A 72,089-nucleotide genomic window follows, 5' to 3' on the forward strand; every position below is an offset into this window, starting at 1 on the left:
CATTCTCATTGCCACAAGTAAGAAATTGCCTATCATTTCACATGGTTAGTACTTACTGTGTGAAAACTTTACAGAATAAACTGATAAGTATTTAAGTTATATCAAGGAGGGCTCTTCTTTTCCATAAATCAAATTTAAAACAAGTCAGTATTGATCTAGGAATTGAAGGGCGTGAAGGGTCAAGAGTCCACAGCAAGTGGGCCATGCATATTTGAATGGCATGTGCATCACCACAGCCTCTGGGTCTAAAGGGTTTGCATTTCCCAGTAATGGCTGAATGTCTAAGATAGAATAGCTGATTTTTGAGTGTCAGTTTTATCTATTTCAGTAACACTGGTTCTTCCCAAATATATGGAACATCTTTCCTACTCTCTTTTCATGCCAAATTTATACCCATATTTGTTGTCCTTTTAACTTGAATCTTATAGCTCATGGCTTTCAGAGCAAAGCAGTCATGCTAAATTTTTATTCTAGAAGGATAAGGATAGAGATATGTACAGTGCTTATTGAAAGAAAGTATTAAATATAGATAGAACGTTGAGAATTAAAAGAGCCTCCTGAAGCTGTTATGTTGCTTGAAATATGAAAAAGAGGAAAGGATAGTAAGAGGGTTGGTAAAGTAAAACATCAATAGAAAGTAGAAGGATTCATATATGCATTCCTATTTGTTGATTTCTCATTTGTGCAATATAGGGATGCTATTTCCAACCAATACTTCCTAAAATTATAGTCCTTACTACATTTTATATGAAGTCTCATAAAAACTCAAAATTCAAGTTACTTCTCATAAGCTTAATTTGAACAAACTACAGAGGAAAACGGAAATATTTTTTCTAACATATCTTTCTAGGCAAAATGTGGAAAGCATCAGAAGTGCAAGAGAAATCACAAATATTTCAGGATAAAAGTTGATTAGAAATGCAAGAACCTAGAGGTAGTTTTCAAAACTATTGTTAAATTTGATAGTGCTTGTGAAAGAATTCGAGTATAAAGAGGTAGTGATAAAAATGTAATTCAGAGTTGCCCCTGGATGTCTCGTTGACTGAAATAAGAAACTCTTATGTCAAAACTGCACTTTTTTAGTATGAAAATTCAAAAGCAGAAAGTGGAAACTTTCCTTTGCTCTTTGTAAACAGTTGAACAGTGTATTTTAATATTCCTTGTAAGTGATCACGCCTGGAAACACTACCCGTTTGTTAGCCAAAGGCAGAATGTAAAAGTTGTTAGGCAGAAGTCAACCTGCAGATAAACACTAAATAATTAGTTTCTGTGTATAATTCACAGAGAGGCTGCTGATCTGATAATAAACAAAACTAATATTTTATTAGAATATTAAATATTAAAATGTCATTTCTCATCTTCTTTGTTTCCACAGTGTGTAGAGTAGCTACACAAATATACAGTTATACAGTATTTTGAGATTATCTTAAAAGTCAGGATCTACCACAGTTAAGCAAATTAACCTTTATGCCATTTATCCTATTATTATATATCCATCTACATAGATATTTTCTAGAAAGTATGCAGTTCCTCCGCTTTGTTTCCATTAGACTTTGCATTTCAATAATTTGTTCAAATCATGCATTTTTAATGGTCACAAATATAAACTATCCCCAAATCTTCCCTGATTTCCTGAGCAGGAAGTGATTATTCTTTCATATCAAGCCCTTTAAAATGTTTATGGTTTGCACACTGCCTATTAGATTGTATTTGTTAGTAATAATTTGGATAGTGTTGTCTAGTCACTACCACATTTTAATTTCCTTTAAGACAATCAATCATTTCCTTCTTCTCAATCATACTTAAAGATGCCTTGTACCTAGTAATCTTTTTAGTAAATGTTGCCTGAATAAACATTCTGACTATATAGAGAGACAGAATATCATATGCTTTTTAAATTCAATTCTAAAAATACCCACCAAAAATGTCAAGATGCCTTGATTAAGTCTCTAATTGATTAATTATCATTAGGAAAATTTGTAAGTAACCTTATTACATAATTGTCACCTTCAGTCTCTTTTCATTTATGCTTAGAACTCATGTCAAATGATGACATTCCAGAATTCAGGACCAGTCATTAGTAAAGTCATTACAAATAGGGTATTGCTCATAAAATACACTTGACTATTGGCAGCACTATGTATGTAATCAAAGCAAATTATGATACTTAACATTTAATCAAAATCACTTCTCAAGAACAAGTTATTTTGTACAATTTTCTTTGCTTTTCTTAGTTAATAAAATGGTTAGCATTGTGATAAAATTCTGTGGTTATCACTTCAGTTATATACCAATCTTTTCTTTTGGATAATGTGATATTGACACAAATGTTATTTTTCTATTGATCACATTATTGTAGAAATTTATGCAGTGACATATAAAATGTAATTCCATCTTCTGGAGAGTAACAACAATTTTAATAATCTTCCATAAAGGCAAAACTGCCTTTTCCCAATTATGGAATAGTTTCTACATATGTTTATTGTCAATATGAACAGAGAAAAAAATCCTTGACCTGTATTTTATCTTTTTACATATATATCGTATATTTGAAATTATTTTATAATGTGATTGATTTCATGAATGTAGCTTATCAAATTTTTTGAAATATATGTTAATGGTGACTTCTAAATGAATAAATTTTCCGTCAAGTTTCACTACTTAAAGGTTTTGTTAGGGTCATTCACTTTTTTTTTTTATGTTTATTTATTTTTGAGAGAGACAGAGACAGAATGCGAGTGGGTTAGGGGCAGAGAAAGAGGGAGACACAGAATCGGAAGCAGGCTCCAGGCTCTGAGCTGTCAGCACAGAGCCTGACGCAGGGCTTGAACTCACAAGCCGTGAGATCATGACCTGAGCCGAAGTCGGACGCTCAACCGACTGAGCCACCCAGACGCCCCAGGGTCACTCACTTTTGAATGTCCCCTTTTTGGTAGAACTTTCATACTGTTCTTACTTTCTGACTTTATACTATAATACACTTTTGCTTGCTGCTCAAAACAAACAAAAAAAATAAACAAAACAACAACAAAACATGTTTTGTTAGTGGAACTTCATTTAAAATAACAATAATTTACGGGGCGCCTGGGTGGCTCAGTTGGTTGAGTGTCCAACTTCAGCTCAGGTCATGATCTCGTGGTCTGTGAGCTCGAGCCCCTCATCGGGCTCTGTGCTGACATCTGGAAGCCTGGAGCTTGCTTCGGATCCTGTGTCTCCCTCTCTCTCTGCCCCTCCCCCGCTCATGCTCTGTCTCTCTACCAAAAATAAACATTAAAAAAGATTTTTTAATGACAATAATTTACATTTTAACTTAATTTCTTAGCTCATATATGTGATGTCTCCTTGATGTGAGAAGATATTTACAAAATGAAAGAAAGACAAAATGCTAATTAAAATCATTTTAAATTAATAAACAAAATACAAAATAAAATGGAAAATTAAAAATTGATAAAATAATCTGTAAGCTTTTATACCAAAGCATAGTGGTTTACTCTAATATATATAGGTTTTTGCAATTCATATATTTTTAATAATTGTATTAACAAACCAATTAATGTAAAAGAGTATAAAAGTACACAAAAGATAGAATCACAAAAAGAAAGGTAAGATGTTGAAATGATACCAAAATTCATTACCAATGAAAATAATAATTGAGAACAGAATTTTTCCAACTTGCTTTAAAAATGGTAATATATTTGTCCAAAACCACTAAATCCACTATTCTTGTCTCTCTTACCTGTACATATATCTGGACAATATAGACAATTGTGCTTTTCTAATGTTGTATAGAAAGTTTTTATATTTTACTGTCAAATACAGTGCCTAAATATCAATTTCATAATAGTTTTATTTGTGTGTGTGTGTGTGTGTGTGTGTGTGTGTGTGTGTGTTTTGTACATGCCCTTTATCAGATTAAAGGGATGCACCCGTCGATTTCTAGTTTGGTAACCTTTGTTTTCACTCAGAAAAACTGCTAAATTTTTTGACATGCTTTCAATGTATATTTGAAAAGAATGATGTATTTTTTAAAAAATGTTTATTTATTTTGAGAGAGATAGAGAGTGTGTGTGTGCATACAAGCAGGAGAGGAGCAGAGAGAGACAGGGAGAGAGAGAGAGAGTCCCAAGCCAAATCCATGCTGAGTGTGGAGCCCAACACAAAGCTCGATCTCACAACTGTGAGATTATGACCTAAGCTGAAATCAGGAGTCTGACACTTAACTGACTGAGCCACCCAGGAGCTCTGAGAATGATGTAATTTTTAAAAATTCTCTTGATCTTGGAAGTTAATTAAATTGATTTATAGAAATGTTTTTTAAATTTGCATTCCTTTAGAACAATCAACTTATGCATCTAATATTTTGCTATTTTTCATTTTAATTTTTCCTAATACTTCATTTGAATAAGTTAAGCTTTCATTTCTCTAAGTGTGCTGTAGTTATACATTCCACAAATTTTGATACTTGTTTTTTTAATCATTCAGTTTAAATTGTTTACTAATTTCCATTTATTTTTTCTTTAGTTCATCTGTTGTTTAAAAGCATATTTCAGAGCCACCTGGGTGGGCTCAGTTGATTAAGCATCTGACTCTTGATTTCGGCTCAGCTCAGGTCATGATCTTAACGGTTCGTGAGCTCGAGCCCCACATTGGGCTCTGCACTGAGGGCACAGAATCTGCTTGGGATTCTCTGTCTCTCTCTCTCTCTACCTCTCCTCTGCTCTCTCTCTTTCTCTCTCTCTCTCTCTGTCTTTCTCTCTTTCTCAAAAATAAATAAAAAATAAACATTTAAAAAATATGTCAAAATTCCAAACATGTAAGTGTTTTAACATTATCTGCTTTTAAACTGTTTTTTAAATTGTCAGTCTTTAAAATTTGTTGTGGCATGCTTGTAGTAGAAAATATGAAGATTTTGTTTTTTGAAAATCATTAGATGTGCTTGAAAAGATTGAGTTTAGTATAGTTGGTGAGAATTCCCTATATTGTTATTAATTAAAATTGTTTCTCTCATTTATAAACTCTTACCTGTCTTACATATCTTTTTTTTTCCTATTTTCATTAACTTGCTGAGAAATATGTGGTAAAAGGTCCTAGCATAATTTTCTATTTATCATTTATTTTCTGGTAGACTATTTAATGTTTGCTTCTTATTTTTGAAAGCCATGTTAATAAAATAAGCATAAAAATTTAGAATTGTTTATTTCTTCTTGGTGAATTAAAATTTTTATTGTAATAAAATATGCTTCTTTATCTCTGAAGATGTTTTTTATGTTGATGTTCACTTTGATTTTAATATAAGTTTACCATGTTTCTTTTGTTAATATTTTCTGGTTATATCTTTATAAACTTTTTTTTTCATCCATTCGGTATTCTATTACTTTCAGTAGCCATCGTGTATGTAGAAGACAACTGAATTATGTTTGTTTGTTTTTTTAATTTATAATTCAGTATAGCTATATTGGTGTTTTAATTGGAATTTTTTTCCTGTTACTTTGGAATTTATATATAGTTTTATGATTTTTAAAATGTTATTCTCAACTCGATTATAACATGCATCATTGCCTGTGGATATCTAATATTAATGATGCATTTACATCTCCCAAGATAATAAAAGGACATAGGTACACTTCAATTCCATTACTGAACCTTTTTGACATGTATGTCCTTTTATTTTGTGTTTAAAATTTTTTTGTATATTTCCAACTCCCCAGCACAATGTTTTTACTTTTATATGGTCAATATATTTTAAAGATTAATCCATAGAGTTTACCTTTTCTATTGCTCTTCTAATTTTGAATCTTTCTTCATCACAAAATTATATTGAGGGCCAATGTATCATAATAAGGGCTGATATACCTCCTGTCTAAAACAACTAAAAAAGTAGACAAAATGTTTGAGAACAGTATTCAGGCCTCAAACAGAGTCAGGAGTAGACCCTGTTCCCATTATTTGGGCTGGAAAACCTCATACTTTACGTGACCCACTGGGCAGAGCACTCAGAAAGATTTTGTTCAATAGTTAAGATTAATAAACTCCAGACAAACTACTACTTCAGTTTCCATGTAATTGAGATGTATCCCAGATCAAAGCTCAAGAAAGTTAAGAGCGGTAAACAATAACCAGCACCCAACAAAATAAAATTCACCATGTCTGGCATCCAATCAAAGATTTCCCAGGATGCAAAAAAAAAAAAACCCCCAAAAACAAAACAAAAACAAAAACAAAAACAAGTCCCAGGAATCTACCAAAAAGAATGAGGAAAAAAATGAATTAACCAAATCAATAAACTAATAAACTTCGGAATAAACTATTCTGAAAGGAATATCAAACCAGTTAGTATACAGTGTTCTGTTAGTTCAAAAAGTTAGAAGAGGGGTGCCTGGGTGGCTCAGTCGGTTAAGTGTTTGACTTCAGCTCAGGTCATGATCTAAGGCTTCGTGAGTTCTGTCCCTACAACGGGCTCTGTGCTAACAGCTCTGAGCCTGGAGCCTACTTCAGATTCTGTGTGTCTCTCTCTCTGCCCCTCCCGCACTCACACTCTGTCTCTCTCTCTCTTCCTCAAAAATAAACACTTAAAAAAAGGTTAGAAGAAAGATTGAATATATTTTACAGATATGTAGAAGACACAAAAATACTCAAATCAAGTTTTTAGAGGTAAAAACTACATTGATGAGATGAAAATGTTATGGAGGGAATTCATGACAGATTAGGCATTGCAGAGGAAAAGATTAGCAAATTTGAAAACATAGCAATAGAAACTATGCAAAATGAAGAGTAAAATGACTCAAAAATAAAGAAAATATACAGAGAATCAGTGAGTTTTAGAGCAACATCAGGAGCTCTAATACATGTGTAATTAGAGTCAATGAACAATATAGGAAGAGGACCAGAAAGATATTTGAAGAAATTATGGCCCAAGGCATTCAATGAAAAGCTATTGTAAAATATTTAAATAATTTTAAATTTGATATTTCAGGAGACATTAATGAAGTCAACGTGGGAAAGGTTAAACATACTTAAATAATCTTATAATGGTTAATATTTTTATTTTGAGTTATGTATAAGAGAACCATAATCATTTTAGTGTTTTGTGTCTTCAAAAGTCTTCATAGGGCTCTGCTGTTGAATCCTCAGATCTTAACATACTTTCATCCAAAGTGGGCTGTTTCAGTCGTTTCAAACTCAAAATGTCATCTTTTCTCTCAGACCCACATACTCCTATCAAGAACCCCAAGGATGATTCACTTCTCCTAGAGTTGAGGAAGGGCATCAACAACAGGTTTCATTGGTCTTTTTTTCTTTCTTTCTTTTTTTTAATATAGACACTTGACTATATATACATATACGTATATATATATATATATATATATATATATATATATATACACACACACACACATATATATATACTCTATATACTGTATATATATACTGTATAGTAACCCATGGGTTACTATATAGAGACTTTTAAGTCTTTGATTCCCAAATTTGGATTGCTGTTAACTTGAATTCTTATCTTCACTCCTGCCTTGTTAAATTAGTCGCAAGTATGAGGCAGAGGCCAGAAATTATCAATTTAATAAGATTCCAGTTTAGCTCCTATGATCTCCCAGTTTGAATAGTAAGTCCTCATATATCAAGGTATAATTCATTATGAAAGAATCAACTCATCATATTTCAAAAGGGAGTGTGTTTGAATAAAATTTCTTGCGACTGCTCCTTGACCACTGAAAGAAGAAAGCAATTGATTGGACAATATTTCAGATGAAACATCTAGAAATAACATTTGAACACTGTGACATAACCATTAAAAACCCATAAGATTTATAAATTATTTTGGTATATATCACATCAAATAAAAGGTATTATTTAAACTGGAAATGAAATAATGTTATCCTATAAATTATATGGATAGGTATTTAATACTGATGGAGAAAAAGGAACCATCAATAAAGCTTGATATTATAGGTTTTAGAGATTATCAATAATTTTTAATTACATATAGCATTTTGTGCTATTCATTTGTCAAGTAAGAAAGTCTACCAAATGCAGCATGCTGTGTTATTTGTCCGAAATTTCATATTACTTTTCTCGCTTGATCAACCATTTAAAGAAACTAGGGAGAAATATGCATGAATGTTTGTACCAAAACCATAAAAAATAGTTTCATAAAAGCAATTTAACATGTTTTGATTTGTTTGAGGGTACCATGTGAAATATTACTATAATCTCCTCAAGATTTTTTTCAACTCTGATACGATCAATTCTGGTATCCTTAAATCCCTGTCTCAAAAATCCAGGATGCAGCATTCACGAATCTAGTCTAAAGAAAAAAAAAAAAAGGTGGATATTCACAAAAATTTAGCCAGAAGGATTTCACTGGGGCATTGTTGAGAGTAAATAATGAAGCATAACTTATTGAATAATAGGAACTATTATTAGATTGCCATATCACTAATGACCTAGGAACATGGACCTTTTTGCTAACTGAATCCAACCATGTTTTTCTTCATGTACTCACATTGTGGCAGCATGGGTACCTTTCTTCTTCTAAAAAGAAGGCCTGTAATTATGTCTCAGCTCACTTTGGCTCACTTTCAATGAGTATCTATTGGGTCTTTTGGGGTTTGCCTGTTCTCAGGTCTCCATTGGTCCTGTTAATTTCTACTTCTTCCTGTTTAGATACTGATACAAGGCTGGTCTTGTGGCTCTTAATGAGCTCTACTTTGTTCTTTGTGTTTCGAAGAGATACTTACAGTCAAGTTTGTTGTAAATATTGTCCACAGTGTGCTGTTTTTATGTGCAGATTTGGGAAGATTCAAAATTGGCTTCTGTCACTGCCACCATATTCCAAGTATTCCTATATTCATCATTTTAAACATGAGAAAATTTGATTTCTTCATATTCAAAATAAATGGAAATACCAGGAAAAACATTTCCTAAAATAAATCTATAACTAAAACAAATGGAGAATTAAAAAAGGCTTATCACATATGTCTGCAGTTTAGTAATACAGAAGGTAATTTTGTTAATTGTCTGGCACAATGTAGCTATTTACTGTAGATGTTCTTTCACATTTTTTCCCTGTTTGATCTGATTACTATGGCATAGACTGTTTTCTTTTGACTTTACTCCCTGGAATGTGTGTACCTTACAATCAATAAAAATTGAATGGCCTTTGTGGGAAAGGATGCAAAATTATCCATAAAAGCTGAGCAAATGCTGATAACAGACTTATAAAATACGTACCTATAATTAGTGTGTTAGTTTGAGTTAACAACACAAATTTGCATTTATGACATTGAGCCATCTACTTACTCACAGGTTTTTTTAAAAGACTATTAAATCAATAATTGTGATGCTAATAAATTGTAGGTTACTATTATGCTTTCTTTGTTTTACTCCTATCCTCAATCTCTCTGACTGATGATACGGCAGTTCCAACAAAAATATTGGCAATGATAAGACTGAATTAGTTTTTTAGTACACTAATATGTCAATTATTAGCTTCAGAAATCATGAGGAATAGTAGAATAATACATACATAATATTAAATTATTATTAAAATGAAGAAATTAGAGCTGCAAAACCAGTAATAATGGGATTAGGTAAAAAGCTATTATAGTCAAAATCCTGTAATTTTTAACAAAAGTTTTTGTTAATGCCAAGTAACAACCATGTGGTGCCTTTCCATTAGTTGGTTTTAATGATTAGGATTAATCTCTCTCCCCATGTAACAAAATTGAAAGCTTGGTAGTATTAAATTGTAAACTCCTTACTGTAGCATGGAACAAAGCACTACATTAGCTCTGCAGAACTTTCTATAGAGGGAGGACTTAATAAATGCTAACTGCTTATATTTATAACTTGAAGGAAGCTAATCCCAGCTTGCTGTATCCACAATTTTCACATACACCCCTTGCACTCTGTGGGCACATAGAAAATATTGCTCACTTGAGATCACTAGCATGCTTCTTCACTTCTTTGAAGACAAGATAGAAAAGGAAAGGAGGAGCTTCAAAAAGCTGGGACCTAAAAGTCAAGCCTTTAAAAACTATAGCCATTGGATTAATCTAGGCAAGAAGACTATGTCAGTTAATATTCTCCTTCAGAATAGCTCCCCAAGAGTTTTAGTTAGGCTTCACATATATTTCCTTTTTAATAGAGCCTACCTTCTAGGGTGCTTATTCACCTCTTCTACTTTTTTGCTCCTTTCTCTGACCTCCTCTCTTATGATTTTGTTCTATTTGTTAAAATAGAAATAACAACAATTCCTCCCAGTGCATAGCTCACAGTTTTAAACGTATTACACGATGTAAAACAGCTTGGCCAACCTTATCACATTGTACAAATGAGAGCAATATAATGGCATTACTCCACTGCCATAAAATATTGAATTTATTCGTATATAAGTTTTTCTTAGATATTTAATCCTATGAATTATTTACTAGATTGAAAATATTAGTATAGTTAGAAAATTCAACACTTTCAGGGAAAAGTGTGGAACAAACCTCATACATAATTAATGGTGCATGCCATTGTGAACATAATCATGTTGAGATGGAGGTCACAATTAATGAATGGCTTAAATGACAGAACAAATAATGGATATTGGCTCTTCAGAATATAATGGTGATTTTGCATGGGTAATTTATTAGCAGCATTGTTTACAAAGATTATCATTCATATAAGAATACCTCTGGTTTTAGTAACTTGATTCTTCCATACAGAATCTTTAAGAAGTATCTCTGAATATATGTAGATACATAAAGATTGGGGTGTATTAGTTCATATCTTCAATGCATTATCTTGGATATTAAAATGAATACTCAACATGCAAAACCATTCCAGGAATAAATTGTTCCTACTATTTTTAGCTGTTAGGGAAGTTCATTTGAAAGTTAATGTTGGTGACTGTCATAGGTGAAGCGCTAATGAATTAGCCTCGGGAAGGGACATGACTTTCTTGGCTGTTTTACCTGAAGACTTTATAAATGTGTGTTATGTTCCTTATGCTTATGAATATCATTAGAAAGTTCCCACATTAGAATTTCTTGCCTACATCATTGGTAGCCATATACAAAACAGTACTTTTAAAATCCTTAAGTTTGAATTGTTTTTCCTCTATATGCTATTGTATGATTGACTATTTTATTGGCTGTAAAACTCAGCAGATTAATTAATATTCACTTTCAAGTAGAGTAGTAATTTATATCAAATAATTTTTTGTAGTTTTAAGCTTATGTGAGGACCAAACTCAAATATGTTGACATCTAGTATAGCTTAATGTACATATCACTATGTACATTGAATTGCTTATGAGATACTAGTTTCAAAATATACTATACCTCAAAATTCAGAAAAAAATTATCATTCTAAATATAAATATTTATGTTTACTTCATTTATAAGGACAGTTTGAGAAGGAAGCATTTGAAAACCTCACTACAGTCCTCTAATAAATTCTGGTGAAATATTGAACTTTTTTCCTCTTAATGTATTCATAAAAGTAATTGGCTCCTGAAGAAACCACTCAGATGTTTTCTGACCTGCTATAACTTTCAGGAATTAGAGTGACACAAGGAGAAAAGAAATTTCAACCATCATTAATCAATGAATTGCTTTCTTTAAAAAGTCAGAGTAAAACGCATGTGTTTAAATTGAGCAATGCTGTTAGATACATAAAAGTCATAACGATCCACAGTTTTTTCCTTAATTACATTTTCTCATGTAAAAGTAAGTGAATAAATCTGATTGTATAAGGTTTCTAAATTTTGTGAGCACTTAAAAATACTTACAAATAATAATTCAAAGTTGTCAAAAATGGTTTCATCACATTATAACATTGAATAAATCAGATAACCCAGTCTATAAACCTAAGCAAATGGCAAAAATTTCAGTTCTATATAATATTGTGAGTACCAACTACTTGCTTTGTCTTTCACAGGAACATTTAAGACTAATAAATGTAGCAGTCCTATGATATTTTTTTTCCATGAATGGTGATAATCCTATAAAACAAGGTAATTTTGACATACCTTACTCTTTAAGTTATAATGTCCTAGTGTTATCATTTCCCTTATTACATAACCTCATAATCTGATTATTACTCGTTATGCCAAATGTTCATTGCAAACAAAAACTTCCTAAAATAAAGGATGTCTCTGTAAGCATAAGTTTATTAATTATAGTACACCAGTGAAAAGAGACCAGAATTTAGATTTCTAGATGATTTATTGTGGATCCTGGTGGAATACATACTGACCATATGATGTTGAGCTTGTCATTGAAGCTTTTTCTGAACTTGTTTCCTCATTTGGAAATTTGAGAAAAAAAATATATCCAGTAAGGAAAAATGTAGAAAAATTATATACAGTATTTAGCATATAGTACGTTTTAAAATAACCTTCATATTTTAGAATAGTTGTAGAATCATAGTGCAGTAAGTTACCATACATTCACACCTAGTTTCTCTTACTCATTAGTAAGTACATTTTTTTTAAATTAATGACTTTGATTTTGCCTAACATCTCTCTTCTGTTCCAGGATCCTGTCTAGAATACCATATTACACTTTGTCATCACATTTCCTTAGGCTTCTCTCTGGATTATTTCCTAGATTCCTTGGCTTTTCATGACCTCACTTGTGAGGACACTATTCAGATATTTTGTACACTCACCCTCACTGGGACATGATTTCATTACAATTAAACTGGGTTAAAGTTTTTTTGGGGAAAAGATTATAGAGGTAAACTGCCATTCTCATACCATCATATATCATGTATCATGTATCACTGATGAGACTGTGGTAGTGTTTGTCAAGTTTATCATAAAGTTGTTCTTTTATCATTTATTTTTATTTGAGTATAGGTGACACACAATGTTACATTACTTTCAGGTGTACAACTCAGTGATTTGACAAGTTGATACACTCTGCTGTGTTCACCACAAGTGTAGCTACCATCTGTCCTATTAAATTGATATTACAGTATCATTGACTGCATTCCTTATGCTCTGCTTTTTATTCCCATGACTTCCTCATTCCAAAGCCTGTGTCTCTTCTGTTTCTCCCATTTTGTCCAGTCCCCACTCCTCCTTTCCTCTGATAGCCATTAATTTGTTTTCCATATTTATAGTTCTGATTTTGCTTTTTGTTTGTTTATTCATTTTTTTAAATAATCAATTTATGAGTGGAATAATATGGTATTTGTCCTTCTAAGTCTGACTTATTTCACTTGCCATACCCTCTAGGTCCATCCATTTCGTCTCAAATGGCATGATCTCATCCTTTTTATGACTGTAATATTCTCTCTGCCTATCTATCTATCTATCTATCTATCTATCACATCTTTATCCATTCCTCTATTGATGGACACATTTAGATGGCTTCCATATCTAATAATGGTGCAGGAAACACAAAGGTGCATATATCTTTTCAAGATAGTGTTTTTGTTTTCCCTGGGTAAATACCCAATAGTTGCATAATGTGTTATTTCTAGTTTCAATATTTTGAGGAAATGCCATACTGATTTTCATAGTGGCTCTACCAATTTATATTCTTACCAACAGTGCATGAGGATTCCTTTTCCTTCCTGTTCTCACAAACACTTGTTTCTTGCCTTCTTGATATTAACCAGTCTAACAGGTGTGAAGTGATATCTCATTGTAGTTTTGATTTGCATTTCCCTGATGATCATTGATGTTGAGCATTTTTTCATGTATCATTTGGCCATCTACCTGTATATCTTTTTTGGAAAAATATCTATGCCCATTTTTAAATCAGATTATTTGTGTGTTTGTTTGGTATTGAGGTGTATAAATTCTTTATATGTGTTGCATATTAACCCATTATGGGGTATACCATTTGCAAAGATCTTCTATTTAGTAGATTTTTTTTGTTTTGTTGATGATTTCCTTTGATGTGAAAAAGATTTTTATTTTGCTGTAGCCCTTATAGTTTATTTTTGCTCTTGTTTCCCTTGCCTTAGGAGATACATCTAGAAAAATGTTGCTGTGGCCAATGTTAGAAAAATTAGTGGCTGTGTTCTCTTCTAGGATGTTTATGGTTTCAAGTTTCATGGCTAGGTAATCATTTTTGAGTTTATTTTTGTGTATGGCATCAAAAGTCCAGTTCCATTTTTTTACAGGTGGCTGTCCATTTTCCCAGTACCACTTATTGAAAAAAATGGTCTCTTCCTCATTGTATATTGCCTCCTTTGTCATAATTCAATTGACCACGTAAATGTGGGTTTATTTCTACAGTCTCTATTCTGTTCCACTAATCTATGTGTCTGTTTTTTTCTGCCAGTACCATACTGTTTTGAGTATTACAGTTGTGTAGTATATCTTAAAATCCAGGATCATGATACCTTGAGCTTTGTTCTTTCTCAGTATTGCTTTGGCTCTTCAAGGCCTTCTGTGTTCCATACAGATTTTAGTATTTTTTGTTCTACTTTGGGAAAAGTGTTGCCGGTATTTTGATAGGGATGGCATTGGCTCTGTAGATTGCTTTGGGTAATATGGGGATATTGGCAATATTAATTCTTCCAATCCATAAACATGGAATATCTTTCCATTTGTTTGTGTCATCTTCAGTTTCTTTCATCACTGTTTTATAGTTTCAGATTACAGGTCTGTGGAGAATAAGCTTAGGAATTCCCTGAGTTTGCACAATAGGTTAACAAGGCATAAAGAATTAGAAACCCATAGGATGTACACACCCAAGTTTGGGTAAACATATTAGGTAAATAAGATTAGGTAAACAGGGCAAAGTCCCCAGTATAGGACAAAGGTATAGGAATAGGAAATCTCAAGATGAAAACATCCAAGATTAGTTAAATAAAATTAGGTATTCAGAGTGGAAATGTCCCCCAACTTAGTAAAATAGCAGAAAGCTACTTTTACAGGAAGGAAGGACCAAAATAGGTGAACACATAAACAGGGCTATAGACCTCAGCAGGGCGAAGTTGCCCCAGAGCAGAGCTAATTAGCTAAAGAAAGGTGCTTTGTTGAGCCTGAGGTAGCATGCTCTTTCTTGTCCCCTTGTTCAGGTAAACAGAGGTGCGGCCTCATGTCTGGTGTAAACAACCATCCACCCAGCACCAGAATTTTGTTTTCTATTGACCCAAACCCCTAACACCACACATATGCAAAATCCACTTTCTCTCACACCCATGAGTTAATGTTCAAGATTTCATTATCTCTTTGTGCATGTCCATCATGCTTGTAAGCCTTCTGATCCTAATAAAAACAGAGCAAGGACTTTCACTCGGGCTCTTGTCTCCTCCCGGACATCAGCCTCTGTCTCATTTTAATTCTGCATCCCAGTCTCTTGCTGGACAAGGGAGAACTCCAGACCCAGAGTCTACGACACAGGTCTTCACCTTCTTGGGTAAGTTTATTCCTAGGTATTTTATTCTTTTTGGTGCAATTGTAAAATGATATATTTTTTTAAATTTTTTTTTCTGCAACTTTGTTGTTAGTTTGTAGAAATGCTAATAGTTTCTGGGTATTTTGTATCTGCTACTTTGCTGAATTTATTACTTCTAGTAGGTTTTTTTGGTAGAGTCTTTATGATTTTCTGTGGGTATTATGATGTCATATGCAAAGAGTGATGGTTTGATTTCTTCTTTGCCAATATAGGTATCTCTCATATCTTTTTCTTGTTTGATTACTGTGTTAACATTTCCAGTACTATGTTGAATAAAAGTGGCAAGAGTGGACATCCTTGTCTTGCTCCTGACCTTAAAAGGAAAACTCTCAATTTTTCCCAAGTATGATGTTGGCTGTGGTGTTTATTATGTTGAGGTGTGTTCTCTCCAACCCCAATTGTTGAGAGTTTTTATCATGAATGGATGTTGAATCTTATCAGTTACTTTTCTGCACTTGTTAAGATGATCATATGATTTTTATCCTTTGTTTTGTTGATGTGGTGTATGATGTTCATTGATTGTGAATATTGAACCATCCTTGCATCCTGGAAATATATCCCACCTGACCATGGTGAATGATCTTTTTAATATTTTTTAATATATTTTTAAATGTTTATTATTTTTGAGACAATGCTAGAGACAGAGTGCAAGCAGCGGATGGGCAGACAGAGGGAGACACAGAATCTGCAGCGGGCTCCAGGCTCTGAGCTATCAGCCCAAAGCCTGACATGGGGCTCGAACTCATGAACCATGAGATCATGACCTGAGCCGAAGTAGGATGCTTAAACAACTGAGCCACTCAGGCGCCCCTTTTTAATATATTATTGTATGTGGTTTGCTAATATTTTGTTGACAATTTTTGCATGTAAGTTTATCAGTGATTTGGCCTGTAGTTTGCTTTTTTTTGTGGTGTCTTTATCTGGTTTTGGTATCAGGGAAACACTGGCATTGTAGAATATATTTAGAAGCTTTCCTTTATTATTTTTTTGGAATAGTTTGAGGAGAATAGGTATTAACTCTTCTTTAAATATCTGGTAGAATTCACTTGTGAACCTATCTGGTCATGGACAGAGAGAGGGAGACACAGAATCTGAAGCAGGCTTCTGGCTCTGAGCTGTCAGCACAGAGCCCAACAGTAGGGCTTGAACCCACAAACCATGAGATCATGACCTGAGCTGAAGTGTGGGACACTTAATTGACTAAACCACCCAGGCACCCCTTTGGTAGTTTTTTGATTATCAGGTCAGTTTTGTTACTTTTAATCCATCTTTTCAGATTTCCTATTTCTTCCTGTTTGGTTTTGGAAGATTGTATGTTTCTAAGAATTCATCCATTTCTTCTTAGGTTGTCCAGTATGTTGACATATAATTTTTCATAGTATTCTCTTATATTCCTTTGTATTTTTGTGGTGTGAGTTATTACTTCTCTTTCTTTTCTGATTTTATTTATTTGGGCCCTTTATCTTTTTTCCTTTACGAGTCTGGCTACACGTTTGTCAGTTTTATTTATCTTTTCAAAGAATCAGTTCTCGGTTTCTATTTTTTTTTTTTTGTCTTTGTCATTTATTTCTTCTCTAATATTTATTATTTCCTTTCTTCTACTCACCTTGGGCTTTGTTTTTCTTTTTCTAATTCCTTTAGGGATAATATTAGATTGTTTGATTTTTTTCCTGGTCTTTGATATAGGCTCATATTGCCATATATTTCCCTCTCACTCTATCCCAGAGATTTTAGACCATTGTGTTTTCATTTTCATTTGTCTCCATGTATCTTTTTCATTTCCTCTTTGTTTTTTTCATTGACCCATTGGTTCTTTAGTACCATGTTGTTTAGTTTTCACATGTTTGTGTTTTTCCAGATTTTTTTATTGTGATTTATTTCTAATTTCATATCACTTGACTCAGAAAAGATGCATGGTATGATTTCAGCATTCTTCAATTGATTAAGGCTTGTTTTATACCCTAATATGTGATCTAGAGAATGTTCCATGTACATTTGAGAAGAATGTGTATTCTTTTTTTTTTTTTTTTCTTTTACCCATTCTACCATTCATTGTCTTTTGATTTATGTAATTAGCTAATTCACATTTAAAGTAATTTTTAAATTTTTTTAAATGTTTATTTATTTTGAGAGAGAGAGACAGAGAGCCAATAGGGAGGGGGCAGAGAAAGGGAGAGAGAGAGAGAGAGAATCCCGGGCAGGCCCTGCGTTGCCAACACAGAGCTCAGTGCAGAGCTAGAACTCACAAACGGCAAGATCATGACCTAAGCTGAAACTGAATCAGACGCTTAACCAACTGAGCCACCCAGGTGTCCCTAAAGTAATTATTAATAGGTTTGTACCTATTGCTATTTTTAAAATTTGGTTTCTGATTGTTTTCTTTGTTCCTTTATTCTCTTGCTCTCTTTGTAATTGATGAATATCTGTAGTGTTTTATTTGGATTTCTTACTCTTTGATTTTTGTGTATCTATCATAGGTTTTGGGTTTGTGGTTACCACAAGGTTCATGTATAACATTCTAAGTAAATAGCAGTCCATATTAATTTGAAGGTCTATAATATCAAACACATTCTAAAGAAGAAAAGAAAAAAAAGAAAAAAGTATTTCTTTTTCCTCTTCCCTTCCCTTTTACTCATTTTCCCACATATTATATATATGTTGTCATATTTTACATATTTTCATTCATATACTTCACATGTCTAATTATGGCCATTTCTCTTCCATTGAAAGAAGTCCCTTTAACATTTCTTGTAAGGCTGGTTTAGTGTCAATAAACCCCTTTATCTTTTGTTTGTCCAGGAAAGTCTTTATCTCCCCTAAATCTGTATGATAATCTTGCTAGATACTCTTGGTTGTAGATTTCCTTTCAGCACTCGAATATGTCTGGCTTGTATAGTTTCTGCTGAAAAATCAGTTCATAGCCTTTCAGATTTTCCCTTGTAGCTAACTCTGTGTTTATCTCTTGCTTAAGATTCTCTTTATCTTTAAACTTTTACATTTTAATTATTAAATATCTGGTGTGGACCTCCTTGAGTTAATTTTGTTTGGAAATCTCTGTGGTTCATGGACTTGGGTATCTATTTTCTTCTCTCAGTTAGGAAAGTTTTCAGTTATTATTTCCTCTAATACGTTTTCTGTACCTTTCTCTCTCTCCTTCTTCTGGAACTCCTACAAAGGGAATGTTTGTTCACTTGATGTTGTCTATGAGATCTTTTAATCTATCCTCATTTTTTAAAAATTCTTTTCTCTTTTTGTTCTTCAGCTTATGTGCTTTGCATTACTCTGTCTTCCAGATTTCTGAGAAATTCTTCTGCATCCTCTAATTTCCTATTGATTCCTTCTAGTGTGTTACTGTATTCTTCAACTCTGATTGGTTGTTTTTAATATTTTCTATTTCTTTATTGAAGGTCTCACTGTGTTATTCTCTTCTTTTCTCCATCCTGGTATCTTTATGATCTTTACTTTAAATTCTTTATCAGGAACATTGCTTATCCCTGTTTCACTTAGTTATTTTTAAACATTTGGAGCATATTTCTATGTTGCCCCATTTTGCTGGACTTTCTGTGTTTGTTATTATGGATTAAGCATAATGGTCACTACTTGTAAATTTGAAGGAATGGTCTTTTGTTTACTGTGTTCCTCATGCAGACTATATGCTTGATGACTTTTGTTGGTTTGTGGAGCTGTGACTGTACATGCTAGTTAATCTTTTATACTGTGGCTTTTTAGGGGTGCTTAGGTGGCTCAGTCAGTTAAGCATCTGACTTTAGCTTAGGTAATGATCTCATAGTCTGTGAGTTCGAGCCCCACGTCAGGCTCTATGCTGACAGCTCAGTGCCTGGGGCCTACTTCAGATTCTGTGTCTTTGTCTCTCTCTGCCCCTCCCCTGCTCACACTGTGTCTCTCTCAAAAATAAAATAAAAACATAAAAAATAAAATAAAATGTGGCTTTTTACACAAAGAATAAAGAAAAAATATTAAAACATGTAAATAATAAAAGAAGAAAACATTTAATAAGAAAAAAAGGAAAAATGAGAACAAGAACAAAACCAAAAAGAAGATACTAAAAACAAAACAAATCAAATTTTAAAAAGTAAAAGTAAATGAATGAATCAATGAATGAATAATAAAAAAACAAAAAAAAAATAGAAAACACAAAACTGTGGCTTGTTTTTGTGCCACACTACCACAGGGTGGCTGGTATGGGCTTGTGGACCTTGGACTCACTGAGGTCACAAGCTCATTGTGAGCTGGATCCTGCTCTGGTCTGGGCTTTTAAGGTGGATGGGGAGAGAACATTCTCACAGTTCCTCTGCCCTTTTAAATTGCAGTTTCTTTTCTGTGCCCCTGCCTGACCAGGGCTGGTGTGGGTTTGAAGGCCCTGAGCTTGCTGAGGTCACAAGATCCCTGTGAAGACAGGACCTATCAGTTATGGTGTCTGGATCTACCCATTATGGCATCAGAACTCTACCATTATGGGATCCTCCAGTTATGGTGTTCAAACCCACCTCTTAGTGTGTCCAGACTCTGCTCCAGTCTAGGCTTTTAAGGTGGAGGGGTGGAGCGTTCCCAGTTTCTTGGCCAGTTTCTTGGGCTCTTTTTTTGTGTCCCAGTGTGAATAGGGCTGGTGTGAACTTGTGGAGCCTGGACTTGCTGAAAATGCAAGCTCGCTGAGATACAGGACTCGCCTGTGATGGTGTGTGGACCATGGGGTGGGAAGATGGGGTGGGAAGTAAACAATGTCATTCTCCAGTCCCACTAACCTGGAGAACTTTCCAGCAGCTCTCCACCACTTGGTGTGTGTTCTAGTGTTGTCTCTTTTATATGCGAGTTGCTCTTTTAAGCCACAGCTTTGTCTGTGCCTAGAGACCAAGGGATCTGCTCCGAGTCCCTCAGTACTATCCCTTTCCAGTGCCTTTGGCAGTGTTGGTAGTGGGCGTTCCCTTTGTTACTGTGTCCTTGTCTGCCCTGCTGTTCTCTTGTCATTCTGTCTATCTTTGGTTGTTCAAGGGGCTGTTCATCAGCCCTCAGTTCTTCAGGAGGAATTGTTCTATTAGTAGATGTAATTTGATGTATTCCATGGAGGAGATAAGTTCAGAGTCTTCCTAAGCCACTATCTTGAACCTGAACTCTCACAAAGTTGTTTTTTCTTCCCTAGTTCCATACTGTGCCTATTGGAAGGAATCCATACCTAAGAGGTAGTTATATCCCATCTTTTTGAAAGTTTGGTATCTGCCTTTTTATTTGGAATTCCACACTGATCCATGGGGGTACTTGATTATACTCAGAGACAGTGCGACTTCATGTATAGCACAAGTTTTGACTATTTCCTCAGTGTATTTATTTGTTTTGATTATTTATCAGCATGGGCTCATGGATTTTTTAAATCATTTTGATTATAATCCAATACTACATTATTTATTTTGTTTCTTAAACTGTTGTCTCTTCGTTCTTGAAAGTTTTTGAGTTGACACCTTGTTCCTTTGACATGCCCATAATTTTATTTTCCTTTTATTTTTTGTTTTGTTTTGTTTTAGCACTTTCTTGCTTTCTGGTACTACAAGATAATCTAGGCTTATTTTGTGTGTATTTCCTGTCCCAGCCCCAGAATAAACCATTTCCACTTTCTCCAAAGAGATCTGGTTCCTTTTACTGTAGATTTGTATTAGAACTCAAGATCTGGGTGACGGGTGTAAGTGGTGCTACTGTAGTGTTTTTGCTTGTAGCGTTTCTCAACGGATAGAGCAATTAGATATGTGTGTTCATACTACCAGGTGCATATATGTACATCTATAAACATTTGCACAGGTATCCACCTGTATCTATATTAAGCCACAAATGAGTTCATACTGGTGTCTCCTACTTTAATGTAGTACTACATGGATCATGCTACGCCTCCCCCTTTGCTTCTCTGTAATCACCCCATCAACAATGAGAAACTTGCTTCCCAGGACTGTCATCTATTTACTTGTTAAATTCCAGTATATATGAATATCGGATTCCAGTTGTTCACCCATAAGAACTTTGCCAACTAGAGTACAGTGCTTATGTATAGTTCCTTTTGCCTTTAGTCTTACAGTCTCTACTATGTTCTAAATTAGTTAGGTCAGCAGGGCTGTTTTGTTTTGTTTTGTCTTGTTTTGTTTTGTTTTGTTTTGTTTTGTTTTTCTTTAACTCCATTCTGTCAGGTTAGGAGATTTGTAATGCCATTAGATTAGTTTGTCATAGTCTGCATTCCATTCTAGTATCTCTTGAAATCTTACGTGATTTTTCTTTTAATTGCATGCAGTAAGGTTATCCCTTTATGTATGATTCTGTGGGTTTTGACAAATGCAGAATGTCATCTATCCACAATTATATTATTGTTCAGAATAGTTCACTGCTCTTAAAAATCCTTTGTAGGTCATCTGTTCAACCTTTCTTTACCTCTAACCCCTTTGCAACCAACTTCTGTCCTTCTAGTTTTGTCTTTTAAAGAATGCTGTGTAAATAGAATCATATAATATGTAGCATTTTTAGACTAGTGTCTTTTACTTAGTAATATTGTGGCCTCTATTTATACCTTCATAGCTTTGCCCTGGGCTTAATTACTAAAAAACTCCTGTTTTGTTTTGTATTTTATTTTAGATTGCCTGGTTTGTTTTGTTTTGTTTTTGGCCCATGTATGTATTTTTTTGTTCTATAACTCACTCCCTGGATCATTAGTTAAGCCCTTTTCTGTTTCCTATTGCATAGAAAAATATCTAATTCTGTATGATAGCTATAACAATTTTATTTGCTTAGTATTTAGAATATATTCATTTTTCATGCTTATTTTACAATATTTCTTATTTCCCCTTTTATTTTTCCTCTGTCTTTATTCTGTTTCACTCTATTGATTTTCTTTTATAGTTAATATTTATCTTTTCTTTTTCTTTTTAAAAATTTTTTTAACATTTATTTATTTTTGAGTGAGTGAGAGAGACAAAGTACAAGCTGGGGAAGGGGCAGAGAGAGAGAGGGAGACACAGAATCTGAAGCAGGCTCCAGGCTCTGAACTGTCAGCACATAGCCCAGTGTGGGACTTGAACTCACAAACCTCGAGATCATGACCTGAGCCGAAATCGGCACTTAACTGACTGAGCCATCCAGGCACCCCAATCTTTTCTTTTTCTTTTCTCCCTGTTACATCCTTGGTTTTCTCATTCAGCTTTTAATTTTTCTAGTTACTTTTCTCCATCATAAAGTATACTTCCCACTTTCCCTCCCCCCCAACAACTACTCTCATAATCCTTGAATCATTTGGTATCCTGATAACGAATATATATATATATATTATAATATATATTATAATATATGTCATATATATATTATAATATATATATGACATATATTATAGATAATAATTATAGATAGATTATAGGTAATCTATTGTAGATTATAGATAATAATATATATATATATATAGAGAGAGAGAGAGAGAGCGAGAGAGAGAGGAAGAGAGAGAGAGGTTAATAGGAGAATAATTTAATGAAAGGACTGTTTCTAAATGTGAGAAAGAGGCAAGAGATGGAATGATTACCAAAACCTAAAGAGGATAACTGTATCAAAAAGGCTGCTTAATGGAAACCATGGTAGGTAGAATGGTCTGAGAATGGTTTGGAGGAAGTAGTAGGAATGTATAATATGACATCATTCTCTTACTACCTTTAGTGGTTGCCTGAGGATTTAGAATATGTACCTTTCATTAGACAGAGTCTATCTTCAAGTAATATTGTATAACTTTACATATAGTGCAAGCATCTAGTTTACATGTAGTGTAAACGTGTATCCAGAGTACAAAGCCTTCAAAAACTACAGATATTACTGTGATCATATCAGTTAGATTAGGATCTCACTTGGAAAAGCCCCCCCTTGGTCAGAAATAGAAATGATGAACATCAGTAAGAATAATAACTGTGATGGATTAAAATATATCAAATATGTTTACATTTTTAAGTTTGAAACACAATTTAAAACAGGAAAAAAATCACTGGTCCATTTTGGAGGATGCTAGTAAACCTATTTAATATTTTGAAAATCATTACATAAAGAGTAAAAGTCCAGAAATTCATGTGTATTTTTCTATACACACATACCGTAAGGTGACCACATTGTTGATGAGAGAAATTTATTCTTATGGTATTATAAGTGTCAAGGTCATATATTTTTTAAATGAATGATAACATTAAAATACCTCAATTTGGCAACCTGGAGTAAAATGCTAGTTTGGGGCAATGATCTAATATCATAAATGTCGAAATAACCTGACATTATATGCCTCCTGATGGAAGTACACAATAACAACTCTGAAGTACTCTTGCTTAAAAATTGAACCAGAATCTTATCAAGCATCTCCAGGTCCCATTTGTAGGAAATAGAAGGAGAAAAGAAATATATTCAATTATACCACAAGGAGGCCATCCGCAAAAATTCAGGCTGTGGAAAATGCTGTGAGATAAACCACTGATTTCTTTATCAGATAGATTGCAAGGGAAAAAAAAATGGGGAGGGTGAATAAGAACCTATATATTAAGTGAGGCATATTAACCTGTTGCAATCTACTGGCTAGATCAGATCTTAATTCCAATTAGTAGTTCTTAACCAGGGATGGTTTTCCCCCCACAGGGGACATTTGAAAATATGTGGAGAAAATTTTGATCGCCACAACTGAGGCAGGGGGTGGGGGCGGTTAGGAATACAATGGACATCTACTAGGTACAAGCCAGGAATGTGGCTATTCGTTGTACAATGCACAGAACAACCTCCCCATAAAGTAATAATTATAGGATCTAAAATGTCAGTAGAGCTAAGGTCAAAAAACTCAGATTCAAACACATAAGATCTGTAGAATCTTTATTTTATATACATTCTAATTCTGTGATAGAAAGGTATGGATATACTTGTACATAAGGCAGTTACACTGATGATTCAACATAATGAGGAGTAAATAGTTTTAATGAATGTATTGTTCATTTTACCAAATTGATACAGAATGTTAATATAAACTGGATATTTTTTTTAACTCAAGTGCTATGAGAGACAGATGATCTGGTATGCTCATTGGAATTAATCTTTCTATGTCTAAAGGGCATGTGATGGATGACTAGAACACATGGGTAATAAGATGTAGAGAATATATTGGTGCATGTGAAAAGATCTCTACCAAGATTTTGCTAAATAATATGATAACATGTTTCCTGAAATTATTTATTTTATTACTAGGAGAATTAGATGATTTATATATTTTTCCTTACTGAAAATTTATTCTAGAACAAAGGAGACAATTTGAATTAGGTGACAGTTTTCTTATTTTTATACTATTTTTCTGATTTGAAAACAAATATACACACCATGTTAATACACTCTAGATAAATGTTAATAATAATGATAATTACTCATTTAGCACTTACTTACTGTAGGCATTCTGGCTTGTACTTTGGACTCATTATTTCTCAAGCATGTATTTCTGTAAGTAAACACATGGAGGAAATGTTACCAACCACATTTTACATGTGAAATGAAGGTATTTAATAAGGTGAAATAACATTTAATATTTTCTTGTGAAGAGGTTATAAAGCCAAATTCAAATCCAATTCTACCTGATTAAAAGCCATTTTATTAAACATTTGCTGTGCTATTAGAGAAACAAATAAATTAAATATTAATTTAAAAGAATCTGCCTATTTCATCCTAAATGAATTTTTATAACCATAGTATGAGATTGATGAAAATCATCCATATGTTATTGCTTTGACCATACAGAGTACACTATATATATGGTTATGTTGGAAACATAAGTCCAGGAGGTGCCCACTACTGTTATGATATTGATATAAAATTATATCTTTAAATTTACTAATTTGAATGAAAATATAAATGTGGTTTGTGAATGTGGCAAATTATACCTCTGTAAAATATTTCTTTGCTGCGTTAGTTCTTATGACAAAGGAAGTTCTTGGGAAGTTGCATTAAAATATATCACTGATCTCAAAGAACTATTACGAATGAATCAATTGCAAAAAACTACTAAGTGATAGTCTCATTTCCATAGAAATGGTCTCATTATGACTAAATACTGAAAATGTATGAGGACAGTATTGTTTGGAGTAAGTCTTGCAGCACTTCCTTTCCCACTAACTCATATAAATATCTTCTCTCATGTTTAAAATGAAAAGATTTGAATTCATAACACACACTAGGAGACATTCTCAGATTTTCACTCTGAACTATGAGTTCTATTATTTGTGTAAGTTTATTTGGGACTAAAATAACAGTGAACAGAGTTGAATAATATACTTTTTGCATATTTTTAAATAAACTGTTTCTTTTTAAAGCTGTATGCAATGTTTATGTTTTCTTCCTTCTTATGATGTAACAAGTAAATATGCAAGGTGAGGTGTATGCAAATACTACTATGAAACTAAAAATCTACCCTTTTTACTATCCTTTGAACAATCCATCAAGCCTAATAATTTTTGTCAACTCAGACACAATTACAGGAACACATACACATACTAGATAAGGGCATCTGCAAGTATATACTTTATGTAGTAATCACCAATAATATCTCTTGCTATCCCTTCTTCATTCTTCTGTAAAGAAAAAATGTTTTTACAACTTTGATGGTATACACGAATCACCACTTTATGGTGCCTACATTTAAACAAAAAACCGAGTAATTAGGGTTTTTTTTTTTTTTCAAAATTTGCTTGTTACCACTAATGTCCTCAGTAGCAGATGTCAATATTTAGAAAGTTCTCATAATAAATAAAAAGGAAATACAGAACATCTGCACAAAGACTTTTTTCACTTTGAAAGTAAAAATCCAGAGTAAAAAAAATAACATAAAGGATATATTAGTGAAAATAATTGCATATATTTATAACTTCTGTTCACTTGAGACCTACTTTTTTCCATGTACTCTAGTATATGCTTTATATATAATAAATCAGTTCTCACAGTAACATCCTAAGAGAGTGGTCAATAAATTTGCCACGTGAAAAGCAAATGGTATGTTTGCTAGATAGATTTGAAATGATGAACTTGGCTGCAGTGAGTAGCTTCTAAGCTTCTTAATTGGAGGGTGGTCTATGGCAACTTCGTTTTCTATAATTGACGTGACAAACTGAAACTAAAACAAAATATCTGTCCCAAGGTGGCAAATTACTGACCACGTGTGACTTGTTGATGCAAGTTGTTAGGTAGTTTTACAATGCCAAAAAAGGTTTTAAAAGGCGGTGTAATTAGACATTGCTATTTGTTATAATTATAGCATAAATCTTTTTGTTTGACTGAAGATTGCTTTATTCATTTATGTTAAATGCCTGCACCTGCAAGAAATTGAGTTTCTCCATATAAGGAAATTAAGTAGACAAAAGCCTGTCTGATAAAAGCTTATAGAAAATAATCATGGAAGACATTCTCAGATTCCAATTCATATCCTTATTTACTCTTACTTTATAAACAATTCTAACAAATATGTTTATCAGATATTACAACATCAAATTAGAAGTAATAAGAGGGAGAAGATACAAGGAACATTTATGCCTACAATGATCATAATCTATAATTGTGACCAACAGCATATATGTATGCGATATGTATATATATGTATATATGTATACATATATATATGTATATATATGTATACATATGTATACATACATATGTATATATATGTATACATATATATATACATATATATATATATATACATATATATATATATATATATATATATATATATATATATGACGTGCTTATATGTATTGTCTTTAACTTAGAAAAATTTCAAGTGGGTTGTTATCCAGAAAGAGATGGCAATGGTCAAAGTACAAATATGACGGTGGAAATTTTAACTTTTTTTGAAGTGAAAATTTGTTTTAAGTTATTTTCAAGCAGCTGTGGTGTAAAGCAAGAATACTCTCACCTTTAATGCCTGAAAGAGAAGGGTTTACTTATTTCTCAGCTTTAAAAAAAATTCCTAATGTTTAAACTGTTTAGTCCATCTTATTCTAACCCTATTTTTTTTTTCTTTTTTTTTTAAGTAGCTCCACACCAAGCATAGATCCCAACTCAGGGCTTGAACTCCTGACCATGAGATCAAGACTTGAACTGAGATCAAGAGTTGGACACTTAACTGACTAACACACAGGCACCCCTTGTTGAGTTTTTTATGTAGAAACATTGGGCTACACTTATGTTCAAAGTGGAAACAAGGGGAATGCCTGCTTTCCATCACATCTATTCTAGCCCACTCTAAAACTATACAGGATCTATATTTTTAAATTGCTTAACATACTGCATGACACATATTAAAACCTCAACAGTTATGCATATATTGTTATTATTTTTTATTGTTGTTAATATTCTTAATGGTCGGCTGTGGAGGAGCTCCAAAAAAGAGATATGGGTAAAGCATTCTTATCTAGAATGTTACCTTTCAAATAATAAATTTGGTTTATTAAAGAATTTATTGATACATCTACTATTTAAGCTAAACATCCTTTCAGTAAAAACATCAGGCAAGTCATTCTTAGACCTATACCAATCCTTAAATTTATAACTTTGCAAACACTTAGCTTTGCCACTGGCATATTGAAAAAAGAAGAAAAGATCATGTACATATACCTACCAGGTAAAGCATGCCAAGAAAATGAATGTGTCAAGATAAATCACAGAAAACTTGCCAGAGACTCAATCAAAACACTCTGAAAAATATATTTCCTTCTTACGATACAAGCAGCTTGACAGAAGTCCCTCTGTGATTTCTGAAAACAAAATTGGTAACCATCTCTCTTTCTTCCAAAATGATAGGACTGAGGCCCTGTTTATGAGTAAATGTGGGTCCCTCACGCCACAGACCTCTGCCAGCTTTGCTGTGTGGTCTTACAAGCTCTGCTAACATTGCTTATGCTTGTAAAACTTCCGAGTTCTAAGATATGACAAAACGCTACTGTGTACTGAAGTCAAATAGTAATCTTAAGATAAAGTTTGCATTTAGTTCAACAAATATGTAAGGAAACAATCTATAAATTGTCAGCCTTTCAACTTGCAGTATGTTCAACAAGTATTAGTGTTAGAGGTTAGTGTGGTCTCAAAAGGTTCACACATCTCCTATTTAAAAGTATTATTCCTTAATATTCTAGGTACAATTATAAACCTTGGAAGTTGGAATGAAAAAAAGAAAGATGTTAGTTTCCCGAATTTATAGTAAGGTTGTTAAATGTATAGGCTCAGGAGCAAAACATCTTCACTTCAAAATCCAAGATTTGCCACTTGTTAGATACCATTTACCTTGTCTGGGGGTGTTGCCACATCTATGTGTGTTGAGCATAGACCCTACCTCAAAGGATTGTTATGAGGGTTGGATAAGCTCAATGCTATAAATCACTAAGAACAGTGTCTAGAACATAGTAAGCTGTAGAGAAGTATTCAGGTATTCATTTATTTCTCAGCTAATAAAAACAGTTGCAAAGGTCATAATGGGACATAAAGCTAGCAAGTATATTTTGGCTTTGTGTGTGTGTGTGTGTGTGTGTATACATATATATGTGTGTGTGTGTGTGTGTGTGTGTATACACACATATATGTATATTTCATTAATGGTAAACAAAAACCCAAATAATGTTTTTATTCATTAAATGCATTTCCTTAAGAAACAGAAATAACTGAGCAATTCATAATCAGACTTTACTTTTTAAATGTTATTTTATGAGGACCTAGACCAATACAAGTCCTTATAGAGAATAACTGTACAACAAATCCATTTCTTGTTCTTCCTTGGCACACATCTACGTGTCCCAGCTTCTCTAAAGTCATCTGGAGTCATATAATTGAGTTCTAGCCAATAAAATATGAATGGAAATAGAGTGTACCATTTCTAGTCTTGGTCTTAAAAACATTTCCCACTTAAAATCTTCCATTGTCTTCCTTCTTATATTTGTTTACTGTAGACAAAGCTGAGATTTTGACATTCAAAATGTTGAAGTTGATGAGGCTATGAGATGGCAGTAGCCTTAATCTCAGAATCACTACTTTTAAGAGAGTAGGAGAGCCACCCACCAGTAAGGAGCACTGAATAAACATTTTGGATAAGTGAGAATTCAACATCCATCCTTTGTCACTATTCTTTTGTTATTGTTATTGTTGTTACACCTAAGGAATTATTTTAATTAATATATCTCTGTCCTGGCTTCTCATATAGGTGAGAGAGGCCACTGGAAAATACAATTTTTCTTTGAATGGTGGCAGCTTTAAGTTTTACAATATTCATAGCCCCCAACCTCCCCAATCTCACACCATCACCACCAATAACACCTCAAACCTGCTGCATCTGAATCAGGTAAAGCCACAGTACCTAAATCTTCTCTTCTGATGAAAAGCGAATATGAGACGTATTTTTTAAGGGATCTAGTGTAATGGAAGGTATTAAGATTTAAGTTTTTCTAAAGTATCTTATCTTGCTCATTCTTTTATGCATCTCTTAGAAGGAAACAAAACACATACCAAGTCCTTAGGCTGAATTCAGTTTTTGTAGTTTAAAGATTCTTGCTCATTCACATTTAAATAAAACACTTGGTTCTCAATAATGAGTCAGTGAGTAACCAACTTTAATTAACTACTTGAGGGAAGTAATAAAGTTGTAATTTAGTCTACTCACTTTCATGGGGTAAATTGAATGAAAACCATTGAGTGATTTTCTCTCTTAGTCCAAAAAACAAAACTAACAAAACAAACAACACAATATGAGAAGTGATGAGTTTTCTTTTTTTTTTATTTGAAATTATTACGATATTAACTGTTTTTTTAAGTTCCATATCTGTGTATTTGTATATAAGTATTTTTTAATAAAATGCTTCAGATATTGCTTTGCAGATGAGTAGGGAGAATATTAAATTAAGTACAAACTGAGGGTGATGAAATTGTAGTGGTAAGATAATAGCTTTCACTTTAGGAAATAGGAAAACGGACATGTGACAGGGCTGTTTTATCATGGACATAATAAAGGCACTAGCCTTGAAGATGTACCTAAAATATGATTAATTTTTCTAAATTATAGTTAGCCACTGTAGCAGACGAGAAAGGGAAATAGGAGTGTTTTGTTTGTTTTCTTGTGTTCTCAGTCCCTTCATTTGATAAAACAGCAAAGATTAAAATAAGACAAAAGTTTGTGAAAGAGGACAGTGTCATTTTATGTAGTCATTCACGCTATCTTAAAATGTTTTAATTTTCTACTGATGTGAGGTGTATCATACCAAAATATATTTTTAAAAAGTCATCGAACTACAAATGGGTGTTGCTAATATGTAAGAAGCATATATACCCGTTCTCCTCAGCTCCAGATTCACTCTTTTAGACTGATCTGTGAAAGTTGACATAATTTTATTCCCTTATACTTGAATTCAAATATAGAAGCATAAAATATGTAAATAACTTGACTGCATGAAGAATTTTAAATCCACACTAAAGTCGTCTGGAGTTGGAAGTATCTTTGTTTGAGAATACAATATAGCAGTAATGAAATGGTAGCAAAGATAAAAGTACAAATAGGGTACCTTTTATACATATTTTTAGAAACGGCAGTTATCATCTATCTACCTATTTAATTATCTGCCTGTCTATATCTACCTATTCTTCTATGCACATCTATTTTGTAGTGATACAGCAGAGTAAGTTAACTTGAGGTTCTCAGTCACTTGTTCCCTTTCTAATAATGATGCTAATTTAATCTTAGATTTTGTAATATCCAATAGTTTAAATACCCTTCACATTACACTAAATTGCTGTTTATTACCACAGATTAATTATTATCTAATGGTAAATCTGTTTATAAGTAAGCAGACTAGAAAGAATACACCTAAATAAAGCAAGTCAGTGCTACCACATATTAAAAAAATAGAATATATTTTACAGTGTCAGATAAACAAAACTTTCTGCTACATGCCATAGCAATTGAGCCTGCTGCTTTAGCTTTTAAAATGTCATAAAGGAGACTCTAAGGATGAATGAATAAATAAAATATCAAGTAGTGATATTTTATATAAAGCTTTAATAGACAAAAAATATCCTGGCCATGGGGGAGTTAATTTTCAGTGTGTTAGTAGTATCTCAGTACCTCTGAGAGGTAGCCAATATTCTTCTTATTGGTTATTTAATCAAAGATGTCTGGGGATATTCAAACTATTCTTCTTTAACAGGAATAATATCAGTGGAGTTATCTGTGGAAAAAACTCATAGTGTTTTAACTTTCTGTTCCTTGGATTCAACATTTTGTTAAAAAATATGAACAGCTTTTGTATTATTTTCAAAACTGTCCAGCTCATCCTTTCTCATTCTAATAAGCAAGACTTTCTTTTCCCTTCTATCATCCTGTCACTGAAGGAAATTTAATTTTTTTTCCCACTCCAGCTTAACACCATTTCATCATAAAGAACACAGGATTTCTAAAGAAATATTCCTTTATCCAAATGTGTCATTCTGTTGGTGACTTTTTTTTTTCTTTTAAGTAGGCTTCATGCACAGCATGGAGCCCAGTGTGGGGCTTGAACTCACGACTCTGAGATCAAGACCTGAGCTGAGATCAAGAGTTGGGTGCTTAACCAGCCGAGCCACCCAGGTGCCCCTGTTGGTGATTTTTATGCCTGGAAATCTTTGGCTGTATATTCACACCCACAAACCCAATTTGTGACTTGTATCCCTGTTAAGAAAGAAAAATATTAATGATGAAAGACAGCAATTACTGACTTTGGAAAAGTTTATTCTTTGCTGAAGACTTTTCTGTATAGTAGTTCTACAGAATTGCCACATGTCAGCATGCCATTTTGACTCTTCATTAGAATATTTTCTAAAAGTTCATAGTTATTATTTGAAAAAAAATCATTACATACTTTATAATTTCTAGACCCATCCTTTTGGCTAGGCAAACAGCATTTGCTAATATATATATATTATATACTAATATATTATATATTATATATTATATATTATATATTATATATTATATATTATATATTATATATATGTTATATATATATTATATATATATATTACATAATTTTGTTCTATTAAACATGCTTTTAGTCTGGTATATGGAAAATATTATTTCTCCTTTTTACAAAATAGTAAAATATGCTTATAGATTAAATAATATTAAACTAACATTATATACTTTTTTTCACATTTATTTCCTGAGTATCCACCGCTTCAGGGACAACAAGTTAGGCACAAAGTAGATAACCTGAGAATAAGATTTGGTTCTTTCCCTCAAGGAGTATAGACATTCAGAATTTGATAGGATAACACATGCTGTGTCAAGTATTTTTATGAAGTAGTCTTTTGGGGAATACCAGATATCAGAGTCACTTAAAAGTAAAAGGCAGGGATATTCAGGGACATTAGAAAATGGATTTTTTCTTTTATTCTGTTTCTTGAATAATGATATGCTTTTGCTGATGCTTAGTAGTGCCTAATATCAAACATTTTTTATACCAATGTTTATTTGTTAGTATGTGTCTTTCTTGAATGGAAATGTAAGTGTGATAGCTAAAAGCAGTAACATAGGAAAAATATTTTTATCAACTTTGCTAATACTGTATCTGCCTGTGGATAGAGTGTCTTCAGCATAGCAGTACATTCCGTAGGAAATTGAGAGGCATGGGAAAATGCCTCATAAAGATATAGTAGCTCAGGACCTGCTATGTGAGGCCTCCGATGTGATCAAGGTTCATGTCTTTGTTAAATAAATTGGTGACTTATAATAGATGCGTGTGTGTTCTCTTTCTCCAAACCATACCCCAAAGGATTTAGGTTAAAAGCATACATTATTCGCTAATAGATGAAAACAGGTAAACAATACCAAATATACTAAATTTCATATCCACAAATAGATTGCTCTAAGACTTAAATGAAAAATGTCCATATGCAGTTTTATTAGCTAGCTTTTCCTTGGAAACAAATAAATCTAAAGTTTCAGTGGCTTACATCAACAGACATTTATTTCTTGACATGTATGTGAGTAGCTGTGCATCAGCTAATACAGCTTTGCTCCATGGAGTTTTCTTATTCCAAAATCCAGGATAAGGAGTATCTCCTATTTAAGACATGATTTTCACTAAACAGAGGGAAAGAGAGGAGAATATAAACCATGTAGTGCTCTTAAAGTATCTGATAGGACATTGCTTACATCAGGTCTGCTAATATTCCATTGTCCAAAACAAATAGCTAAGCCCAAGGAGAATGAGGTGTGGAAACATAGTCCCACACAATCATAACTCAAAATCACAGGGTCACAGGTATGTATAGTGTTCCTGCAAAGAAAAGGAGAGCAAAAATTTGAAGGAAATAGTACAATGTAACACAGGTGGGGTTAAGTAAATTTAAATACAGAGAGTCATCTTTGAGCTCAGTTTTGATTTGACCAGGAAAACTGGATGGGTTGTAGGGCAGGAATGAAATGTCAGATATTTTGTTCTGGCAGGAGGAAATCAAGAAGTAAGTTAGAGGTGGAAAAATAAAGATTATATTATAAAAACAACCTGATAGGGCAAATATGAAACTGTCCAGGTTTACAATATAATAATGAATAATTATATTATAAATTCAATAAAGCTGACTTCAAAGTCCAATTTATTTTGAAGTCTGAGCTCTTCTAAAACTATAATTTGATTAGAACTATCATTCCTCTATCCACTTCCAAATGTACTTTTAATTTACTCAATTTAAAAAAAATAATAATTTTAATACAGTATGAAATATACAGCTTTGCCAAAACCTGTATGTAGTGTATGGGGGCTGATGGGAGGTAGAGTGTCATGTGTTTGCTCTTAAGTTTCCATTTGGAGGCACTGAATTAGAAATATGTTCCTTATCTGTCTTCTCACCTCTGCACTGGAGGAAGACTAACATATCTGGTTTGTTGATCTAGTAGAAGGAAATAATCAGGAAAGGCAAAGGTCCTCTGGTCTCTTTTAGTTTTTAGTCCAGCCTGTAGAAAAAGAGCATTCATTTTAAGACTCTTCTCTACTATGAGTTAAAAGCCTATATACCTGAGGGGAATTTTGTGCTTACCCAATTGCCCCTGAAACTTAGTGTATGAGTCTTCCTAAATCATGGAATATTAGCAAAACCCTTTGTCTGCAAATCTGTAGCCACATCCTTCAATCAGCTAATCTTGACTTGCTGATATTTTTATCTCGAGCTGTCTTTTCTTCTATAGATAACCTATGACTAACAAAACTGCAACCTTCAGGGAAAGCAGATTTTCTGAGTCTCAGAGGGGTATTTTGTTACGATTTTTAGTAAGTAATATATCCTAGTATGTTCTGGTCTCTTCCAGGTACTTGAGATGCAGCAGTGAAAAGACTAGAAAAATCACTGATCTTTTTTTTAATTTTTTTTTAAAAAATTTTTTTCAACGTTTTTTATTTATTTTTGGGACAGAGAGAGACAGAGCATGAACGGGGGAGGGGCAGAGAGAGAGGGAGACACAGAATCGGAAACAGGCTCCAGGCTCCAAGCCATCAGCCCAGAGCCCGACGCGGGGCTCGAACTCACGGACCGCGAGATCGTGACCCGGCTGAAGTCGGACGCCTAACCAACTGCGCCACCCAGGCGCCCCTAGAAAAATCACTGATCTTGTGAAATTATTTGTTATTGAAATAAGACCAGTATAAATGAATAAAAGATGATTTCAATGAATGAAACTTTTATTTAAAATAAAAAAAAAAAACTAAATATAAGAGAAAGAGGGACTGAGGGAAGAGTTCTTTAGGTGGGAAGGTCATGAAATGTGTCCCTGAATGATGGATATATGGTGTAGAAACCAAGCAGATGGAGCCAGGCAGAAAATTAGGGGAAGGGATTTCAGTCACCGATTGGAAATGTCCTGAAGTCTGAGTCTTACATGGCATGTTCACTAAGAGGTACCTACAGGCCATCAGGCACATTTTTTATTGAGGGGATTTGTTACATAAGCACTGAGCTTTAATGACTTCTGACTTTGAATATCCAATAGGATATTGTAAGTCTCATTGCACCAGCCAGGTTCAGGCTACCTGGCAACCTTAATAGATAAATGGACAGACAACTTAAAAAAATGCAAAGTTCGTTTGAGTTCGTTTTCATTCTGTACTGAGTATGTAGTCACCAGCACTCCAGGTGCCTGGGGATTTCCTAATGGTTTCCTAATCTGAAAACAGGAAGTTGTGCAGTATGGCCCTGATGATACCTCCTAGGCTACAGCAGCTTTTTTTTTTCTCTCTAGGTGAAATCTTTCCTATTTTCTCTTTGTCCTGATAGCATCCATGTTAATTATTTTTTTTGTTTTCTTTCTCATATATATGCTTATGAAAACAATGTAATCATATAATATCACTCTCTTCCTCATTTTTTTCCTGGAACAATAAAACCAAACAAAGTCATTGTAATCGCAGATTGGTGAAACCTCCTGAGTTTGCATGCTGCTTCTCTCTGTCACTGACTAACTTAACTTGGTCAAGTTTCAAAATCTCTGTATCACAATTGTCTTATTGATAAAATGGATATTACAATTTTTTCAAAGGATTGTAGGAAATATTAAATCAGATAGAAGACCACAATCCACATCATATGGTAAGCACTCTGTAAATGATAACTATTATCTACTTCTGTGATTATCTGTAGACTTATAATGAAATTAAATATCCATCTATTGCAAAACCTCAGGCAACAAAGATAACTTTTGACTGGTTTCTACATTTATTTTTAATACCAATTTCTATTGCATAAAGAAAAAAGCCTTAATTATGATTAATAAGTAAAAATGTGCTGGTATTTCACAATTTAATTATATTTTATCTCACTTTTGTTTACCTCTTGTTCTTTCTCTTGCCCTAGCTTGTCTGACCATGAGAATATCCTGTAGTGCTTGTTAAACAAATAGATCACAAGACTTCAGAGTCAGAATATGCTGCAGAAAGTTCTTTAAATTTGTATTTTTAAACACATCCAAAGTGATTACTATGAGTTAGCAAATTTGAGGTAGATTGGACTATGATATAAACATATTCAAGTTGTATGGATATAGTTATAATAATAAAATGGTGATAAATATGATAATACTGAAAGTATATCTCACACTGTTTTTTTCCACATGGATTAGATGGCTCTCAAATATCTGGTGCTCTTTTCTCTGAGAAGAACATAACATCTTCACTTGGAAGAATTCATACGTAGCTTTGTCAATATGTGTTGAAGCAATACAGAAAGGTTTTGTTAAGTACATTTGTTTGAATCAAGATTCAATAAAGTTAATTCATGATACCCCATGCTCTCCTTTCCTGTATGAAAGGGCCAACATTGTTTCAGAAGGAAGCTGCTCGTTGTGCCTAGATTTTGGAGTAAAGACGTAGTGGTGGAGAGTCTCTACGATATCTGCAATGGATCAATAGCATGCTTGAAATAAATACTTTTGTTCATGAAAGCCAATGTATATCAGCAAGTATTCAGTAACATAACAGAAAATAGCCAATCCTAAGTAATATCACACATAAATTAGATAAAATATTATTAAGTAATATTTTTCTAATTATTAAATATAATATTCATAACTTAAAATTCTCTGTGTATGCAGTATTTTCCTTAAAAGAATATTTTTGTACTGTTTTCCTCCAGTTTTCTTCTCCCATTCTATCTTGAATTTTCTCCAGTCATTTATCAGCTCTATTCTTCTAGACTGTTCTTATACATAGTCTCAAAGACTTACATGGTGCTAAATCTAATGGCCAGTTCTTTGTTTTATCTGCTACTTTGAGTGCAGATAATAGTTGAGTATTTATTTCTTCTTGATCAATATCTTCTACTTTGATTCTAGAACATCAAACTCTTTTGATTTTTTTCTTAGCTCTCTGACTTCTCCTACTCTGTCTTCTTCAGTAGATTCTTTTCATCTTCCTATAGTTTAACCATGATAATGCCCAGAGCTCACATAGAATTTCTATATCTATAGATTCTTGGTGACCCCATTAGTCACATGGCTAAATAACTAGTGGATCATTTAAAATGAATGTGTTAGTTTGTGTAATTTCTTCATTTACATTGCATCAACAGCTTTCCATATGTTTTAATGCATTCAGGCTGCTATACAGAATGTCATATACTTGTAGGCTTATAAGCAACAGGAATTTATTTCCCACAGTTCTGAAATCTTTGAAGTCTAAGATCAAAGTGGCAGCACTTTGCCAGACATCAGATATCTGATGACAGCTTGCTTTCCGGTTGATTTTTAACCATCTTTCTTGCTCTGTACTCTCATGTTGGAAGGGGCAAGGGAACTCTCTAGAATCTCATTTGTAAGGGCACTGATCTCATTTGTGAGGGTTATACCCTCATGAATTAATCACCTCCCAAAGCCCTCACCTTTATATACTATTATATTGGTTGTCAGCATTTAACATATGAATTTTGGGAAAACATAAATATTTAGTCTATATCACCATCTCATCCAGAATAAAGCCAATGTTCTTATGAAAGTTTTGAAAGCTCTATTTTATTTGACTCGCAGTTTCTGATATCTCCTTCAGCTTCACTTTGCCTATAACCACATTGGCCCATTGTTATTCTTGTAAAACATTGGAACTACTCCTTCTACCTGCTTGGTCTCCTTGTGGCTCATTTCTACACAATCTCCAATTTCTAAATCTTATTTTCCAGTGATGCTGACCATGCAATAAAGGTAATTGGCCAGACAGCATCTAAAATCAACATGCTAAAACAGTTTTCATTTGAGAAAACTCATGAATAAGAATCTAATAGCAATAGTGTGGGTACTATGTTGATAATTCCTTCTGGGACAACAGTTTGAGATCAGGTACATCTAGACAACAGAGTCTTTGAGAGGTAATGATACTGGGACCTTAATTCCTAATTACCCTAATTCCTTAATTTACTTAATATTATAATAAAAATGTTTATTCTCCAGAACTCACTAAGCTTCTTCCTTGCCTCATTGTTCTAAAAGACTTACTTGCCCCCTGTAATAGGATATGTTTTAATTATTTTCTCAATGACAGTTTCCTCAGCTATAACATAAGCTCCAGTAGGTGAGCAACTTGAATCAGTTTTATTCACCACTATATGCCTGGCACTAGTAAACTTTCAACATGTTTTCGATATAAACAACTGAAAATTTAAGTAAAAGAATAAAAACAAGGGAATATTAAATGAATAGTCTCAGAAATCTACCTACAGCTGTGTTATCATTGTGATGTAAAGCATGCCACACTGGGTTGTTAGCAGTATGAAATATCTCACTGTTTGATCAGAGTAATGTAGAAAAGAAAGGGAAAGTAGTGATTATGAAGTTTATATAGCATTTATAAGTATGGAATCAGTAGTAATATAAGGATTTTGGAGTTTGTCTCTATGGGAGTGGAGAAATTAAGTACCTCTACAGAAGGAAATAACTTATTTAACCAAAGGACTACAGTACCTGGCTAATATGTATAGTGAAAACAAGGAAAACATTAAGAGAGTTGGTCCTGAGACTGATATGCTGGGGAAGAAGAGAATATAGATTAGATACTATTGATATGACAAAAGCACTTTCTCCCATAATTTGGCGGATATAGTGCCTTAAAGATGGGACATGATGGTGGCTTAAAGGAAATAAGAATGTGTCAGAACTGCATCGGCAGACTTTTGATGAAGGAGTCTGGTAACTGAGAGGTGGATATGCATGTATTTGATTATTTTTTGCTCTGACTGTTCTCCAGAAATGAACCAAGGATATGTCTTTAAGTAAAGCATTAAGGTATGTGCTACTGAGGGATTAATAGCAGTATTAAGAATCTCACTGGTGGGCAGCTATCTTTTTTTAAAATCAGGGTTGAAGTTAGGTTTTATTGCTCTGAAACTGGGCTCTTTAAATCTAATAATGGCGATAGGAATCTGGAAGAGCAAAGCCAGTTGACATGATTTAAACTAAAGATGGAAAGTGATATAATTACCATAATACCCAGAAAGGCCAGAGTGGCAACCAGGGGAGTTGACCTGCAGAAATATGTAGACCATGATGCTAATAGACCATGGTGTTCAAGAGACCAGATAAGGCAACAAATAAGGTTATTTCTTGATTTATATCACTAGAATCTATCAAAATCTGGTGAACAGAGGCTGATGTCAGCTACCAAAATGGAAAATTTCTTACCCAGATTTTAGATATGAGTCATTTTTCAGATCTAGAGTCATCAAATGAAAAGAATGTCCTTTACCCTTGAAGAAGAACTCAAATATTGCTGCATTTCTCACTAATTCCTCAAATGAACTCATGGCAGTTTGCTAGAGTAACTGTAGACAGCAGTGGGGAGAAGGATTCAGATATTTTCAGAGCTGTTGGATACAGAGTCTGAGACAATAAGATATCACAAATTTAGAATGGTCTTCATATATCTTTACTTGTGAAGTAGAGATATACGAAGACCACTCTGAAGTGGTTTCTGATTTAACAGAAATTCACTGATGGTCCAGTGGATTGAAGGACCACCCTATGATCATTTTCTTGGTCCTGAGAGCATAACTGGGATGAATATGTAGAATACTCACGAGTTCTCTGGTCTATAGAATAAGAAACAACTTGGTAGGAAGGTGAAATGCAAGCTTAGGAAAGTATTTCTATTTTCCCCTCCCCCATCAGCCAAGTTAAGTCATAAGTAATACTGCATCTTGATTGGAATTACAAGGATAATTGACACCCTACAAGGTGCTGTGATTTTCATCGTAGTCTGTTCAGTTCATCAGAAAACTAGGTGGTTAATGGAGAATGACAGTTGGCTCCTGAAAATGTAATCAAGTGATGAGTCTAGTCATCATTGCTGTACTCATACAGTGCCTGCACTGGAACAAATTGTCACAGCCTTTGGAATGTGGCATGTGACTCTCGATCTAATGAGTACATTTTGTCAGTCCCCATGAGGCAAGATGATCAAAGTAGTTTGCATTCACATAGGAAAGGGAATAGTTCATGTTCTCTAGGTTATCCCAGAGCTATGTTAATTCTGCTATTATAATCTTGTCCAAAGGGGCCTGGATTTTCTTGACATTCTGCAAATATCTGTAAACATAACTATATTGGTGACTCTGTGCTTATTGGGCCTAATGTGCAGAAAAGGGCATGTACTTTGGCTATCTTTATAAGGGAAATGAATTGAAACGTTTATGTGATAAACCCAAGAAAGAGTCAGGGTCTGCAAATTAATACACTTTTTAAAGAAGTTAAATGATTTTGGTTATGTCAAAATGTCTTCTCTAAGGTAAAGGCAAACACTGTTTGGTAAACTTCTTTGCATTTTGGAAATATCATATACCACACTTCAAAATATAGCATATATCACTAAAAGTGTATTTAACCATATATTTGATGGCTTAAAAGGCTTGCAATTTTGGGCACTATTGTAGGTTGGGTTTCAACAAGCTGCTTTGCACTCAGGCCATGTTGATTGTTTGATTCAAGATATGGATGTCTGTGTTCTTGATGACAAGTTTCATGAGCCACAGGGAACCACTTAGAATTAGAAAAGTCTCCTATTAAGAGAGACTAGGTCCAAATAGAGTAGCTAATCATGGAATATCAGGTGACCACATAATAGGAACTAACTATCATGAGCTGGATTTTTTAAAATCAGCCAAGTATGGGGTGCCTGGGTGGCTCAGTCAGTTGAGCGTCCGACTTCAGCTCGGGTCATGATCTCACAGTTTGTGAGTTCAAGCCCCGCATTGGGCTCTGTGCTGACAACTCAGAGCCTGGAGCCTGCTTCAGATTCTGTGTCTCCTTCTCTCTCTGCCTCTCCCTCACTCACTCTCTCTCTCAAAAATAAACTAACATTAAAAAATAAAAATAAAATAAAAGCAGCCAAGTAAAGAGTTCATTATATGGCGGAAATGACTTTTTGGCTTGAGCATATTAAGAGGGCTTAAGTAAATTGTACAAACAGCTCATTCTGATACAATGTCATGTATTTCTATTGCACTAACACCTTTTACTTAACCTAAACCTATGATCTCATGGAGAATTTTCTTATGACTGGTAGAAGAAGAGGAAGAAAATAAATCAGACTCGGTTCATAGATGATTCACCTTGATATGATGCTGTGGGTTGAAAATAGACTCTTGTCTCACTATAGTCCAGTTCAAGGGTGGACCAAAATTGCAGTGGTAAATGAGCAGATCTGTGAATAATACATGTAGTTATCTCCCTAGTGTGGAGGGAATTTTGGTCTGCCTGGAAATTGGCCAATGGTTTGGATGTTTGTCAAAGGTTTGAAGAAAATAAGATTAGGATGACTGGAAAGTGGGAGATCTGGGGGAAGGGCATGTTGTATTAGTTTTCTGTCACTGCTCTATCAAATTACACACACAGTGGGTAAAAATGACTCACACTGTATTTTCTTACATTTTGGAGGTCAGATGTCTAAAATTGTTATCACTGATTTAAAATCAGTATATTAGCAGGGCTATGTTCCCTCTCAAGACTTGAGGGGAGAACTGTTTTCTTGCCTCTTCCAAGTTCAGAGACTGCCTGCATTTCTTGACTTGTTGTTCCCTTTATTTTTTAAGACCAGCAATGGTCAGTTAAGTTTTTCTCATAGTTCATCATGCTGACACTCTCTCTTCTGCCTTCTTCTTTTACTCATATATGGACCCCGTGATTACACTGGGTCCACCCAGATAATACAGGATAATCTTTATCTCAAGGTCAGCTGGTTAGCAACCTTAATTGCACCTTCAACCTTCATTTTCCTTTACTGTAAAACTTGATGTATTCACTGGGTCCTGAGTTAGGACTTGGACCTCTTTGTGGAGACTGTTAATCTGCCTCTTTCTCCTGTGAAACTGTGTATAAAGTGTTTAGATACTGGACACTTAACATTAATGCCCAACAGAAAGCCTCCATTACAGAGAAGGTAGTTGCACATTATATGACTTAAACCTTGTAAGGTACTACCTTATATCGTGAGCCATTTATTGGTTACATAACGTGCCCAGGCAGCTCTCAGCAGGTTTAAACCCATTTGTCTAGAGTGATATTTTGTTGTCTTTTCTCTCTTCTCCTTCCAACTTTCCTCATCTATTTACAATAATTTTATTTTATTTTTATTTTATTTTTTTTTTATTTTTTAATATATGAAATTTACTGTCAAATTGGTTTCCATACAACACCCAGTGCTCATCCCAAAAGGTGCCCTCCTCAATACCCATCACCCACCCTGCCCTCCCTCCCACCCTGCCCTCCCTCTCACCCCCCATCAACCCTCAGTTTGTTCTCAGTTTTTAACAGTCTCTAATGCTTTGGCTCTCTCCCACTCTAACCTCTTTTTTTTTTTTTTTTTTTTTCCTTCCCCTCCCCCATGGGTTTCTGTTATGTTTCTCAGGATCCACATAAGAGTGAAACCATGTGGTATCTGTCTTTCTGTATGGCTTATTTCACTTAGCATCACACTCTCCAGTTCCATCCATGTTGCTACAAAAGGCCATATTTCATTTTTTCTCATTGCCACGTAGTATTCCATTGTGTATATAAACCACAATTTCTTTATCCATTCATCAGTTGATGGACATTTAGGCTCTTTCCATAATTTGGCTATTGTTGAGAGTGCCGCTATAAACATTGGGGTACAGGTGCCCCTATGCATCAGTACTCCTGTATCCCTTGGATAAATTCCTAGCAGTGCTATTGCTGGGTCATAGGGTAGGTCTATTTTTAATTTTCTGAGGAACCTCCACACTGCTTTCCAGAGCGGCTGCACCAATTTGCATTCCCACCAACAGTGCAAGAGGGTTCCTGTTTCTCCACATCCTCTCCAGCATCTATAGTCTCCTGATTTCTTCATTTTGGCCACTCTGACTGGCGTGAGGTGGTATCTGAGTGTGGTTTTGATTTGTATTTCCCTGATAAGGAGCGACGTTGAACATCTTTTCATGTGCCTGTTGGCCATCCGGATGTCTTCTTTAGAGAAGTGTCTATTCATGTTTTCTGCCCATTTCTTCACTGGGTTATTTGTTTTTCGGGTGTGGAGTTTGATGAGCTCTTTATAGATTTTGGATACTAGCCCTTTGTCCGATGTGTCATTTGCAAATATCTTTTCCCATTCCGTTGGTTGCCTTTTAGTTTTGTTGGTTGTTTCCTTTGCTGTGCAGAAGCTTTTTATCTTCATAAGGTCCCAGTAATTCACTTTTGCTTTTAATTCCCTTGCCTTTGGGGATGTGCCGAGTAAGAGATTGCTACGGCTGAGGTCAGAGAGGTCTTGTCCTGCTTTCTCCTCTAAGGTTTTGATGGTTTCCTGTCTCACATTCAGGTCCTTTATCCATTTTGAGTTTATTTTTGTGAATGGTGTGAGAAAGTGGTCTAGTTTCAACCTTCTGCATGTTGCTGTCCAGTTCTCCCAGCACCATTTGTTAAAGAGACTGTCTTTTTTCCATTGGATGTTCTTTCCTGCTTTGTCAAAGATGAGTTGGCCATACGTTTGTGGGTCTAGTTCTGGGGTTTCTATTCTATTCCATTGGTCTATGTGTCTGTTTTTATGCCAATACCATGCTGTCTTGATGATGACAGCTTTGTAGTAGAGGCTAAAGTCTGGGATTGTGATGCCTCCTGCTTTGGTCTTCTTCTTCAAAATTACTTTGGCTATTCGGGGCCTTTTGTGGTTCCATATGAATTTTAGGATTGCTTGTTCTAGTTTCGAGAAGAATGCTGGTGCAATTTTGATTGGGATTGCATTGAATGTGTAGATAGCTTTGGGTAGTATTGACATTTTGACAATATTTATTCTTCCAATCCATGAGCAGGGAATGTCTTTCCATTTCTTTATATCTTCTTCAATTACCTGCATAAGCTTTCTATAGTTTTCAGCATGCAGATCTTTTACATCTTTGGTTAGATTTATTCCTAGGTATTTTATGCTTCTTGGTGCAATTGTGAATGGGATCAGTTTCTTCATTTGTCTTTCTGTTGCTTCATTGTTAGTGTATAAGAATGCAACTGATTTCTGCACATTGATTTTGTATCCTGCAACTTTGCTGAATTCATGTATCAGTTCTAGCAGACTTTTGGTGGAGTCTATCGGATTTTCCATGTATAATATCATGTCATCTGCAAAAAGCGAAAGCTTGACTTCATCTTTGCCAATTTTGATGCCTTTGATTTCCTTTTGTTGTCTGATTGCTGAGGCTAGAACTTCCAGCACTATGTTAAACAGCAGCGGTGACAGTGGGCATCCCTGTCGTGTTCCTGATCTCAGGGAAAAAGCTCTCAGTTTTTCCCCGTTGAGGATGATGTTAGCTGTGGGCTTTTCATAAATGGCCTTTATGATCTTTAAGTATGTTCCTTCTATCCCGACTTTCTCAAGGGTTTTTATTAAGAAAGGGTGCTGGATTTTGTCAAAGGCCTTTTCTGCATCGATTGACAGGATCATATGGTTCTTCTCTTTTTTTTTGTTAATGTGATGTATCACGTTGATCGATTTGCGAATGTTGAACCAGCCCTGCATCCCAGGAATGAATCCCACTTGATCATGGTGAATAATTCTTTTTATATGCTGTTGAATTCGATTAGCTAGTATCTTATTAAGAATTTTTGCATCCATATTCATCAGGGATATTGGCCTGTAGTTCTCTTTTTTTACTGGGTCTCTGTCTGGTTTAGGAATCAAAGTAATACTGGCTTCATAGAATGAGTCTGGAAGTTTTCCTTCCCTTTCTATTTCTTGGAATAGCTTGAGAAGGATAGGTATTATCTCTGCTTTAAATGTCTGGTAGAACTCCCCTGGGAAGCCATCTGGTCCTGGACTCTTATTTGTTGGGAGATTTTTGATAACCGATTCAATTTCTTCGCTGGTTATGGGTCTGTTCAAGCTTTCTATTTCCTCCTGATTGAGTTTTGGAAGAGTGTGGGTGTTTACAAATTTGTCCATTTCTTCCAGGTTGTCCAATTTGCTGGCATATAATTTTTCATAGTATTCCCTGATAATTGTTTGTATCTCTGAGGGATTGGTTGTAATCATTCCATTTTCATTCATGATTTTATCTATTTGGGTCATCTCCCTTTTCTTTTTGAGAAGCCTGGCTAGAGGTTTGTCAATTTTGTTTATTTTTTCAAAAAACCAACTCTTGGTTTCGTTGATCTGCTCTACAGTTTTTTTAGATTCTATATTGTTTATTTCTGCTCTGATCTTTATTATTTCTCTTCTTCTGCTGGGTTTAGGCTGCCTTTGCTGTTCTGCTTCTATTTCCTTTAGGTGTGCTGTTAGATTTTGTATTTGGGATTTTTCTTGTTTCTTGAGATAGGCCTGGATTGCAATGTATTTTCCTCTCAGGACTGCCTTCGCTGCATCCCAAAGCGTTTGGATTGTTGTATTTTCATTTTCGTTTGTTTCCATATATGTTTTAATTTCTTCTCTAATTGCCTGGTTGACCCACTCATTCGTTAGTAGGGTGTTCTTTAACCTCCATGCTTTTGGAGGTTTTCCAGACTTTTTCCTGTGGTTGATTTCAAGCTTCATAGCATTGTGGTCTGAAAGTATGCATGGTATAATTTCAATTCTTGTAAACTTATGAAGGGCTGTTTTGTGACCCAGTATATGATCTATCTTGGAGAATGTTCCATGTGCACTCGAGAAGAAAGTATATTCTGTTGCTTTGGGATGCAGAGTTCTAAATATATCTGTCAAGTCCATCTGATCCAATGTATCATTCAGGGCCCCTGTTTCTTTATTGACTGTGTGTCTAGATGATCTATCCATTTCTGTAAGTGGGGTGTTAAAGTCCCCTGCAATGACCACATTCTTATCAATAAGGTTGCTTATGTTTATGAGTAATTGTTTTATATATCTGGGGGCTCGGGTATTTGGCGCATAGACATTTATAATAGTTAGCTCTTCCTGGTGGATAGACCCTGTGATTATTATATAATGCCCTTCTTCATCTCTTGTTACAGCCTTTAATTTAAAGTCTAGTTTGTCTGATATAAGTATGGCTACTCCAGCTTTCTTTTGGCTTCCAGGAGCATGATAAATAGTTCTCCATCCCCTCACTCTCAATCTAAAGGTGTCCTCAGATCTAAAATGTGTCTCTTGTAGACAGCAAATAGATGGGTCTTGTTTTTTTATCCATTCTGATACCCTATGTCTTTTAGTTGGCGCATTTAATCCATTTACATTCAGTGTTATTATAGAAAGATATGGGTTTAGAGTCATTGTGATGTCTGTATGTTTTATGCTTGTAGTGATGTCTCTGGTACTTTGTCTCACAGGATCCCCCTTAGGATCTCTTGTAGGGCTGGTTTCGTGGTGACAAATTCCTTCAGTTTTTGTTTGTTTGGGAAGACCTTTATCTCTCCTTCTATTCTAAATGACAGACTTGCTGGATAAAGGATTCTCGGCTGCATATTTTTTCTGTTTAGCACACTGTAGATATCGTGCCAAGCCTTTCTGGCCTGCCAAGTTTCAAAGGAGAGATCAGTCACGAGTCTTATAGGTCTCCCTTTATATGTGAGGGCACGTTTATCCCTTGCTGCTTTCAGAATTTTCTCTTTATCCTTGTATTTTGCCAGTTTCACTATGATATGTCGTGCAGAAGATCGATTCAAGTTACGTCTGAAGGGAGTTCTCTGTGCCTCTTGGATTTCAATGCCTTTTTCCTTCCCCAGTTCAGGGAAGTTCTCAGCTATAATTTGTTCAAGTACCCCTTCAGCACCCTTCCCTCTCTCTTCCTCCTCTGGGATACCAATTATGCGTATATTATTTTTTTTTAGTGTATCACTTAGTTCTCTAATTTTCCCCTCATACTCCTGGATTTTTTTATCTCTCTTTCTTTCAGCTTCCTCTTTCTCCATAACTTTATCTTCTAGTTCACCTATTCTCTCCTCTGCCTCTTCAAGCCGAGCCATCGTGGATTCCATTTTGTTTTGCAATTCGTTTAAAGCGTTTTTCAACTCCTCGTGACTGTTCCTTAGTCCCTCGATCTTTGTGGCAAGAGATTCTCTGCTGTCCTGTATACTGTTTTCAAGCCCAGCGATTAATTTTATGACTATTATTCTAAATTCACTTTCTGTTATATTATTTAAATCCTTTTTGATCAGTTCATTAGCTGTTGTTATTTCCTGGAGATTCTTCTGAAGGGAATTCTTCCGTTTGGTCATTTTGGAGAGTCCCTGGAGTGGTGAGGACCTGCAGTGCACTTCCCCTGTGCTGTGGTGTATAACTGGAGTTAGTGGGCGGGGCCGCAGTCCGACCCGATGTCTGCCCCCAGCCCACTGCTGGGGCCACAGTCAGACTGGTGATTGCCTTCTCTTCCCCTCTCCTAGGGGCGGGATTCACTGTGGGGTGGCGTGTCCCGTCTGGGCTACTTGCACACTGCCAGGCTTGTGTTGCTGGGGATCTGGCGTATTAGCTGGGGTGGGTAGGCAAGGTGCACGGGTGCAGGAGGGGCAGGCTTAGCGCGCTTCTCCTTAGGTGATCCACTTCAGGAGGAGCCCTGTGGCAGCGGGAGGGAGTCAGATCCGCTGCCGGAGGTTCGGCTCTGCTGAAGCACAGAGTTGGGTGTTTGCGCGGAGCGAGCAAGTTCCCTGGCAGGAACTGGTTCCCTTTGGGATTTTGGCTGGGGGATGGGCGGGGGAGATGGCGCTGGCGCCTTTGTTCCCCGCCAAGCTGAGCTCTGCCGTCCGGGGGCTCAGCAGCTCTCCCTCCCTTTGTCCTCCAGCCTTCCCGCTTTCCGAGCAGAGCTGTTAACTTATGACCTCCCAGACGCTAAGTCGCGCTTGCTGTCGGAACACAGTCCGTCCGGCCCCTCCGCTTTTGCCAGCCAGACTCGGGGGCTCCGCTTGGCCGGCGAGCCGCCCCTCCGCCCCGGCTCCCTCCCGCCAGTCCGTGGAGCGCGCACCGCCTCGCCGCCCTTCCTACCCTCTTCCGTGGGCCTCTCGTCTGCGCTTGACTCCGGAGACTCCCTTCTGCTAATCCTCTGGCGGTTTTCTGGGTTCTTTAGGCAGGTGTAGGTGGAATCTAAGTGATCGGCAGGACCTACGCCGCCATCTTCCGGAACCTATCCTTTACAATAATTTTAAAAGTAATGTATATCATAATCATTCCATTATTTTCCTAAAATACAGTTATTAAAACATTAGACTTGAGAATCAAAGAGATACTGGTTTGAGTCTTGGCTACTACACTTAGTCCTTCTGTGCCCTGTGATAATTTCCTCAGTATTTCTGATCACTAATTTATCTGTAAAATGATATAAACAATACCTAACTAAAGTATTATTTGGAAGTCTAAAGAAATATATGAAAACTTGAATAAACTACGAAACATAAACTTTTTCATGAAATGTTAGCTATTGTTATTAATAGAGCTAGTATTAGTTTTTTTTGTTTGTTTGATTTTTTGTTTTTTTTAATAATAAAGCGCCCTTCGGGACATAACCTAAAATAACCTGAGAGATCATACTTGCCTACTTTTTATACTTTTCTGTATTTAATATATTTAAAACATATATTACTATCATAATCAGAAAAGAAGTCATTAAAAAACAAACAATGGGGGCGCCTGGGTGGCTCAGTCGGTTAAGCGTCTGACTTCGGCTCAGGTCATGATCTCACGGTCCGTGAGTTCGAGCCCCGCATTGAGCTCTGTGCTGACAGCTCATAGCCTGGAGCCTATTTCAGATTCTGTGTCTCCCTCTCTCTCTGACCCTCCCCCGTTCATGCTCTGTCTCTCTCTGTCTCAAAAATAAATAAACATTAAAAAAAAACCCCAAACAATGAAATGTTTTTCTACCTTAGATTTGTTTAGTGATTCTCACAGTGTTTGTGATTATTGAGTTACAGGCTGCCATGAAAAAAATGTACTGACAATATATAATTGCTATATAAATAATTATGATGACCATGGGGATACTCACATAGAGTACTAGGGTCAGGATTATAGATGATCTAGACCAACACTTAGGTCATTAGGACAATAATAAATAGATCTGGGTGAAACTAACACAAAAAGTTTGATGTAGTATATAAAATGTGACCATGGGGGAATGTCGGAAGTGTGTAGTTTTTAACAGTACAAATGGAATGTGATTGTAGAGACAATGGACTGCCCTCGTCATTATACATTATGACATTTAACCCAGGCATAAGACCTTTATTGTACTTAATGATGCAATTATTGGTATAATACTGAGTGCTTTGAATATCAAGCATGAAATGCTCTATAAATGACTTGAGAGAACATAATTGTGTGAATGGGTTTTGCTAATAAGCTTTTCTCCTCAACTCTGCCCTTGTAGGGCAAATCTGCCAAATCTGATGTGGCCAGTTCTAGAATGAAGGTTTGGAGTGGAGGCCAAATTTAAGAATTATCAGAGTTAAACAAGAAGAATCAAGGGAGAAAAACAGCTGAGTGACTTAAGCACTGAATCCCATCACACAACATGTTGCTGGTTTAAGACAGCTTTTCTAAAAAAAAAAAAAAAAAAAAAAAAAAAAAAAAAAGTCCAGGAAGATGTCTTTTATTTTCCACTTCTCTTGCTCCTCCTTTTTCAAAAACTGCTTTCTTGAAGGTTTGTTTTGTTTTGTTTTGTTTTGTATTGAACAGAATGTCTACAGTATGAACATTATCTTAGGTTGATTGAACCCTTTTTACTAAAAGTGAATCACATGACAGTATATGTGTATGGGTGTGTGTGTGTGTGTGTCTGTGTGTATCTTGAGTACTTTTAATTCATAATGGGAATATATTTATATTTAGTCTTCCAAGTTCTGCCCATAACCCTAATGATCCTTGTAAAGTCTAGACAAACTTCTGGACAAAATTTTAATCTGTTCCATATATCTCATTCTTATGGAGAACTCTTTTTCTCTCATTCATTTCATTTTATTTTATTTTTTAATTTTTGTAATGTTTATTTTTGAGAGAGAGACAGACAGACAGACAGAACATGAGCAGGGGAGGGGCAGAGAGAGAGACACACAGAATCTGAAGCAGGCTTCAGGCTTTGAGCTGTCAGCACAGAACCCGATGTGGGGCTCAAACTAATGAACCACGAGATCATGACCTGAGCTGAAGTTGGACACCTAACCCACTGAGCCACCCAAGTGCCCCTTTCTTATTCATTTTAAAGAAAAAATAAACTGACTTTATTGTCATTATCTTTTATATACCAAAATTAAAAACAGAATTAAACCAACATTTTTAATTTAAAATATTTCTGCTTTATTTAGATGACATTCTAAAATTTACTGATAACCAATTGCAAATATCAGTGTTATTTGAACAGAATCTTTTCTCTCCTCATACTTGAGCAATTTAGAAAGGTAAAATTTAAATGTCAAAAATCATTTGCTTTAAAATCACAATAATTTACATGAGAGTTTTTAATAAGACATTTTGTTGAAACAAGAATTTTCTTTGCTGAAGGAAAAATGAACATTCCCCAAAAGATAATATGTCCTTTTCCAAAATCCGGTTTGCTTATGATGGAAATGAGGATTCTGAAAAATGTCCCTAATGAACTAAGAATAAGAAATACAGTCAGTACTGGGGCACCTGGGTGGCTCAGTCGGTTAAGTGTCCGACTTCGGCTCAGGTCATGATCTCACGGTCTGTGGGTTCGAGCCCCGCATCGGGCTCTGTGCTGACAGCTCAGAGCCTGGAGCCTGTTTCAGATTCTGTGTCTCCCTCTCTCTCTGACCCTCCCCCGTTCATGCTCTGTCTCTCTCTGTCTCAAAAATAAATAAACGTTAAAAAAAGAAAAAAAAAGAAATACAGTCAGTCCTTAGGTTAAAAATGAGCACAAATACTTTCTAGATCTTCCCATCCAAAGGTGCAGTCCGTTTCCCTGCCCCACCGGATGTGTGTTGTTTGCCTGATTGAATATAGTTGTGTCCTTTCCCAGCAAGACCTCAGAGGCCCTCCAGGTTTCTTCCCCTGCCCTGTTAAAGCCCTGCCATTGCCACACAGAAATGTGAATGTTCTGACGAGAAGACACACGGAACAGAGAAAGGATGCCGTCTGGCTGGCTGTAAAGGCTGATTTCCTGCCACGTGAGGGCTATGAGAGGGTGAGAGCGTGGTGAATTTTGCAGCTGCAGTGAACCACTGCCACACTGCAGCTGTGTGGGTGACCTCAGGGGACAGTCAACCAGAGCTCAGCTCAGCTGCAACTGCAGAACATATTCAGAGTAACTCTTTTCAGTTTCTAAAAACTGGGAGTGAAAATTTCGAAATACTTTACCATACTTCAAAAATATGAATAATGTACACTTAGGTTTTTACATTAAAATATCTTTTAAAATCTCTCTCTCTCTTTACCATCCTCTCTTCCTCCCTTCCTAGTTCTTATATAGGCTAAACCCTAGGTGTGGGTATTAATCAATTTCAGGAGCTATAACTATAAAGGTGAAATATCAGCATGTGTTCTTTTGCAAATTTTATTTTATCTTTTGTTTTCATCTTTTTATTTTTATTTTATTTTATCTTTTTATTTTATTTATTTTTATTGCAGAGAAAGAGAGAATGTGAGCAGGGGTGGAGCAGAGAAAGAGGGAGGGAGGGAGGGAGGGGGAGAGAGAGAGAGAGAAGAGAGAATCTTAAGCAAGCTCCGTGTTCAATGCAGAGCCCAACATGGGGCTCAATCCCACGACCCTGGGATCATGACCTGAACCAAAATCAAGAGCCACCAGGTGCCCCAGTATGTATTCTTATTCATATATTCTCAAATTACAAATAAAAAGACATCCATAAAATGTCCATGAAAAATCAAAATTCTCTGGATTAGTCCTTTATCTTTTTTAATGTAAGAGTCCCTGAAAGGTACAAGCTTCCCAATTTACTTTTGGATAAAGCCTTTACCCACAGAAAGCCCCATGTAAAAGGCAAATGATATCTGAATGACTAATGCTTTAACTGATATCATCTACAAACGTTAATATAGTGGCAAAATACTCTTAGAGTAATTTGCACAAATAAAAGTTATAAATTTTCAGTTAGGAAGGTCTTTATAAGAACAGACAGTTGGCAAGCTGACCAAAATGAACTATTGAGTCTGAAAATAAACTTCACTTTCACAATTTGACCGGGGGGATAACCTTGATGATAATGATTAATTTAGGCACCATTCATTTCTCCAGTCTAAAAGCAAAGTGCAACTTTTCCCCAAAGTGTGAAAAACTAAAAGATTGCAGAAATCTTAAATTGATTTAATTGAACTTTTATATTTTAAATATATGTAGTTAATTAAAATTTGTATTAGAAACCTGGAAGGTTAGAGTATTTTCAAATTTTCATTAGTTGATACATTTAGAGTTACAAAAATAAATTGTAAAATATTTGGAACTCTCTTAACTCTGCATTAGCCTATAACCTTATGAAATAGGAACTTGAATTAGAAATAAAAACAAAAACATTCAGTATTTCTCTAGGTTACATGTTAGATTGAATAAATCTAAGTGAAACTTTTCATATATTTTTCATTTTTACTGCTTTCCTCTGAAGTATAACTATAAAACAAAACAATAAAAAGCTAAATATCTATCTCTTGCATTATGTGCCAATTTATCGAACATAATTCTGGGGAACATTTTGAGTTCCATAATTCTTATTCAGTAAATATTTGCTGAGGTGGATTACAAAATTTCTCAAAACACTCATAATTTTTATCAGATCTGGTAAACTCAGTCAATGTTAGATTCATACAATGTTAAGCAAATCATTCATGACCCAACTGTTTTCTATGATTATATATGTAGATTTATAATTATTCACATTGGTATCAGTTTGTTATTTTATTCTAAACTTTTCCTAATTAATTTTGTGCATTTGTATTTGGAGAAAAAGATTTGAAGTGACAGCCACATACTTGAGGAAACAGAGTATTACCATTAATAAGAGACCTTAGCGTTTTAAACTAAATTTGATTCCTAAATATTTTATACATGTATTCTATGTGGATGCTCGTCTTTTGTACTTTCTGCATTAACCGTATTTCCCTAGTGAGGGATCATTTTTTTTAAATACCTTCATTAAATTTGAAATACGTTGTTACTAAAGAGAAATAATTTAAAAAAAAAAATCTACATAGGATTGAACATTCTTTCACCTGAGGCTCTATAGGAATTTAATGACCTCTGAACCATCCAGGGTGGTTTAAATGCTTCATTTTCAGAAAGCATGGTGAAATCAAAATGGCACATAAACAGGAAACAAGACATACCTCATATTTCCTCACATTTTTGGCAAATTCATTCACTGAACAAACATCTGCTATTGATGACGCTCTGGAGTAAAGAAATCAGGGGTCCCTAGGTGGCTCAGTCGGTTAAGCATCTGACTTCAGCTCAGGTCATGATCTCGCGGTTTGTGCTTTCGAGCCCCTCATCCGGCTCTGTGCTGACAGTGTGGTCCTGGAGCCTGCTTCTGATTCTATCTCCCTCTCTCTCTGCCCCTCCTCTGCTTGCTCTCTGTCTCTCTCTCTGTCTGTCTCTCTCTCTCTCTTGAAAATAAGCGTTAATTTTTTTTAAAAAAATAGAATAAAGAGATGAATATAATAAATACTGGGTGGTCAAAGGTGAATGAGATATTTTATGATCCTACAGTGCTCTCTTTTTGTTTTCTATCCAGATATAAGCTTCTGGAAAATAATTATGACAAAATGCACTTTGGACAATAGAATTATAGTCAATATGTTAAAAAGAAGGAGAGATTCAGCCTACTTTAGTGTTGAAGAATACGACTCAGGAATGGAATGAAGAATATCCTTTTCAGGAAGAAAAGGCAGGATAGAGGCTTGAAATTAGCAGCATATTCAAGAAATGGCCATTCCTTGAAGGTGATAATAGTTTAGAATATGTGAGTCTACATATGGAAGAATTGGGAAAGGGAAGATTGGGAGAAAATTAATGACATAGCAGATTGCTGCATCATGAAATAGGAAAGGTACAGAGAATGCAATAAGTGTTTCTGACTGCAACATGGGGACAAAAAAGAAGTCCATGAAGATCTGTCCCAAAATACTGACTTTTTGTGGGATTCTTGGAAGAATAATAATTTTATGGATATAAGAAATATAGTTTTGGGGTGCCTGAGTGGCTCAGTTGGTTGAGCATCCAGCTCTTGATTTTGGCTCAGGTCACGATCCCAGGTTTGTGGGATCAAGCCCTGCATCAGGCTTTGTGCTGAGCAGGGAGCCTGCTTAAGATTCTCTTTCTCTACCTCTGCCTCTCTCTCCCAATAGGCGTGCTCTCTCTCTAAAATTAAAAAAAAATAAATAAATAAAGTAAAAAAAATAAATGTATTAATTTGTGCATAAAAAATTGGAGTTACCCAGAGAATATTTGCATAAATTGAAGAAAATATAAATTCGTTCTGTCAAAACAATAAATTTGTTCTGCTACATTTTTAAAAAAAGCCTTCTATAAGGTAGAGTCCCCACTCTACTAAATACTGACCTAGACTTCTGCAGAGATCACTCTTCATTGTGGTTCCCATGGCAGACTCCTCTCAACCTTCATGCTTTGTTCTATTCTCACCTAGTTGGGCAGACTTTTCTGACCACCCTCTGTAAGCAGGGCCCACTGACTGTGCCCTGTCATTGTCCACTTATTCTTTATTACTGAGTATTTTTTCCATCATAATATTAGACCATTCATAATTATTATTTTATCTTCAGTCATAATTGCCTCTTTATCCAAGATTTGTAGCTCCAGTGAGCTGGTCCTAAATGAATAAATAAAATAATTAATTTGTCTCCCCTCATTCAAACTCCATGGTATGTTCTAGATCGGGAATATCTCAGATTTAAAATTTCTTAACTTAGGGGCTCCTAGGTGTCTCAGTCGGTTAGGAGTCCAACTCTTGATATTGGCTGAGGTCATGATCACATGGTTCATGAGATAGAGCCCAAGTCAGGCTCTGAGCTGAGTCTGGATCCTGCTGGGGATTTGCTCTCTCCTCTCTCTCTCTGACCCTCTTCCATTTGTGCATTTGTGTCTCTCTCAAAATAAATAAATAAACATTAAAAAAAAAGAACTGTCTTAAACTAATTGTGTTTTCTGATCCCCTTGACCCAGCACCTGACATACAGGAGTTTTTCTTTTTTTTTCCCTTTTCTTAAAATTTAAATTTTAGTTAACACACAGTGCAATACTGGCTTTAGGAGTAGAATTCAGTCATTCGTCACTTCCATACAACACCCAGTGCTCATCACAAGTGCCCTCCTTAGTACCCATCACCCATCTAGCCCATCTCCCACCCACCTCCCTCCATCAACCCACAATTTATTCTCTGTTGTTAATATATCTGTTCCATTTCTTAAATTCCACATAAGTGAAATCATATGGTATTTGTCTTTCTCTGACTGACTGACTTCGCTTAGCATAATACATTTAGGTCCATCCACATCATTGCAAATGGCAAGATTTCATTCTTTGTGATGGCTGAGTAATATTCCATTTTATATATATTCCATTATATATATATATATATATATATATGTATATATATATATATATATATATATATATATAATGCACATCTTTGTCCATTATACAGGAGCTTTTCAATAGTGTTAGTTGAATAAAATGTTTCAAATTGTTCTAAGGAGCTCTGTACTGAATTGAACAGCAGACTCACGCGTCTGGGTTTTCGATCATTCTGGATCATCTGTGGTCTAGTTCTTGTGAAGATTTGTTCTTTCCATAAGTTTAAGGTCAGTTACTTTTAGTGTTCTTTGATTTTAGTACTGCACATGAGGCAAGAGATTGTTTTGTGACTGTAGTGTCGTGGTGGGTTTTTGTTTGTTTTGCTTTTAATGAGGGACTCTTATTTCAGAAGTGTTGAAGAAAATGGCAGATAACGAAGTTTTATTTAGTTTTAATTTTATAATAAAATCTGGAATTAATAAGGAAGTTGAAGCTATATGCTTCATGGTTTTATAAATCTGTATATAGTAAGAATTTAGTGGGTAGCATGGGGATAAAGTGAAAGAATGATCAAGAAGTCGGCTATGTTTTAATATCATGAGGTTACTTTGAAACTAGAGCTATATAAAATGTGTATTTGGGTAGGTTCACTGAAAGTCGTTTGAGGGCACGTAAGGTCATGTGTAGCAAATAAACCTGGAGAATGTTTAGTTTACATTGGAAGGGATCTCCATGATTATTTATTCTAAATCCATTGTTTTTCCATTAAGGACACTGAGGCTCAGAAATAAGCTATGTGCCCAAGTCAAAAATCTTTTTAAAAGCAATATCTATGACATGAATTCAGGCATCTAATTCCCAAGTTTGAGAAATAGTGTGATATCCAATGCACAGGAAAAAATTATGAGGATTTTTCTGAAAAAAAAAATAGAGCTAATATTTTATGACATGCAACCCTGCCTCCCACACATATCCCCTTAACATTTTTTAGATATTTACTTTCTTAGACATAAAAAAATTTTTAAAAACTGTGGCAGGCTCTTTAACCTAATAACATATATAAACCTAATGTTCAGGTAACATATTAAGACCTGGAAGGACTGCTTTGAAGAAGAATAGAAAAGTAACCTTGAATCTCAGGAAAGAGGAAAAAAATTACTAAACATACCCAGTTACATGAACAGCTATTTTTCAAGGTGGATCAGCTCGATAAAAATTATGACCTTTTTCTGTACCTTATTTTATTTTCTCGACCTAAAAATATTGCCAGTGCCTGAGGCGTAAGTCAGAGTGAACTTCCATTATCGCTCCAGAGGCTTGGCACTTTCCTCATTAGGCTCCAGAGTATCTGACTGAGTGACCTTGTTTGGTGAGAAGACACAGATGGAGTCTGTCAGTAAATCTTGTTAATGTAACAAGTATTCCTACTGTTAGATGAGTGTTGCACCTGATACTGGCATTTCTTCCCTTAGTAAACAACCCCTATTCCCTTTCCAACATGGGTCTCTTCCCTCACGCCATCAGGTTTTTCAGCTTTAGCTTGTTCTAAGGATTATCTAAAAGAATGTCTCTTGCTGTGAAGGGGAGATGGCTCTCTCTTTCCTAGTAACAAACTGTGGCTGGCTTTTGAAGGATGTAAAGATGACATGAAATGTGGCAAACATAAACCTAAACCAAGTAGACAATCTTCATGCTAGAAAGCCTGCAGGTGAAAAGATTTATTATAAGGTAACCACTGCTCTAATTTGTCATTTCTCCCTGTTATCTTGTTTTGCAATGTAAATGATAGAACTGGAAGAAGTAGATATTCTTAATATTGGGGAAGAAAGATTGGAGTATGCATTGGTACGTAAGATTCTAAAGGAGTAATACAACGGCAGGTTGTATCACAAACTCTAGAAAAAGCATTTCGATATCACCCTTTTTTTAAATAAAATTCATTGAAACTACCAAAAATAACAACAGACTTAGTCCATTTGGGCTACTATAACAAAGCACCACAAACTGGGTAGTTTACAAACAACAGAAATTTGTATATCGCAGTTCTGGAAGCTGGAAGTCCAAGATCAGTGTGCCAGCATGATCAGGTGAGAGCTCTATTCCAGATCACAGACTTCTTGTTTCCTCATCAGGTGGAAGGGGCTGGGTATTTCTCTGGAGCCTGTTTTATAAGGCATTAATCCCTTTCAAGAGAGTTCTACTCTCATGGTTTCACCAACCCCCAAAGGCCTTACCTACTAGCACTATCTCCTTTGAGGGTTAGGATCTAAACTCAGGAGGTTTGGGGGGACACAAATATCCAGACCATAGCAATAATCTTTCAGGTCTAGGGATAGGACCCGATGAGATGATTTGATATGAATTTATTTATAAAGTATAAAACTCTGTCCTTATATATACTTTTATTTATACATGTAAAAATATGAAAAGAAAAAGAATTATAAATATAGTTAGGAGCATACTTTGAAACTGTGTGGATATTTAATAGAAATTATTTAATTAAAATGACAATTTTTGAAATGAAGTTAGATTTTTGAAAAATATGTCAGACTATAATAATTCTGCAAATAATAGTAATAACTCTTACGAGAAAAGTCTGAACTTAGGAAAACTTTGATTTATGTTTTCATTTAAGATAACCAAAGAAAGTAATTATGCTTCCATAAATTTTCAGTAAGTGTCTAGTGTCCTATACTAAATGAAAAGTACTGTACTAAAATATTTTTTAAGTTTATTTATTTAGAGAGAGAGAGAATGAGTGATTACATGAAGGAGGGGCAGAGAGAGAGAGGGAGACAGTGAATCCCAGGCAGAGAATCCACTGCTGACAGTGCAGAGACCAATATAGGCCTTGATCTCAGGAACTGAGAGATCATGACCTGAGCCGAAATCAGGAGTCAGATTCTTAACTGACTGAGCCAGTCAGGTACCCCAGTACTGCACTAAAATAAACATGGAAGGCCAGTAGGAGCTCTGAGTGTAGATGGGTTTAGTAGGAAGGAAGAATAAGCTTTTTCTTTTAATTTTTTTTTTAGCGCCTAGAATGATCCAGACACTAGGTCAAAGGAAGAGATATAAAGTTGGAAATTTAAAATGTTCTTGGCCATATTCTAGTAATGAGACAGAAAGTAAATCAAAGGTTTTTTTTAATTATTAAAATGAAGTTTTATTTGAGGTATTTTCTTTTTTTTAATTTAAAAAATTATTCACTTATTTATTATTTATTTATTTATTTATTTATTTATTTATTTATATAATTTATTGTCAATTGGTTTCCATATAACATCCAGTGCTTATCCCAACAGGTGCCCTCCTCAATGCCCATCACCCACTTTCCCCTCTCCCCCACCCCCCATCAACCCTCAGTTTGTTCTCAGTATTTAAGGGTCTGTTATGGTTTGCCTCCTTCCCTCTCTGTAACTTTTTTCCCCCTTCCTCTACCCCCTGGGGTATCTATAGTCTCCTAATTTGTTCATTTTAGCCACTCTCGTCTGAGGTGATATCTCAGTGTGGTTTTGATTTGTATTTCCCTGATGAGGAGTGACGTTGAGCATCTTTTCATGTGCCTGGTGGCCATCTGGATGTCTTCTTTAGAGAAGTGTCTATTGATGTTTTCTGTCCATTTCTTCACTGGATTATTTGCTTTTCAGGTGTGGAGTTTGGTGAGTTCTTTATAGATTTTAGATACCAACCCTTTATCTGTATGTCATTTGCAAATATCTTTTCCCATTCCATCAGTTGCCTTTTAGTTTTGTTGATTGTTTCCTTTGCTGTGCAGAAGCTTTTTATCTTGATGAGGTCCCAATAGTTCATTTTTGCTTTTAATTCTCTTGCCTTTGGAGATGTGTTGAGTAAGAAATTGCTGCAGCTGAGGTCAGATAGGTTTTTTTCCTGCTTTCTCCTCTAGGTTTTGATGGTTTCCTGTCTCACATTCAGGTCCTTCATCCATTTTGAGTTCATTTTTGTGAATGGTGTAAGAAAGTGGTCTAGTTTCATTCTTCTGCATGTTGCTGTCCAGGTCTCCCAGCACCATTTGCTAAAGAGACTGTCTTTTTTCCATTGGATATTCTTTCCTGCTTTGTCAAAGATATTCTAGTAATGAGACAGAAAGTAAATCAAAGGTTTTGATAAATTGAAAAGCATAACATAATGAGTGAACTCTAAATGACTAAAATTTTAAAAAAATGACTAAATATGGGGCACCAGGGTGGCTCAGTTGGTTGTGTCTGAATCTTGATTTTGTCTCAGGTCATGATCCCAGGGTGATGGGATGGAACCCTGCATCAGGCTCCATGCTGAGCATGAAGTCTGCTTAAGATTCTTTCCCTCCCTCTGCCCTTCTCCCTAGTCCTTTCTCTCTCTCTCTCTCTCTCTCTCTCTCTCTCTAAAATAATAATAAAAAAACCTAAAACTAAATCTTAAATAGGTCATTCCAGATATATAAGACTAAAGACTATTACATCTGTAAGTAACTAATAGTTTGACATAACAAGCTTTAATGAGGTCTTACAGATGTGCCTTAATATCTTCAAATTCATCAACATTTTAGGTTGTAAAAGAAAATAAATGCTGAGTATTAGGAATATCTAATTTAACATCCAAGAAAAGAAACAGGCTTGTAGAAAAACGCCAAAGATTGACCTTTCAGATTTATATAAAATTATGGTGAATATACAGAACATGTTGTTTGCTTGACTACATCCCGTGTATGTCACTCCTGTGGCTTTTCAGGATGTCCACATAAATATAGTGTGAAATAAATCCTCAGTGAAATACTGACAATTCAAGTGTGTCCTCAGTTATTCATTAACTTCAGTTGAATATAGTTTAAATATGGGAAAAAATTAAATGAAAAGGAAAACATTTTAAGAAAACATATTTCTGTGTATAACACGCCCTGAAACCCTCTTGTCTCTCTCCTGTGCTAACTCAGTCCTAGCCACCTTCCTGGTTTTAACTAAAATTTACATCCAGCATGTCTTTTTGCTCCAATTTTATTCATTTTTTAAATCTGTTTCCTAAAGCCATTGCTGAGGATGCATTCTGCATTTTAAAAACATTTTGAGCTACAATTCACTTACCATAAATTTCGCCCATCTAAACTGTACAATTCAGTGGTTTTTACCGAGTTCAGAACTGTGCAAGCATCAGCACCATCTAATTTTAGACCACTTTTGGTCATCCCCAAAGGAAACCTTGTACACATTAGCAATCACTCATCTTTTGTATAGGAATATCCATTTGTTCCAGGACCGTTTCTTGAAAAGATTATTCTTTTACCATTGAATTTTGTGGGTGCTCTTGCCAAAATTTTATTGAACATAAATTAATGGTTTATTTCTGTATTCTCAATTCTGTTCCATAGATCTATACACCTATACTTACGCAAGTAGTATACTGTTTTGATTACTATAGTTTTCTAATATTAAAATTAGAAATTATGAGTTGTTCAATTTTGTTCTTGTTTTCAAGACTGTTTTGCTTATCTTGGTAGTTGACATCCCACATAATTTTTTTAAAGTTTTTGTTTAAATTCCAATTATTTAACATACAGTGTAATATTAGTTTCAGGTGTACAATATAGTGATTCAACACTTCTATACAACCCAGTGCTAATCACAGCAAGTGCCCTCCTTAATCCTCATCACCGATTTCACACATTCTTCTACCCATCTCCCCTCTGGTTACTATCAGTTTGTTCTCTATAGTTAAGAGTCTGTTTCCTGGTTTGCCTCTCTCTCTCTCTCTCTCTCTCTCTCTCTCTTTCTCTCTTTCTCTCTCTCTTTTATCCCTTTCCTCATTTGTTTTGTTTCTTAAATTCCATGTATGAGTGAAATCATTTGGTATTTGTCTTTCTCTGACTTATTTCACTTAGTGTAATACTCTTTAGGTCCAACCATGTCATTGAGAATGGCAAGATTTCATTCATTTTTATGCCTGAGTAGTATTTCTTTCAGTAATGTCACGAACACACAGCATGTCTTCTTTATCCATTCATCAGTTGACAGACACTTAGGCTGTTTCCATAATTTGGCTATTGTAGATAATGCTGTTATAAACATTGAAGGGCATGTATCACCTCGAATTAGTATTTTTGTATTCTTTGGGTAAATATTGCAATTGCTAGATCATAGGATAGTAATGCAATTGCTAGATCATAGGATAGTTCTATTTTTAACATTTTGAGGAATCTCTAAACTGTTTTCCACCATGGCTGCACCAGTTTGCAATCCCAGCAACAGTGCAAGAGGGGTCCTTTTTTTCCATATCCTCACCAACCCTGGTTGTGTCTTGTGTTTTTGTTTTTGTTTTTGTTTTATTTTAGGATCAGCATGGCAATGTCTTTGATAGAAATTGTGTTGAGTCTACAGATTGTTTGAGGAATTACCACTCTCTTGACATTAAGTATTCCTGTCTGTAGGAAAGAGATATTATTTGATATATTTAGGCATTTAACTTATCTCAACAATGTTTTATAGTTTTCAGAGAACAAAATTTCTACTTTTTGTTGTTAAATGTGTTTCCAATCATTATTATTATTATTTTGTTGATAAGGATATGGAAAATACTGCTATAAATTTACCCTCTTTATTTTACCATAATAATAGTTTACAGAGTGCTATTTGATGCAATACTGGTGCAATTAGTAAGACTAATTTAATTGATTGTAACAGGGGCGCCTGGGTGGCTCAGTGGGTTAAGCAGCCGACTTCGGCTCAGGTCATGATCTCGCGGTCCGTGAGTTCAAGCCCCGCGTCAGGCTCTGTGCTGACAGCTCAGAGCCTGGAGCCTGCTTCAGATTCTGTGTCTCCCTCTCTCTGACCCTCCCCCGTTCATGCTGTGTCTCTCTCTGTCTCAAAAATAAATAAACGTTAAAAAAAAATTAAATATTAATTGATTGTAACAAATCTCATGATATTGCTATATTGATAATGAAGTACACTGAGAATTTATATCAAAACCACTATAGAGGTTTTTCTGAAGTAGTTAATTGTCCAGAAGAAGAATTAGACTTAATTAATAATTGACTAATTGTTGTACTAAGTCAAATTATTGACACTAAATGTAAGGTTCAGATATGGTATTTGAGGAAGATAAAAAAGTAATTAGCTTTTTGCATGATGACAAATCTTGGTTTAATTATTTGGTAGATCAAAATATTTCTTTAAAACAATAACTAACCCTTATTGGCCTATGTAACTGAATGGAATATTGTACTTATCCTCCTCCTTTTTCTGTTTAATACATGATATTATAAGAAGAGAAATGATGAGTAATTATTTTTGAGTAAGATTTGGCCAGGTGTTAGAAAGGTAAGTAGAATGTATAAGTATAATGTTAATCTCACAATTCTGTTTGTAAAATTCATTAGGTCAGCACATGTAGCTCCATTTTTTTTTTTTTTTTTTTGCTTTATATTACTCCATTGTATACATGTATGATAATTTACATTCACCCATTCTTATGTTGAAGTATGTGTAACTAGTGTCAAATTTGTTTGTTTATTTGTTTGTTTGAGCCAGTTTAGCATAATGAATTCTGAATACAGAGTAGGGTTCTGGTATTTACTAGCTGAATGATCTTTAGTAAATGAATTGATCTTCCTTAACCTAAAATGTCCTAGTTTGTTAAAAACATACAGAGTAGAGGAGGACCCAAGATGGCGGAACAGCATGGAAGTTTTTGTGTGTCTCGTGTCTATGAAATACAGCCAGACCAGCACTAATCCATCATGCACACCTAGAAAACTGATCTGATGATTAACACAACAATCTGGCCAACCTGAACCACAGAATTCAGCACGTATGCGGCATGGAGAGCTGAACTTGGGGAGAGAGAAGCCACAGAGGGAAGGGAACCACTTTTGCACGTGGAGAGAGGATGGAGATGGGGCATGGGGGGAGAATAGGGGGCAAGCACCCCTCCCCAAAAGCAGTTGGAGAGAAAGTGGAAAATAGGAAACAGCCACAGGGACTAAACTAAAAAGGGAGAAAGGAGAGGGTTTAAATTCCATTAAGACTGTAAACAGGGGGAGCGCAGAATCTGCAACTCTGCAGCTCGATACCTGGCAGTGCTCTGGTGGGAAGGGTGAATCCCTAGGAGCAGAGTGGGGTCCAGGGGTTCTCAGGTCACACAGGGAGAAGTGGTCCCGCTGCTGGAAGGATATTTGGTAGAGGCTGTGAGGCCACCTGGGCCCAGCAGACCCCAGAAGGCAACCACATTCGCTGGTGCTGGGTCAAGGTCATTGGGGGGGGGGGTGAAGCCTGGTGCCAGATGTGTGTTGTGATTTTCCATTATCCCTGAGGCGCTGCTGCTACACTGTCTCATGAACTTTTTCTGGGACGGGCTGGCAGTCTCTGGGCATCAGCAGCAGCACAGTCCTGCAAGTGTTCCTGGGTGCGGCTGGCACCCGGACATTTCTTGGTGACACCCTTTGCAGAGGGACAGAACGGGTCAAAGCCACAGTCTCTCAGAAGTGGGGGGCCAGGGAAGACAGCCACATCTGAGATAAAACTCAGGAGGGAGGTACTGCCTCGAGCTTGGTCATGGACAGTGTGGAAGTGGGGAGTGGACGGAAGCCAAAGATGAAGGACGGGTGCGCGACTGCTGATGGGGAGAACAGAGTTCCGATACCCAAGACTGGGTAGCTGGGTGACGCCATTTTCGCTGCTCCCGCGCATGCGCATATGCACCTGCAAGCGCCACAACAATCCACCCCAGTAGGCTAGCAGCACCATCTAGTGGAGAATGGACCCGTTACACTAAGCCCCGCCCAACTTGGCCAACCTCCCTCTTCAAGACCACAAGTCTCACTGCCTGCTTAGTTTATGGACTATAAAGCTCTTCATAGTTTGACTTCTAGGGGAAAACAAAGTAATTTCAGTTGTATTTCAGTCTGTTAGCCGGTCCATCTATTCAATTTTCTTTCTTTCTCTCTTTTTCGTTTCTTCTCTTTTTCTTGAATACAGAAGGAAAAAACATTTGTTTTAATTTTCAATTTTTATTTAAAATATTTTTCTTTATTTTTTCTATTATAGTTTTTATTTTTGTGTAAATTTGTTCAAATTCTATTTTACTTCCATCAGTTCATTTTAATCTACTTCAGTGTATTCATTTTTTCAAATTCTCAGAAGATTTCTTTTTTTTCCCTAATCTATCAAGCCCCTTTCAACACCCAGACCAAAACAAACCTAGGACCTAGCATCATTTATTCTATTTTTCTTTGAGTGTGTTTGTTTTTTAATTTTTAATTTTAATACTTTTTAATTTTAATTTTTTTAATTTTAATTTTTTCTAACTCATTAATTCCTTTTCTCACTTCAAAATGACAAATGAAGGAATTCACCCCAAAAGAAAGAGCAGGAAGAAATGACAGCCAGGGACTTAACCAACACAGATACAAGCAAGATGTCAGAACCAGAATTTAGAATCACGACAATACGAATACGACCTGGAGTTGAAAATAGATTATAATCCCTTTCTGCAGAGATGAAAGAAGTAAAATCTAGTCAGGATGAAATAAAAAATGCTATAACTGAGCTGCATTCTCGAATGGATGCCACGGCATCAAGGATGGATGAGGCAGAACAGAGAATCAGCAATATAGAGGACAAAATTATGGAGAATAAGGAAGCAGAAAAAAGAGGGAGGTTAAGGCAAAAGAGCATGATTTAAGAATTAGAGAAATCAATGACTCATTAAAAAGGAACAACATCAGAATTATAGGAGTCCCAAAAGAGGAAGAGAGAAATAGGGTTAGAAGTGTTATGTGAGGAAATCATAGTGGAAAACATCCTAACCTGGGCATAGACACAGACATCAAAATCCAGGAAGCACAGAGTACTCCCATTATATTCAACAAAAACCAACCATCAACCAGGCATACAATAGTCAAATTCACAAAATACTCAGACAAGGAGAGAATCGTGAAAGCGCAAGGGAAAAAAAGTCCTTAACCTGCAAGGGAAGACAGATCAGTTTGCAGCAGATCTATCCACAGAAACTTGCAGGCCAGAAAGGAGTGGCAGGATATATTCAATGTGCTGAATCAGAAAAATATGAATCCAAGAATTCTTTATCCAGCAAGGCTGTCATTCAAAATAGAAGGAGAGATTGAAAATTTCCCAGACAAACAAAAATTAAAGGAGTTTGTGACCATTAAACCAGCTCTGCAACAAATTTTAAGGGGGACTCTCTGAGGGAAGAAAACATGAAAAATAAATAAATACATGCATACCAAAAGCAGCAAAGATTACAAAGGACCAAAAAACACCACCAGAAACTCCCATCTCTACAAGCAACATAATGGCAATGAATTCATATCTTTTAGTACTCACTCTAAAGGTCAAATGGACTCAATGCTCCAATCAAAAGACATAGAGTAACATAATGGATAAGAAAAAAAGATCCATCTATATGCTGTTTACAAGAGACCCACTTTAGACCTAAAGACACCTTCAGATTGAAGGTAAGGGGATGGAGTACCATTTATCATGCTAATGGTCAACAAAAGAAAGCCAGAGTAGCCATACTTATATCAGACAATCTACACTTTAAAATATTGTATCAAGAGATGCAGAAGGGCATTATATCATAATCAAGGGGGTCTATCCACCAAGAAGACCTAACAATTGTAAACATTTATGCACCAAATGTGAGAGCACCCAAATATATGAATCAATTATTCACAAACATAAAGAACAGCATAGATAGTAATACCATAATAGTAGGAGATTTCAACACACTACTCACAGCAATGGACAGATCATCTATCAAAAAATCAACAAGAAAACAATAGCTTTGAATGACACACTGGACCAGATGGACTTAACAGATATATTCAGAGCATTTCATCCTAAAGCAGCAGAATATACATTCTTCTCCAGTGCACATACGTTCTCTGGTATAGACCACATGCTGGGACATAAATCAACCCTCAGCAAGTACCAAAAGATCAGGATCATACCATGCATATTTTCCAGACCACAACACTATGAAACTCAAAATCAATCACAAGAAAAAAATTGGAAAGGTAACAAATTCTTGGAGACTAAAGAACATCCTTCTATATAATGAATGGGCCAACCAAGAAGTTAAAGAGGAAATTGAAAAGTATATGGAAGCCAAAGAAAATGATAACACCACAACCCAAAACCTCTGGGATGCAACAAAGGCGACCATAAGAGGAAAGTATATTGCAATCCAGGCCTTCCTAAAGAAGGAAGAAAGAGCTCAGGTACAAAACCTAACTTTATGCCTTAAAGAGCTGGAAAAAAAAACAGCAAATAAAACCCAATACCAGCAGAATACAGGAAATAATAAAGATTAGAGGAGAAATTAATGCTATCAAAACCAAAACAACAACAACAACAACAACAACAACAACAACAAACAGTAGCACAGATCAAAGAAACCAGAAGCTGGTTCTTTGAAAGAATTAAAAAAAATTGATAAACCACTAGCCAGTTTGATCACAAAGGAAAAGGAAAGGACCCAAATAAATAAAATAAAGAATGAAAGAGGAGAGATCACAACCAACACAGCAGAAATAAAAAACAATAATAAGAGAATATTATGAACAATTATATGCCAATAAAATGGGCAATCTGGAAGACATGGACAAATTCCTAGAAACATATACACTACCAAAACTGAAACATGAAGAAATAGAAAATTTGAACAGACCCTTAACCAGTAAATAAATTGAATAAGTATTCAAAAATCTCCCAAAAAACAAGAGTCCAGGGCCAGATGGCTTTCCAGGGGAATTCTACCAAACATTTAAGGAAGAGTTAATACCTATTCTCTTGAAGCCACTCCAAAAAATAGATATGGAAGGGAAACTTCCAAACTCATTCTATGAGACCAGCATTACCTTGATTCCAAAACCAGATAGAGACCCCCCTAAAAAAGGAGAACTATAGACCAATTTCCCTGATGAACATGGATGCAAAAACCTCAACAAGATATTAGCCAACCAGATCCAACAATACATGTAAAAAATTATTCACCACAACCAAGTGGGATTTATACCTGGAATGCAGGGCTGGTTCAATATCCGCAAAACAACGTGATTCATCACATCAATAAAAGAAAGGACAAGAACCATGTGATTGTCTCAATAGACACAGAGAAAACATTTTACAAAATACAGCTTCCTTTCTTGATAAAAATCCTCAAGAAAGTAGGGATACAAGGAGCATACCTTGAGATCATAAAAGCCATATATGAACGACCCAATGCTAATATCATCCTCAATGGGGAAAAACTGAGAGCTTTCCCTCTGAGGTCAGGAACAAGACAGGGATGTCCTCTCTCACCACTGTTATTCAACATAGTATTGGAAGTCTTAGCCTTTGCAACCAGACAACAAAAAGACATAAAAGGCATCCCAATCGACCAGGAGGAGGTCAAACTTTCACTCTTCATAGATGACATGATACTCTATATGGAAAACCCAAAACATTCCACCAAAAAACTGCTAGAACTGATTCATGAATTCAGCAAAGTTGTAGGATATAAAATCAATGCACAGAAAATGGTTGCATTCCTATACACCAACAATGAAGCAACAGAAAAATAAATCAAGGAATCAATCCCATTTACCATTGCACCAAAATCCATAAAATACCTAGGAATAAATTTAACCAAAGAGGTGAAAAATCTACACACTGAAAACTATAGAAAGCTTATGAAAGAAATTGGAGAAGACATGAAAAAATGGAAAAAAGATTCCATGCTCCTGGATAGGAAGAACAAATATTGTTAAAATGTCGATACTACCCAAAGCAATCTACATATTCAATGCAATCCCTATCAAAATAACACCAGCATTCTTCACAGAGCTAGAACAAATAATCCTAAATTTTGTATGGAACCAGTAAAGACCCCAAATAGCCAAAGCAATCTTGAAAAAGAAAACCAAAGCCAGAGGCGTCAGAATCCCAGACTTCAAGCTATACTACAAAGCTGTAATCATCAAGGCAGTATGGTACTGGCACAAGAACAGACACTCAGATCAATGGAACAGAATAGAAAAATGGACCCACATATGGCCAACTAAACTTTTACAAAGCTGGAAAGAATATCCAATGGAATAAAGACAGTCTCTTCAGCAAGTGGTGCTGGGAAAACTGGACAGCGACATGCAGAAGAATGAACCTGGACCACTTTCTTACACCATACACAAAAATAAACTCAAAATGGATGAAAGACCTCAATGTAAGACAGGAAGCCATCAAAATCCTCGAGGAGAAAGCAGGCAAAAACCTCTTTGATCTCGGCTGCAGCAATTTCTTACTCAACACGTCTCTGGAGGCAAGGGAAACAAAAGCAAAAATGAACTACTGGGACCTCATCAAAATAAATAGCTTCTGCACCGCGAAGGAAACAACCAGCAAAACTAAAAGGCAACCGACAGAATGGGAGAAGATATTTGCAAACGACATATCAGATAAAAGGTTAGTATCCAAAATCTATAAAGAACTTATCAAACTCAATACCCAAAAAACAAATAATCCAGTGAATAAATGGGCAAAGGACATGGATAGACACTTCTCCAAAGAAGACATCCAGATGGCCAACCAACACATGAAAAAATGCTCAACATTACTCATCATCAGGGAAATACAAATCAGAACCACAATGAGATACTACCTCACACCTGTCAGAATGGCTAACATTAACAACTCAGGCAATAACAGTTGCTGGCAAGGATGTAGAGAAAGAGGATCTCTTTTGCACTGCTGGTGGGAATGCAAACTGGTTCAGTCACTGTGGAAAACAGTATGGGGGTTTCTCAAAAAACTAAAAATAGAGCTACCCTATGACCCAGCAGTTGCACTACTAGGTATTATCCAAGGGATACAGGTGTGCTGTTTCGAAGGGACACATGCACCCCCATGTTTATAGCAGCACTATCAATAGTAGCCAAAGTATGGAAAGAGCCCAAATGTCCATTGTTGGATGAATAAAGAATATATATATATATATATATATATAAAATACACACACATATACATACAATGGAGTATTACTCGGCAATCAAAAAGAATTAAATCTTGCCATTTGCAACTACATGGATAGAACTGGAGGGTATTATGCTAAGCGAAAATAGAGAAAGACAAATATCATATCAATTCACTCATATGAGGATTTTAAGAGACAAAACAGATGAACATAAGGGAAAGGAAGCAAAAATAATATAAAAACAGAGAGGGGAACAAAACATAAAAGACTAGTATATATAGAGAACAAACGGAGGGTTGCTGGAGGGGTTGTGGGAGGGCAGATGGTCTAAATGGTTAAGGGGCATTAAGGAATCTACTCCTGAAATCTTTATTGCACTATATGCTAACTAATATGGATGTAAATTAATTTAAAAACATAAAATTAAAAAAAAACATACCATGTATATCACTCTTAAGAGTATGTTTAGGGTTAAATGAAGAGGAGCTCTTGCTGTTTTTAAGTGCTCAATAAATCATAGCTGATATTATTGGCATTTTGTGATTAAGGGCAGTAATACTATGTACTATCTTGTGCATGTTTCCTATGGAAGAATCTTTCTAGGATATATACCTAAGAATGGAACTGCCAGATCATAGAATTTGTGTATTTATTATTTCCTCATAAGTTATTTTTTAAATGTCTGTTCCTATTTTTATTTTCAATAGCAACAATGTATAAGAAAGCTAATTCCTTCATTAAGAATTGGCATCATTATCTTTCACGGCAGTTGTTTTAGTTTTATCAATTTAATTGAGAAACTAACTGAATACTTACTTTACACTAAGCACTAGGCAGTAGAGATATAAGATCGAATAGGCAGGGCATCTGCTCTCAAGGTGCCCATTAAATGGGTTGAGAGCTCAGGTACATAGATATAAACTATGTATACACAGCAAAGTGCCATCATGTAATAATGGAGATTTGCACAGTATTAGCCTTTTCCTCAGCACTCTTGTTATCCAGAATGTTCATATTTAGTGACTACTAGTTCTGCATTCATAGGAATTACAATAATAAGCTATTTGTTTTATTACCTTTTAGGTTGTTAGTTTTTCACAATGGTAAATAATTTTGTGAACAATATTTGTACATAAAATTTGCATGGTTTTAGGATACATTTGCTCATTTATTCATTTAATTAAAATATATTTATTAAGCTCTTTGATATATATTAATACAAATATTTACTAAAATGCAACTTTTAGGCTATAATTTTGGCCCTGTGTTGGGAACACTGATATCTGACAATAAAGAGTACAGAATGGAAAGAACAGAACATTTAGGAACCTTAAAATATTTTGAAAATTTTATTTATTTTACATATTTCACCTTCTAATGAAAACATATACTCACAATTAATCTGATGTTAGCTCCTTCGCTTTATAGATAAATTTATATTTAATAAAGTGTGTTGTCATTGCCATATGCCATCCTCTTGTGACCATGAGTGAACTCTAAATTTTCATCAAAGTGATCTTCTGGTTCCCATAGCAACTTGTCCCTCCTCTCTTTCTGTCATCCAAACTGTGATGACCTTGGACCTTCTTACACACATATTTTGAAGCTGGAAAAGAGTGAGATTTTGAGTTGAGCTTTGTGTGGTTCTTTCAACCAGAACACTAAGGTCTTCTGGGAGCTGGAAATTGAGAAGTTGATTTTAAGTAAGTGAAAATAAGCTTGACAGGAAAATAAAAAGACAAGTGGATTCATGTTTGAAATACATCAGACAAGGAAAAATTTCATTCAATTTTTTTAAACTTGCTTCTCTGTATTTATTTTGAAATCACATTTAACATGTGTAGATATTCTGCTTTTTTATGATAAATGACAGGCAAGGGATGATGTATCGGTGCTCCTTCAAAAAAGGAAAATCATGAATTCAGATTTCTATTCTTTTGCAGTTACTCTGGTAGAAGACAATCAGTTTTATAATATGGTATTTCAAATTAATTCCTAATCTTAGCATAATTGTATTGTTTAGCAGAATAGTATTTTGTTTTTCAGGTCATCTAATACTAGTAGTTATTATAAACATAACATTATAAAACAACTTCATTTAATGTATAAGACTTCAGTTTACATTGAAATATAGAAGCTTAGTACCATATGTTATATTCGTTTAATAAGTTAACATGTCGTAATGGTCTGATGGTCATTTATAAGGCTTTTCATGCATCAGTTTATTGTAATGCCTGTCTA

The sequence above is a fragment of the Panthera onca genome, chromosome C1 (assembly GCF_046562875.1).
Source record: "Panthera onca isolate mPanOnc1 chromosome C1, mPanOnc1 haplotype 2, whole genome shotgun sequence".
NCBI lineage: Eukaryota > Metazoa > Chordata > Mammalia > Carnivora > Felidae > Panthera > Panthera onca.